Source organism: Dendrobates tinctorius, unplaced genomic scaffold, assembly GCF_039654945.1.
Source record: "Dendrobates tinctorius isolate UK_male_01 unplaced genomic scaffold, ASM3965494v1 ptg000007l, whole genome shotgun sequence".
NCBI classification, from domain to species: Eukaryota; Metazoa; Chordata; class Amphibia; order Anura; family Dendrobatidae; genus Dendrobates; species Dendrobates tinctorius.
The window spans coordinates 57,228,566-57,300,654 of NW_027361675.1; the positions used below are offsets into that span (position 1 = coordinate 57,228,566).

The 72,089-nt window shown below is 46.1% G+C and overlaps 1 long non-coding RNA gene across 1 annotated transcript; it reads left to right on the forward strand.

The window, feature by feature from the left end:
- The first annotated feature begins 22,947 nt into the window (after nucleotides 1-22,947).
- Nucleotides 22,948-48,365, forward strand: LOC141085960 (uncharacterized). Its single transcript, XR_012231449.1, has 3 exons — nucleotides 22,948-23,087; nucleotides 47,896-47,927; nucleotides 48,065-48,365. It is a non-coding gene; the product is annotated as an uncharacterized lncRNA (long non-coding RNA).
- Nucleotides 48,366-72,089: the final 23,724 nt, after the last annotated feature.

Consider the following 72,089-nt stretch of genomic DNA (forward strand, 5'->3'; position numbering starts at 1 on the left):
AGCAACCTCTCCCTATGCTAAGATCGGCAGGAGTAAGATGGCGGTCGGCGGTCACAGCCTTTTATTGGCACTGTGACGCCACACAAAGCCAGCCAATCACTTGAATGCCCTTCTCTAACATGCTGGGGGCCGCTGCCTATGTCATCGCCTTGCCCATAGAGTGCGTCCTTGATGATTGTGGCAGAAAAGGCGCTGGAAGCATTGTGGGTAACGCGACTTTGGCGCTCAAGTCGGCGACCTCATGGCCGACCTCACACTATGGTCGTGTTTCGATTGGGGAAACCCGACTTTAGCAAAAGTCGGCGGATTCTGAATTTAGCCGATCTGTTTCGCTCAACTCTAATAATGAGTCATTCACAGTCACAAACATTCATCATCATACACACCATAAGCCACAAGAGTCTATACTAGCGCATGGCTGAACGGCCATGCGACTCTTTTATAGCGGCGTCCTTCCGGGACCTTCCCAGTAGTGGACCAATCCGAGCAAGAACCAGACCTGCGCATGTGACCCCCGACCTCCAATGAGAGGTCATCCCACGGTCATGCTCAGTAAGCAAAAGACAGGACTTAGTCCCAGAAGAATCTGCTTGCTGCTGACTCAAGCATGGAGTTATAGCAGAGCCAGAGGGAGCAACCAGACGCCTAGCATCAGTCTGGGCAAGATGCCCGGACCGACATCTCTGCTGAGCAGGAATCTCTGTGGCTGCAGAGGAATGAGAGACCACAGGGGATGTGGCTTGAGATTTCCCCTGTGCCGTGGGGGAAATGCAACGCCTAACATTACACCCCCCTCCCCGCTGAGTCTCGCTACGCTCAAAGGTCACAATGAGTGGTGGAGCACGGATGTTCTCCACTGGCTCCCAGGTCCGATCCTCTGGGCCATGACCCCTCCAATCCACCAGATAAAACTTTTTCCATGTACCACCTTGCAGCCCACAATGGCGTGCACCTCAAACTCATCCGAGGACAAGCTTGATGTCCCGGCAGATGACTCGGAGAACAGGGACATGTGAACGGGCTTAAAGAGAGAAACGTGGAAGGTATCAGTGATACACAGATGTGGGGGAAGGGCCAGTCACTAGACTACAGGATTGACATGTTCGAGGACCTTGAAAGGACCAATGTAGCGAGGTGCGAACTTAGTGGACTCGACTCACAGCCTGATGTTACAGGCGGAGAGCCACACTATGTCACCAGGGGAGTAGGTCGAGGCGGGGAGCCGGTGTACATCAGCGGAGACCCTCATTCTCTCCTTGGAGGCCCGGATGGCATCCTGAGTGCGGTACCAAATGTCACGTGCCTCCACCGCCCAGTCTTCCACCTTAGAATCGATGGAAGACACGGGCTTGGGAAAAGGGACGCGAGGATGCTGGCCGTAATTGAGGAGGAATGGTGTTTGACCGGTGGAATCGGCCACAGCGTTGTTCAACGCAAACTCTGCTCATGGTAGCAGGGATGCCCAGTCATCCTGCCTTGCCGAGACAAAGTGTTGTAGGTATGTGACCAGGGTCTGGTTGGCCCTCTCTACCAACCCCTTCGTCTTGGGATGATAGGCCGAGGAGAGATTCAGCTCAATGCTGAGCAGACTACATAGTTCTCTCCAGAACCGAGACGCAAACTGGGGACCTCGGTCACTGACTACCTTGTCTGGCATACCATGCAGGTGAAAGACATGTTTAATGAAGAGCGCTGCCAGGTCCCGAGCAGAAGGTTACCTCAATAGACGCACCAGATGCACCATTATAGAGACGTGGTCACTGACCACCCAGATAGCCGTGCTGCCACTGGTCTTGGGCAGTCCCACCACAAAATCCATGCCAACCATCTCCCAGGGCCTGTCTGCCACTGGCAGGGGGTAAAGTAGCCCAAAGGGCAGTTGCCGAGGAGACCTATTCTGGGCGCAAGAGATGCACGTAGTCTCCGACGTCTCGGGACATATGTGGCCACCAATATGCTCTCGCCAGGAGGTCAATTGAGCCCAAGAGAAAACCTCCTGTTGCAAACGGGCAGGGACAAAAGTCTTGCCCGGGGCCACTGAATCTAGAGCGACCGGAGCTTTGGTCCTCAGGCTCTCAGATGGGACGATTAAGCGAGGCTCTGTCTCCTCCTCCGATAATACCACGGAGCGAGAGAGAGCATCGGCCCGGACGTTCTTCTCACCGGACAAAAAATGAAAGGTAAAGTGGAACCGGGAGAAAAAGAGCAACCATCTGGCCTGGCAAGAATTTAGCCGCTGGGCTGTCTTTAGGTAGACCAAGTTTTTGTGGCCAGTGAACACCTGGAAGGGAAAGCGAGCCCCCTCCAGGAGATGTCTCCACTCCGAGAAGGCCAACTATATTGCCAGCAACTCCCTGTCCCCGATGGAATAGTTCCTCTCCGCTAGTGAGAAGGTCTTGGAGAATAAGAAACACGGATGCTTCTGACCTTGAGCGTCTTTCTGGAAAAGAACCGCTCTGGCACCGACGGAAGAGGCATCCACCTCCAAGATATAAGGCTTATCAACATCGGGGCGGTGGAGAATGGGAGCGCCAGCAAAATGAGTCTTGATGGAGGTGAAGGGCTTGGAGACCTGTTCTGACCACAACTTGAAGTTGGCTCCCTTCTTGGTGAGGGCGACCAATGGAGTTACCAAGGTGGAGAAGTAGGGAATGAACTGGTGATAGTAGTTTATGAACCCCAAAAAGCACTGATCCGCTTTGAGGGAGTGGTGTTCCTGCCAGTCCATTACTGCCTGCAATTTGGCAGGATCCATAGCCAAACCCTGGGCCGAGAGGATATAGCCCAGGAAAGGCAAGGACTCCTGGTCAAACAGGCACTTCTCCAACTTGGCATAGAGGGAGTTAGCACGTAAGCGGGCGAAGACCTTGCAAACCTCTCTCCGGTGGGACTCCAAATCTGGAGAGAAGATGAAGATATCATCCAGATAGATCACCACCAAAGAGGAAAGCATATCTCAGAAGATATCATTTTCAAAGTCTTGGAAGACGGCCGGGGCATTACAGCGGCCAAAGGGCATAACCAGATACTCATAATGGCAATCCCTGGTATTAAAAGCCGTCTTCCACTCGTCCCCCTCACGGATGCGTATCGGGTTGTTAGCCCCCCCGCAGATTGAGTTTGGTAAACATTCTCACTCATGACTCATTATGAAACCCCTACCCTTGGTTGTGACTGTTGTTAGGGCTTAGTGGTTAGAGTCAGCGCCTGTCAGTGGCTAAGCTATACGCCACAGTGCATCCCAGTCCACTGCACTATCTAGCGTCTGACTGTGCCTCCCTGCTCAGGGCACTGTCATACCGCGCCAGGTAGCAGTAACCGCCAGTGCAATGCCGTGCACACCTCTAGCGCTTTCCTCCCCACAAGTTTGATGTCCAGAGCGCTTTGGAAAAGGTTTTCATCAAGGATATCTCTGTACTTGGCCGCATTCATGTTTCCTTCAATTGCAAGTCGTCCTGTCCCTGCAGCGGAAAAACACCCCCATAGCATGATGCTGTCACCACCATGTTTCACTGTTTAGATTGTATTGGGCGGTGATGAACAGTGCCAGGTTTTCTCCACACACACTGCATAGAATTATCACCAAAAAGTTCCATCTTTGTCTCACCAGATCAGAGAATATTTCTCATAGTCTAGGAGTCCTTCATGTGTTTTTTAGTAAACTCTATGCAGGATTTCATGTCTTGCACTGAGGAGAGGCTTCCGTCTGGCCACTCTGCCATAAAGACCTGACTGGGGAAGTGTTGCAGTGATAATTGACTTTGTGGAACTTTCTCCCATCTCCCTACTGCATCTGTGGAGCTCAGCCACCGTGAACATGGGGTTCTTCTTTACCTCTCCTACCAAAGCTCTTCTCCCATGATTTCTCTGTTTGCCTGGACCGCCAGATCTAGGAAGACTTCTGGTGTTCCCAAACTTCTTCCAATTAAGGATTATGGAGGTCACTGTGCTCTTACAAACCTTGAGTACTGCGGAAATTCTTTTGCAACCTTGGCCAGATGTGTGCCTTGCCACAATTCTGTCTCTGAGCTACTTAGCCAGTTCCTTTGACCTCATGATTCTCATTTGGTCTGACATGCACTGTGAGCTCTGAGGTCTTCCATAGACCGATGTGTGCCTTTACAAATCAAGTCCTATCAGTTTAATTAAAGAAATCTGGACTCCAATGAAGGAGTAGAACCATCTTAAGGAGGATCGCAAGGAAATGGACAGCATGTGACTTAAATATGAGTGTCTCTTAAAAATCGTTAAGTGCAAAAGTATTGACCAAGCACACTAGTATAAATAGTGATTGCTCGTTTAGTGATAGGTGACTGACAGGTGTGAAACAGCAAGTTACAAGAGGGGAAGGGTAAATACAACATGAATGGAAAAAAGCGAAGTCATGGTGGAAGAGGGAATAGGCTTGGTGTTTAGCGTGTAGGTGGGTTAGGTGTTAATGTTAGTGAAAGCTCAAATGAACAAACACCATATCGTCCTATACAAAGACCACTTACAGCAGCACTCCAATCACCCTTGTTTCCCCCTGCATCACAAATTTCCAAATGCCCAAATGACTGTGGGGAACTACAGATGGAATAGCCTGCAGAGCTATTCACACATTCTTTTCCATGAGCATCAGAGTTCTGCTTCAAAGATTCACAGAATCCAGAGGAGGAAAGTACCCACACCGATGCCCAAAATGATTTCATGTTAGATCTGTGGCCGGAAGAAGTAGGGTCAGAGCAGAATCCAGGCCCTTGTCACCAGAGGTTAACTACTGAGGGTGGAGGTGATCCTGATGAGACACAGATATGAGAGGTGCACGCTGACTGTACTATGTTGTCAGTGCAGGAACAGGAGGAGGGTGATTCTCAGAGTGAGAACTGTGAGAACAAAGAGAATGACAATAAGGTTGTAGATTCCACTTGGTGTAAACCCAGAGCTATGCAGATGTGTTTTATTCAGCAGAGGAGGTGGAGAAGGAGGAAGAAAAGGAGGTTACATTGTGGCTAGCCACACAGACACGGAGTGATGCAACCACAACAAGCACTGCTTCCTAAGCAACAATTCTGGCTGTGGGCCAGCATCGATCGCAATTCTGCAGTTTGCAGGGATGGCAAGGGTTGCCCTGCCTGGGCCTTTTTTGAGACCGCAAAAGATGACCCAACACACATTTTCTGCCAAATTTGCAAAAAAAACTCAGTAGAGGCAAAAATTGCAATAATTTGACAGCTACATGCTTGAACTGGCACATGTGCAATTAACATGCCTCTGTCTGGGAAACTCACTGCACTAAAATGCCAATTAGTGAGCCTCATCAATAGTGTTGAGCATTCCGATACCACAAGTATCGGGTATCGACCAATATTCACTGTATCGGAATTCCGTAACTGAGTTCCGATACTTTTAGCATATCGAATACCGGAATCAGAAGTTCCCATAACGCTATGAGCCAGTTTGATTTGATTCAGCCAATGACAATCCTCAGAAGTGTGGGCACATCCTGTTAGGCATGTAGGCATGCTAACTAATGGCATGGCTGTGATTGGCTGCTGAAATGATGTCATGATGCACTATAAAAGCCGCCGCCGCTGCCATTTCTGGTTCACTCTGCTGTGAATTCAGTTAGGGACAGGCTGCTGTTCAAGACTCTGAGGGACAGTTAGAGATAGCGATTTTCAAAATCATATTGTGCTTTACCCAGGCTGCATAAAAAACCACTGTAGCTTTCTTTTGCCTTGCAGCAGTGTTCACAGCTGTCTGCAAGGTTTGTGTGAGTGCAGCTCACGCTGTGTAGTGTGTCCTGCAGCCACGTCTGGTTGTAGGCCGCTCAGTGTGTGTCACTGCCTCATACATATTTTTCTTTTTTTGCTGCTCATTTTTCATTCTCCTATTAGTGTGTATCCATCTGTATCATCTACATTGGTTGGTTGTAAACACTATAGGAGTAGACAGCGGAGCCTCTCTGCAGCCTTTCAGTGCTAGTGCCCAGTTTTCTGCACTGTTCACGGCTGTGTGAGAGGTCTCTGTGTGTGAGTGCAGCTCACGCTGTTGTGTGTCCTGCAGCTACGTCTGGTTGTAGGCCGCTCAGTATGCGTCACTGCCTCACACATATTTTTCTTTTATTGCAGCTCATTTTTCATTCTCCTATTAGTGTGCATAAATCCGTATTCATATGCGTTGGTTGCAAAACACTATAGGAGTAGACAGCGGAGCCTTTCTGCAGCCTTTCAGTGCTAGTGCCCACTTATCTGCACTGTTCATGGCTGTCTGAGGGTCTCTGTGTGTGAGTGCAGCTCACGCTGTAGTGTGTCCTACAGCTACATCTGGTTGTAGGCCGCTCAGCGTGCGTCACTGCCTCACACATATTTTTCTTTTATTGCAGCTCATTTTTCATTCTCCTATTAGTGTGCATCCATCCATATCCATCTGCATTGGTTGGTTGCAAACACTATATAGGAGTAGATAGAGGAGCCTTTTTTCTGGCTTGTGCCCTTCAGCCGCAGCCAGATTAGTATTACCCTATTTTTTGGAGCCTCATCTTTTGCATTGTAGGTTACCTTCCTGCATTGTAATAGCTCCAAAAAGTTTGTGATACTATTGCTTTCAAATCTTTGGTCACATCCTTTTTGCTTTTTTAAAAAAAAAATCCAAAATAAAGTTCAGCAAACACTCTGACAGTTGTGTAGGCCACATTAGCTCATATTAAAGTGTAGTCCGCACACACACTTTATAAAATTAGTGTTTCTTATACCTGTTAGCAGCTGTTCAGGAATAAGCACACTAAGCACCTCCTTTGTACTTTTCTGCCTATCTTTATCAGTCTACCAAGATGAAGAAGGCAGGGAGTAAGGTGCGTGGGCATGGAGTTTCAGCAGGGAGAGGACGTGGGGATTCTGCAGGGAGAGGACGTGGGGATTCTGTGCCTGCTGCGAGCACCAGTGAGTCAGCATCCCCCAGCTTTGCCAGGCAACAGTCCTTGATGCTCAGTTTTGTAGGACCTCGCCGTACCCCACTGCTGCGGGAGAAACAAATTGAAGCCGTTGTCGGATGTATGGCAGCTAATGCATCGACTTCAATGACTTCCATGTCCTCTCAGGGCCAGAGCACTGAAGAGCAACCATCTGTCTCTTCACCACCTGCCAAGTGCCCAGGCAGGCAGAGAGCCCTGGACAGGAGCCATCACAGTCTCTACTTCTTTTCTCTGAATCTGTTGGCTTGGAAAGAGGGGGCCAGCCAAGCAGCATTCAAGAATGTGAAGAAGAGGGAGTATGCAGTGATGCACAACTGCTTTGTCCCTCTGAATCTGAAGAGGTGGGTGGGCCAGTGCCTATGGTCAGCACACCTCAGTACGTATCAGATGATGACGAGACTCAGGTGCCACTTTCTGGTGCGTACGGTGCTGGAGAAACTACCCAAGAGAAGCAGGTGTTTGAAGAGGGGAGTGTAGATGATGAGGTCCTTGACCCATCATGGCGTGAGGAACAGGAAGGTGGTGGGAGCAGCTCTGAGGAAGAGATTCCCAGAACGGCCAAAACAGGAGGGAGAGGGAGGAGGCAGACTTGGTTGCCTGTAGCCTCCACTTCGGCACCCGTTAGGAGCATTCCTCTTCCAAAAGCCAAAACAGGCGATCCCAAGACATGAAGTGCGTGGTCCTTTTTTGACACAGTTGCAGATGACATTTGCTTTGTCAAATGCAAGCTGTGTCATCAGAAAGTCAAAAGAGGGAAAAATGTCAGCAACCTCAATACCACAGATATATGGAAACATGTGCTGACCAATCACGAGCTGGAGTTGCACAGACACACTGAAGATGTAGGCCAACGTACAGCACCACCTACCAGCTCTTCAGCTCGTGTTGGGGCCTCTTCCTCCAGCTCACACACAGCTGGTTCGGCTTCCTCACAGGATCGCCAAGGAAGAACCTCTGGCACTGTTGTCTAGAGACCCAGTGACATTCCACCCGCAGCACCACGTTCCCAGTCATCCTCACACTCCCAGGCCACTCTACAGCCATCCTCCACTGTCTCTAGTATTTCCCCTTGCCTCCAACCCCGCCAGTTGCTGCTCAGAAGTGGCGTCTGCACAATCCACACTTGTTCCTTTGTTACTGGGGCTCAGTCACGTCAGTTGATCCCCTGATGTGTGTCCGGCAATGTCTCCTGCTCTGTCCACATTCCCACTACTAGTAGTGGGAATGTGGACAGAGCAGGAGACATTGCCGGACACACATATCAGGGGAACAGCTGACATTACTGAACCCCAGTAACACAGGAACAAGTGCTGATTGTGCAGACGCCACTTCTGAGCAGCAACTGGTGGGGTTGGAGGCCAGGGGAAATACTAGGGACAAAGTGGAGCCAGAGGCCTAGTTGGAGCACATTTGAAATCAGTAGTAGTCTACAACAGGTATTAAACTTGATGAAATTAGGCCTCAGCCTACACCTTGATTGACCCTGGGCTCCAACATTGCCAGTTGCTGCTCAGAAGTGTCTTTGGCATGGGTACTCCCTCCTGCCCATCCTGGTTCCAGCACGCCTGCTGTTTCCGGGGAGTGTCAACGTCACTTTGCCACCAATACGTTGTCCTGTCGTGTTGCGGTCGGGTTAGCCGAGCCTATGGTGCCTGCAGTTTAGGTGCTTCCTATGTGGGCTGTGGGTTCTGGTAATAAAGGCTGGTTCCATAGTGCCAATAGGACAAGCACCCCCTGTAGGACAGTGGGTTTTGGTAACTGCGGCCTGCTCGCGGCCTTGCAACTTTGTTTATCATGGGTACATTCTGCTACCCATCCGGGTTCCAGCACCGTCAGCTGGTTCTCGGCAGTGACTTTGGTCGAGGTGCCTCCTTCTCGGTATCCGAGTTCCAGCAACGTCTGCTGGTCCTTGGTAGTGCTTTGTAGCACAGGTACCTCTTGCTTAGTAACCGTGTTCCAGCACTGTCAGCTGGTCCACAGTTGTGCCATTGGCTCTTGTTCCTTCAGCTACCACTCTGGGTTCCAGCACCGTCAGCTGGTTCTTGGTAGTTCCATTGACTCTTGTAGCTTCTGCTACCCATCCAGGTTCCAGCACCGTCAGCTGGTTCTAGGCAGTGTCTTTGGCATGGGTACTCCCTCCTGTCCAGCCTGGTTCCAGCATGCCTGCTGTTTCCGGTTAGTGTCAACGTCACTTTGCCACCGACTCGTTGTCCTGTTGTGCTGCGGTCGGGTTAGCCGAGTCTATGGTGCCTGCAGTTTAGGTGCTTCCTGTGTGGACTGCGGGTTCTGGTAATAAAGGCTGATTCCGTAGTGCCAATAGGACAAGCAACCCCTGTAGGACTGTGTGTTACGGTAACTGCGGCCGGCTCGCGGCCTTGCAACTTTGTCTTTTCATGGGTACCTTCTGCTACCCATCCGGGTTCCAGTACCGTCAGCTTGTTCTCGGCAGTGTCTTTGGCTGAGGTGCCTCCTTCTCGGTATCCGAGTTTCAGCAAAGTCTGCTGCTCCTTGGTAATGCTTTGTAGCACAGGTACCTCCTGCTTAGTAACCGTGTTCCAGCACCGTCAGCTGGTCCACAGTTGTGCCAGTGGCTCTTGTTCCTTAAGCTGCCACTCTGGGTTCCAACACCATCAGCTGGTTCTAGGCAATGCTTTTGGCCAAGGTGCCTCCTTCTCGGTATCCGAGTTCCAGCAACGTCTGCTGGTCCTTGGTAGTGCTTTGTAGCACAGGTACCTCCTGCTTAGTAACCGTGTTCCAGCACCGTCAGCTGGTCCACGGTTGTGCCATTGGCTCTTGTTCGATCAGCTGCCACTCTGGGTTCCAACACCATCAGCTGGTTCTAGGCAATGCCTTTGGCCAAGGTGCCTCCTTTTCGGTATCTGAGTTCCAGCAACGTCTGCTGGTCCTTGGTAGTGCTTTGTAGCACAGGTACCTCCTGCTTAGTAACCGTGTTCTAGCACCATCAGCTGGTCCACGGTTGTGCCATTGGCTCTTGTTCCATCAGCTGCCACTCTGGGTTCCAGCACCGTCAGCTGGTTCTCGGCAGTGCCTTTGGCCGAGGTGCCTCCTTCTCGGTATCCGAGTTCCAGCAATGTCTACTGGTCCTTGGTAGTGCTTTGTAGCACAGGTGCCTCCTGCTTAGTAACCGTGTTCCAGCACCATCAGCTGGTCCACAGTTGTGGCATTGGCTCTTGTTCCTTCAGCTGCCACTCTGGGTTCCAGCATTGTTGGGAGTTCATTTTTCCCTTCACTATTGAGGTCTGATGAACTCCCTCCTCTGGTGAAGGAAGGTAGTGAGGCTGATTATCAGACACCTGGGCAGCTAGATGATGACTGGGTGGCTGGAATTGAGGACTGGATATAAGGCTGCCGACGCCCTTCTTCCTGGCTGGTGATTTTCCTGCTGGATTCTTGGAGACCAGTCTGATTCCTGCATCTCAAAGCTAAGTTTTTCTGCTCTGCTTTGTACTCTTCAGTTTGTTTTTGTTTTGCTTTGTTTTTTGGGAGTTCTGCCATCCCCGGCTGGGGGTGAGCTGAATTCCATTTTTGTCTCTGATCTGTTGATCTTTTGCTCTGTCTTCAGAATATACCTGAGTGCTGATATAGTCTTTTGAAGCCTAGCGACTTCAGGGCCTGTTTTTCCTATCAGTCGGTTGGCTCATTTTTATAGGGTTTTTGCAGATGGCAGACAGCAGCTTTCCTATCCTGTCCTATGTAGTTAGCTTGGGCCCCATCATTTGCTCAACCTATCTTTCTATCTGTGTTAGCGTTTTCATCTTGCTTCACCGTCATTATATGTTGGGGGCTGCCTATTGCTTTGGGGTCTGCTCTGGGGCAGTTTAGTTTTTCCCCTTTCTGTCTTTAGGCTATATAGTTCTCCGGCTGTGATCGAGGGGTCTAGGGCACCATAGGAACCCCCCACGGCTACTGCTAGTTGTTGTGGATAGGTTCAGGGGTCTGCAATCCGATAGCTGCCAACCTCTCTGGTTTTTCTGGACTTAGCTGGTATTTTGTTTTTTCCTCCTTCGGTGACTCATCATAACAGAATCACCAGCCTTACCGCAGATCCTAGGGTACTCAATAGCAGGAGAGAATTGTAAAAAAAAAAAAAAAAAAGTGTCAGAAATTTTTTTTTTTGTGTGCATATTTTTTCCTCTATATCTCTGAGGCCGTAGGGGGAATTTTTCTCTCAATGGAGGTGAAGCAATTGTCTGATCGTGTGGAGCAGCTCGCTGCTGAAGTGCGGGGAATTTCCGCCTATCTTGCTCATTCACATGCTGCTGAACCAAAGATTCCTACTCCTGATGTGTTTTTTGGGGATCGGTCTAAATTCTTGAATTTCAAGAATAATTGTAAATTATTTTTTGCCTTGAAGCCTAACTCGTCGGGGAACTCCGCGCAGCAGGTTAAAATTGTCATCTCTCTGCTGCACGGCGATCCCCAGGATTGGGCGTTTTCTTTGAAACCTGATGATCCTATTCTGAATAATGTGAACGCATTTTTTCAGGCCTTGGGGTTGTTGTATGATGAACCTAATGCTATTGATCAGGCTGAAAAGGCCCTGTTGGCATTAAGCCAGGGTCGGGATTCGGCAGAGTTGTACTGTCAAAAATTCCGAAAGTGGGCGGTCCTTACTACCTGGAATGATGGTGCCTTGGCAGCCCTCTTTCGGAAGGGTTTGTCAGAAACTGTAAAAGATACTATGGTGGGATTTCCTGTTCCCTCTGGTCTTGACGATTCTATGTCATTAGCCATTCAGGTGGATCGGCGTTTACGTGAACGCAAAACTACACGAGAGATGTTGCCACCTGTTGAACAAATGTCTGAACCTATGCAATGTGATAGAGTTTTGTCTAGGGCGCAACGTCAAGAGTTCAGAAGGCGTAATAAGCTGTGTTTTTTTTGTGGAGATGCCTCGCATATTATTTCTGTCTGCCCTAAATGAGAGAAACGTTGTGCACACACGTTTTCTGTGGGTGGTGTTCAACTTAAGTTTCTTCCGGCAATTACTCTGATCTCCTCCCTGTCCACATTTTCCACCAAGGCTTTTGTGGATTCAGGAGCAGCTCTTAACCTAATGGACTTGGATTTTGCTAAACGTTGTGGATTTCCTATGACACCTCTGCGGACGCCTATCCCTTTGAGGGGTATTGATGCTACTCCTTTGGCAAAGAATAAACCTCAGTTTTGGAACCAGGTGGTAATGCGGGTCGCCCCAGACCATCAAGAAAATTGCAGATTTTTGGTGTTGCATAATTTGCATGATACCATTGTTCTGGGGTTTCCCTGGTTGCAAATCCATAATCCAGTTCTGGATTGGAAATCTTTGTCTGTGGTGAGTTGGGGTTGTCGGTGTGCCCTTAGTGATACTCCTGTTTTCTCCACCTCTCCCCAGTCGCATGATGTTCCTGACTATTTGGCTGACTTTTATGATGTATTTAGTGAGAATGAGTCTGCGTCTTTGCCTCCTCATAGGAGTTATGACTGTGCAATTGAGCTGAACCTGGGGTGTAAATTCCCCAAGGGTCGGCTTTTCAATTTATCTGTACCCGAGCACGAGGCTATGCGATCCTATATTAAGGAGGCATTGGAGAAGGGTCATATTAGACCATCCTCTTCACCCTTAGGTGCTGGGTTTTTTTTCGTGGCTAAAAAGGATGGTTCATTGAGGCCTTGTATTGACTATCGTGCCCTCAACAAAATTACTGTTAAATATCAGTATCCGTTACCCCTGATTTCTGATCTATTCTCCAGAGTTAAAGGTGCTTGCTGGTTTACCAAGCTTGACCTCAGGGGGGCGTATAATCTTATTTGCATTAAGCATAGGGATGAATGGAAGACGGCGTTTAATACTCCGAAGGGACATTTTGAGTACCTGGTGATGCCTTTTGGGCTCACTAATGCCCCTTCTGTCTTCCAGTGCTTCATGAACGATATATTCCGAGACTTTGTGAATACATTTTTGATTATCTATCTGGATGATATTTTCATCTTCTCCAAGAATTGGGACACTCATGTGGAACATGTTCGGACTGTGTTCCGGATTTTGAGGGAGAATTCCCTGTATGTCAAGGGATCGAAATGCCTTTTTGGGGTACAGAGGATTTCATTTTTGGGATTTATTTTATCTCCGTCAACTATTGAAATGGACCCGGCCCAGGTACAGGCCATTTATGATTGGGTTCAGCCCACTTCTTTGAAGGCCCTCCAGAAGTTTTTGGGTTTTGCTAATTTTTATCGGAAATTTATAGCTAATTTTTCTGGTATTGCCAAGCCATTGACGGATTTGACTAGGAAGGGTGCTGATGTGCTGAATTGGTCTCCGGAGGCTGTTTCTTCCTTTCAGGAGATGAAGCGAAGATTCACTTCTGCTCTGGTTTTGCGGCAACTTGATGTCTCACTCCCGTTTCAGGTGGAGGTGGACGCTTCTGAGATTGGTGCAGGAGCGGTGTTGTCCCAAAAAGTTCCTGTGACATCTAAAATTGGTTGGAGGGAACCAAACACCAACTCGTGGTCCTTACTGACCACAAGAATTTGATTTACCTGGAGTCGGCCCAGCGCTTGAATCCTAGACAGGCTAGGTGGGCCTTGTTTTTCACACGTTTTGATTTTGTGGTCTCTTTTCTTTCAGGCACTAAGAATGTCAATGCAGACGCCCTCTCTAGGAGTTTCCTTGCTGATTCTCCTGTTGTGACTAAGCCTGCTACCATCTTAGGCGAGGGGGTAGTTCTTTCTGCCATCTCGCCCGATTTGAGACGTGCTCTGGAAGAGTTTCAGGAGGACAAACCTGAGCGTTGTCCCAGTGGAAAGTTGTATGTTCCTGACCAGTGGAGGAAGAGAGTGATGTCTGAAGTTCATTGCTCTGCATTGGCTGGTCATCCAGGTATTTTTGGTACTAGAGATCTGGTGAGTCGGTCTTTTTGGTGGCCCGCCTTGTCTCATGATGTCAGGAATTTTGTGCAGTCCTGTGGGACTTGCTCCCGGTCTAAACCTTGTTCTCACTCTAGTGGCTTGTTGATGCCTTTGCCGGTGCCCAGGAGGCCATGGACCCATATTTCAATGGATTTTATCTCTGATATGCCTGTCTCTCAGAGAATGACTGTTATTTGGGTGATTTGTGATAGATTCTCTAAGATGGTCCATCTTGTACCACTCCCTAAGTTGCCATCTTCCTCTGAGTTGGTGCCCTTGTTTTTGCAACAGGTGGTTCGCTTGCACGGGATTCCTGAGAACATTGTATCTGACAGAGGAGTTCAGTTTGTGTCTAGATTTTGGAGGACTTTCTGTTCCAAGCTGGGAATTCAGTTGTCCTTCTCCTCTGCGTTTCACCCTCAGACCAATGGGCGGATGGAGAGGACAAACCAGACTTTGGAGTCGTATTTGAGATGTTTTATTTCTGCCGATCAGGATGATTGGGTTTCATTTTTGCCCTTGGCCGAATTTGCTTTAAATAATAGAGCTAGTTCTGCCACTTTGATGTCACCTTTTTTTTGTAACTTTGGTTTTCACCCTCGATTTTCTTCAGGGCAGGTGGAGCCTTCTGTCTGCCCAGGTGTTGACACTGTGGTGGAGCGAATGCACCAGATCTGGGACCAAGTAGTGGATAAGTTGTCTCTCTCCCAGGAAAAGGTCCAGCGGTTTTCCAACCGGCGTAGGACCGTAGGTCCCCAGTTTAAGGTGGGTGATCTGGTTTGGTTGTCATCAAAAAATATCACTATGAAGGTGGCTTCTCCTAAGTTTAAGCCTAGATTTATTGGACCTTACAAGATTTTGGAGATTATTAATCCAGTCTCTTTTCGGTTGGCTCTTCTTGTCACATTTAAATTTCATAATGTGTTTCATAAGTCCTTGTTGAAGAGGTTTGTTGAACCAGTAGTTCCTGTGGTGGCACCTCCTGAACCTATATTGGTTGAAGGTAACATGGAATATGAGGTAGAGAAGATACTGGATTCCCGTCTGGCTAGACGGAGACTCCAGTATTTGGTTAAGTGGAAGGGTTATGGTCAGGAGGATAATTCCTGGGTCTCTGCCTCTGATATTCATGCCGAAAGATTGGTGCATGCCTTTCATCGGGCTCACCCGGATCGCCCTGGTGGCATGGATGAGGGTTCGGTGACCCCTCCTCAAGGGGGAGGTACTGTTGTGAGTTCATTTTTCCCTTCGCTATTGAGGTCTGATGAACTCCCTCCTCTGGTGAAGGAAGGTAGTGAGGCTGATTATCAGACACCTGGGCAGCTAGATGATGACTGGGTCGCTGGAATTGAGGACTGGATATAAGGCTGCCGACGCCCTTCTTCCTGGCTGGTGATTTTCCTGCTGGATTCTTGGAGACCAGTCTGATTCCTGCATCTCAAAGCTAAGTTTTTCTGCTCTGCTTTGTACTCTTCAGTTTGTTTTTGCTTTGCCTTGTTTTTTGGGAGTTCTGCCATCCCCGGCCGGGGGTGAGCTGAATTCCATTTTTGTCTCTGATCTGTTGATCTTTTGCTCTGTCTTCAGAATATACCTGAGTGCTGATATAGTCTTTTGAAGCCTAGCGACTTCAGGGCCTGTTTTTCCTATCAGTCGGTTGGCTCATTTTTATAGGGTTTTTGCGGATGGCAGACAGCAGCTTTCCTATCCTGTCCTATGTAGTTAGCTTGGGCCCCATCATTTGCTCAACCTATCTTTCTATCTGTGTTAGCATTTTCATCTTGCTTCACCGCCATTATATGTTGGGGGCTGCCTATTGCTTTGGGGTCTGCTCTGGGGCAGTTTAGTTTTTCCCCTTTCTGTCTTTAGGCTATATAGTTCTCCGGCTGTGATCGAGGGGTCTAGGGCACCGTAGGAACCCCCCACGGCTACTGCTAGTTGTTGTGGATAGGTTCAGAGGTCTGCAATCCGATAGCTGCCAACCTCTCTGGTTTTTCTGGACTTAGCTGGTATTTTGCTTTTTCCTCCTTCGGTGACTCATCATAACACAGCACTGTCAGCTGGTTCATGGCAGTGCCTTTGGCCGAGGTGCCTCCTTCTCGGTATCCGAGTTCCAGCAACGTCTGCTGGTCCTTGGTAGTGTTTTGTAGCACAGGTACCTTCTGCTTAGTAACCGTGTTCCAGCACCATCAGCTGGTCCACGGTTGTGCCATTGGCTCTTGTTCCTTCAGCTGCCACTCTGGGTTCCAGCACCGTCAGCTGGTTCTCGGCAGTGTCTTTGGCATGGGTACTCCCTCCTGCCCAGCCTGGTTCCATCACGCCTGCTGTTTCCGGGTAGTGTCAACGTCACTTTGCCACCGACTCATTGTCCTGTCGTGCTGCAGTCGGGTTAGCCGAGTCTATGGTGCCTGCAGTTTAGGTGCTTCCTATGTGGGCTGTGGGTTCTGGTAATAAAGGCTGGTTCCGTAGTGCCAATAGGACAAGCACCCCCTGTAGGACTGTGGGTTTTGGTAACTTTGTCTTTTTCATGGGTATCTTCTGCTACCCAGCCGAGTTCAAGTACTGTCAGCTGGTTCTCGGCAGTGCCTTTGGCCTAGGTGCCTCCTTCTTGGTATCCAAGTTCCAGCAACGTCTGCTGGTCCTTGGTAGTGCTTTGTAGCACAGCTACCTCCTGCTTAGTAACCGTGCTCCAGCACCGTCAGCTCGTCCACGGTTGTGCCATTGGCTCTTGCTCCTTCTGCTGCCCCTCTGGTTCCAGCACCGTCAGCTGGTCCTTGCTATTTCCATTGGCTCTTGCACCTTCTGCTACCCATCCGGCTTCCAACACCGTCAGCTGGTTCTCGGCAGTGCCTTTGGCTGAGGTGCCTCCTTCTCGGTATCCAAGTTCCAGCAACGTCTGCTGGTCCTTGGTAGTGCTTTCTAGCACAGGTACCTCCTGCTTAGTAACCGTGTTCCAGCACTGTCAGCTGGTCCACAGTTGTGCCATTGGCTCTTGTTCCTTCTGCTGCCCCTCCGGATTCCAGCACCGTCAGCTGGTCCTCGCTAGTTCCATTGGCTCTTGCAGTTTCTGGTACCCATCCAGGTTCCAGCACCGTCAGCTGGTTCTCAGCAGTGCCTTTGGCCTAGGTGCCTCCTTCTCGGTATCCAAGTTCCAGCAACGTCTGCTGGTCCTTGGTTGTCTTTTCTAGCACAAGTACCTCCTGCTTAGTAATCGTGTTTCAGCACCGTCAGCTGGTCCACGGTTGTGCCATTGGCTCTTGTTCGTTATGCTGCCCCTCCGGGTTCCAGAAAGAAAGATCTGCCAGCGCTACACCAGTATTTCCAAGACAACATCATCCATTCCCTGAAAAAAATCTGTCTGCCAGGGTGCATTTCACCACTGACACCTGGATGAGCAAGTAGTAGCCAGGGTGCATTTCACCACTGACACCTGGATGAGCAAGTAGTAGATTACGCTTTTCAAACAATAGCTTGTTCTTTCTCAAAAACTGAGAAAGAACAAGCTATTGTTCGAAACGCGTAATCTACTACTTGTTACTCATGTGAACACACTATTTTTTGCTTTATTTTGGACTTGTTTTTAGCAATAAATTGGACTTGAATTTGCAAAGCTGGACCTTTTTTCTTTTTCCCTGAAAGTGTAGACTGCCTAACTTTCATCAAAATAAACAAGTCATGGATCTCCAATGACTTTTGCACTTTTGCACTCCAGATGCAGCCTGGGCAGACTAGGCGATGGGGTCTTTTTTTAGTGTCATGCATTAATCTTGCATTATTGTAGTCTGTGCCACTCTTTGTCATGGCTTCTGTGTCTACTGATGCTACTGCTGCTAATGTTACAAACAATTTTTAGAAATGTGGTGACTTGAAGATGGGTCTCCATCTGGTGGGTTGCCTGTAGTGGAAGGTGTGTCAGAGACCTATTATACTGTTTCTACTTTGTGGAAATTGATGCCACTTTAGTGGTGTGTAACAATAATTTTTTAAATTGTTGAGAATTCAATTTGGGTCTCCTTCATGTTGCCTGTAGAAGTAGGGCTCCCAGACAGGCAGGCCTGCACTTACTTTCATTCAACTATTATTATTATTATTTATTATTATAGCGCCATTTATTCCATGGCGCTTTACATGTGAGGAGGGGTATACATAATACATACAAGTACAGTAATCTTAAACAATACAAGTCATGACTGGTACAGGATGAGAGAGGACCCTGCCCACGAGGGCTCACAATCTACAACGGGATGGGTGAGGATACAGTAGGCGAGGGTAGAGTTGGTCGTGCAGCAGTTTGGTGGATCGGTGGTTACTGCAAGTTGTAGGCTTGTCGGAAGAGGTAGGTCTTCAAGTTCTTTTTGAAGGTTTCCATGGTAGGCGAGAATCTGATATGTTGTGGTAGAGAGTTCCAGAGTAAAGGGGATGCGCGGGAGAAATCTTGTATGCGATTGTGGGAAGAGGAGATAAGAGGGGAGTACAGACGGAGATCTTGTGAGGATCGGAGGTTTCGTGCAGGTAAGTATCGGGAGACTAGGTCACAGATGTACGGAGGACTCAGGTTGTGCATGGCTTTGTATGTCATGGTTAGGGTTTTGAACTGGAGTCTTTGGGTAATGGGGAGCCAGTGCAGGGATTGACAGAGGGGAGAGGCCGGGGAATAGCGGGGGGACAGATGGATTAGTCGGGCAGCAGAGTTAAGAATAGATTGGAGGGGTGTGAGAGTGTTAGAGGGGAGGCCACAGAGCAGGAGGTTGCAGTAGTCAAGGTGGGAGATGATGAGGGCATGGACTAGGGTTTTTGCAGATTCTTGGTTGAGGAATGTACGGATCCGTGAAATATTTTTGAGTTGAAGTAGGCAGGAAGCGGAAAGGGCTTGGATATGTGGTTTGAAGGAGAGATCAGTGTCAAGGATAACCCCGAGGCAGTGAGCTTGTGGGACTGGAGAGAGAGGACAGCCATTTACTTTAATGGATAGGTCTGTTGGGGGGTCACGTGAGATGGGCGAAAGATGATTAATTCTGTTTTGTCCATTTTAAGTTTTAGAAATCTAGCGGAGAAGAAGGATGAAATAGCAGACAGACATTGAGGAATTCTGTTTAGTAGGGAGGTGATATTTGGTCCAGAGATGTAGATCTGTGTGTCATCAGCATAGAGATGATACTGAAAGCCATGAGATTCTATGAGCTGTCTGAGGCCGAAGGTGTAAACGGAGAAGAGCAGGGGCCCTAGGACTGAACCTTGCGGGACTCCGACGAATAGGGGGCGCGGTGAGGAGGTGGTGTGCGGATGGGAAACGCTGAATGTCCGGTCTGCTAGGTATGACGCAATCCAAGATAGGGCCAATAATATAATAATAATAAATTTTATTTTTATAGCGCCGACATATTCCGCAGCACTTTACATTTCAGAGGGGATTTGTACAGACAATAGACATTACAGCATAACAATAATCACATACAGTAGATTATAACAAATAACAAGAGGAGTGAGGGCCCTGCTCGCAAGCTTACAGTCTATGAGGAAAGAGGTAGACACGAAAGGTGGGTGGTAACAGTTGCTCTGATTGTATGGACCAGCCATAATGTTAAGTGTGTAACAGTACAGACACAGAGGGCTAATGGATGCATAAAGCATGTGAGAACATGATGCTGGGAACCTGGTTATGGTAAAACTTTTGGCTCTGCCACACAGGGATAGGTTAGGTTAATGTGTTGAGGCGATAGGCCAGTCTGAATAAATGCGTTTTCAGGACACGCTTAAAATTGTGGGGATTGGGGACTAATCGTATTGACCTGGGAAGTGCATTCCAAAGAATTGGCGCGGCACGTGTAAAGTCTTGGAGACGGGAGTGGGAGGTTCTGACTATTGAGGATACTAACCTCAGGTCATCAGCAGAACGGAGGGCGCGGGTAGGGTGGTATACTGAAACAAGGGAGGAGATGTAGGGTGGTGCTGAGCCATGGAGGGCTTTGTGGGTGAGGGTAATAAGTTTATACTGAATTCTGGAGTGGATGGGTAGCCAGTGTAATGACTGGCACAAGGTAGAGGCATCGGTGTAACGATTGGTGATGAATATGATCCTGGCTGCAGCATTCAAGACAGATTGGAGAGGGGAGAGTTTGGTAAGAGGGAGACCGATTAGAAGAGAGTTACAATAGTCGAGACGAGAATGAATAAGAGAAACAGTAAGAGTTTTTGCAGAGTCAAAAGTAAGAAAAGGTCGAATTCTAGAAATGTTTTTGAGGTGCAGATGACAAGAGCGAGCCAGTGATCGAATGTGGGGGGCAAAGGAAAGCTCGGAATCAAGTATGACCCCAAGACAGCGGGCATGTTGCTGGGGAGTAATAGTGGAACCACACACAGAAATAGCAATGTCGGGTATAGGTGCATTAGTAGCGGGAGGAAACACCAGGAGTTCAGTCTTTGACAGGTTCAGTTTCAGATATAGTGAGGACATGATATTAGACACAGCGTTTAGACAATCGCCAGTGTTTTCTAGAAAGGCTGGCGTGATGTCAGGAGAAGAAGCGTATAATTGGGTGTCATCAGCATAGAGATGGTACTGGAAACCAAATCTACTGATTGTTTGACCAATAGGGGCAGTGTACAAGGAGAAGAGGAGGGGGCCTAGAACCGATCCTTGAGGAACCCCAACAGTAAGGGGAAGGTGAGAGGAGGAGGAACCGGCAAAAGAAACAGTAAAGGAGCGGTCGGAGAGATAGGAGGAGAACCAGGAGAGAACGGTGTCCTTGAGGCCAATGGAATGGAGCATAGTGAGGAGGAGCTGATGATCCACAGTGTCGAATGCTGCAGAGAGATCCAAGAGAATTAGCATGGAGTAATGACCATTTGATTTAGCTGTTAGCAGATCATTAGAGACTTTAGTTAGGGCAGTTTCAGTGGAGTGTAAAGAGCGGAAACCGGATTGGAGAGGGTCGAGAACAGAGTTTTCTGAGAGATAGCGGATAAGACGGGAGTGGACCAGGCGTTCCAGGAGTTTAGAGATGAAGGGAAGATTAGAGACAGGTCTATAGTTAGCGGCACAGTTTTGGTCGAGGGATGGTTTTTTAAGTAGTGGATGTATGATGGCATGCTTAAATGAGGAGGGAAAAATACCAGAAGAGAGAGAGAGGTTAAATATTTTAGTTAGGTGAGGGGTGACAGCAGGGGAAAGGGACTGGAGGAGATGTGACGGAAATGGGTCACTGGTGCAAGTAGTTGGGCGAGAAGATGCAAGGAGCCTGCTTACTTCTTCTGTGACTGGTTCAAAATCAGAGAGTGAGTTAGATGCAGTGGGGGAGGGAGGACGGTGCATGGTATGAGGGGATTTGGAGATAATTTCCTGTCGGATCTGGTCAATTTTTTCTTTGAAGTAATTGGCCAGATCGTCAGCTCGGAGCTCCGTGGTTGGGGCCTGTACTCTTGGATTGAGTAGAGAATGAAAAGTGTCAAAGAGACGTTTCGGGTTATTGGACAGTGAGGTGATGAGGGTGTTGAAATAGGTTTGTTTGGAGAGGTGAAGGGCAGTGTTGTATGTTCTAAGCATAAACTTAAAATCGATGAAATCTTCGTGTAGATTGGATTTTCTCCACAGACGTTCGGCGCACCTGGAGCACCGCTGCAGGAAACGTGTTTGCACCATGTGCCAGGGTTGTCGCCGTCTGTGTTGTGGTGTTCTATTTAAAGGGGGTGCAAATTCATCCAGGGCAGTTTGAAGTGTTTCATTGTAATGCTTCAATGCAGAATCAGGACATGAGAGGGAGGAGATAGGGGCCAATGAAGACTGCAAGTTCTTCATAAGTTTCTGGGTGTTAATGGCCTGTATGTTTCTATAAGTCTGGACAGTGGGGGTGACCTGAGCAGCCTGGCAGTTCTTTATAGAGAATGAAAGAAGATTGTGGTCAGAGAGCGGGAGAGGGGAGTTTGCAAAATCATCCACTGCACAAAGCCGAGAGAAGACCAAGTCGAGGGAGTTTCCGTCTTCATGCGTTGGAGAATTAGTGAGCTGCGAAAGGCCAAATGAGGAGGTTAGAGATAAAAGGTGAGTAGCAGATGGGGAGAGGGGAAGAGCAATGGGGATGTTGAAATCTCCCATGATGAGGGTAGGGATGTCACAGGAGAGAAAATGTGGAAGCCAAGTGGCAAAATGATCCAGGAACTGATGGGAGGGGCCGGGAGGACGATACACCACCGCCACTTGCATGGAGAAGGGGGTGTAGAGTCTGACGGCATGGACCTCAAAAGAAGGGAAGACAAGTGAGGGTACTTGAGGGATAACCTGAAAGGTACATTTTGGTGATAGGAGCAGACCAACGCCTCCACCAGCTCTATTGTCTGATCTTGGGGTATGAGAGAAGTGTAGCCCCCCATATGAAAGAGCAGCAGCAGCGGTAGTATCTGACTGCTGGATCCAGGTTTCAGTAAGAGCCAGGAGGTTAAGAGAATTAGAAAGGAAGTCATGAATGAAGGAGAGTTTGTTACACACTGAGCGAGAATTCCAAAGTGCACAATTAAGAGAGACAGATGGCATGCAGGGAATATTAATAAGATTAGAGGGGTTTCTGAGTGTAGCAGTGGGGTGGTTTGACTTTCTATAACATGGGGGACCAGGGTTGGGAGCAATGTCTCCTGCGACTAGGAGAAGGAGGATAGAAAGAGTGAGCAGATGGTTAAGTGATTTGTGAGAGCATCTCTGGTGTTGAATGGTGGGACTGCCTGGATCTGTGCAATTCAACAATGTGAAAAGAGCGTGAGTGCTATACATAGGAGAGGAAAGGAGTGAGGGGTCAATATGGATGGAGTGTGGAGAATTAATGCCAGGGTGGTGGATGTGTGTGAATGCAGCGGCCAGGATATAAATTACACAAATGCATATGGTATATATTTGTTGTACTCCAAATGTACAGGGAGTAGATGTATATAAATGTCTTACCTGTCTAACTGCCATGTTATAACTGCCAGAAGTACTTTGATACATGTACTTCGATTACATGTGCATAAATGCCACCCCTGCATAAATGCTCCCCCTAGCTATGTCCGAATATATAGGAGATTAAGGCTGTTTTTTTTTTTTTTTGGCTCTCTCTTCTCGTTAATCAATCACACTAAATTGAGACACCAGGACCCAATAAAATGTTGTGGTCAAATAAACACATGTCCAGCACTACATGGATCATAAAGCACTTTGAAAAGTTTCTTGACCTCACAACATAAGGGGACAAGCAGAGTAAGTTGAAAAAAACTATATACCAGATATAAGTTTGCAGAGTTGAAAACACATAGATAGCATTCAGGATTAACTGCTTGCTGACATTGAATGGAGACACAGGAGTGGATTCAAAGCAGAGATTGGAAAAGCTGGTTACCAGATATAAGTTTGCAGAGTTGAAAACACATAGATAGCATTCAGGATTAACTGCTTGCTGACATTGAATGGAGACACAGGAGTGGATTCAGAGCAGAGATTGGAAAAGCTGGTTACCAGATATAAGTTTGCAGAGTTGAAAACACATAGATAGCATTCAGGATTAACTGCTTGCTGACATTGAATGGAGACACAGGAGTGGATTCAGAGCAGAGATTGGAAAAGCTGGTTACCAGATATAAGTTTGCAGAGTTGAAAACACATAGATAGCATTCAGGATTAACTGCTTGCTGACATTGAATGGAGACACAGGAGTGGATTCAGAGCAGAGATTGGAAAAGCTGGTTACCAGATATAAGTTTGCAGAGTTGAAAACACATAGATAGCATTCAGGATTAACTGCTTGCTGACATTGAATGGAGACACAGGAGTGGATTCAGAGCAGAGATTGGAAAAGCTGGTTACCAGATATCAGTTTGCAGAGTTGAAAACACATAGCATTCAGGATTAACTGCTTGCTGACATTGAATGGAGACACAGGAGTGGAATTCAGAGCAGAGATTGGAAAAGCTGGTTACCTCTATGAAGAGAATAGAGATGCGTGTCACATTCATCCATGTTATAACTGCCAGAAGTACTTTGATACATGTACTTCGATTACATGTGCATAAATGCCACCCCTGCAAGTCTATGTCATATGTGTCTATGTCTATGTGGCCAAGTCTATGATACCAAGAGATGAGAGGGTCTGTAGTAATAGGGAATGGTCCACTGTGTCAAAGGCAGAGGACAGGTCCAGGAGGAGGAGGACAGAGTAGTGTCGCTTGGCCTTGGTGGCTAGTAGGTCATTGGTGACCTTAGTTAGGGCAGTTTCAGTGGAGTGGTGTGGCCGGAAGCCGGATTGCAAGTGGTCAAGGAGGGAGCAAGAAGAGAGGTGGGAGGATAGTTCAAGATGGACGTGTTGTTCCAGTAGTTTTGAGGCATAGGGGAGAAGTGATATAGGGCGATAGCTAGGTACAGAGGATGGGTCAAGAGATGGCTTTTTGAGGATAGGTGTGATTGAAGCATGTTTAAAGCTTGAGGGGAAAACACCAGTTGTTAGTGATAGGTTGAAGAGATGAGTTAGGGTTGGGATGAAGACTGAGGTGAGGTTTGGGATGAAGTGGGATGGGATCGGGTCAAGTGCACAGGTAGTGAGATGTGATCTTGAGAGAAGAGTGGAGAGTCGATCTTCTGTAATGGTGGAGAAGTTGGTTTTGGGGGAGGAGGGCAGGGCAGGTAGAAGGAAGGGCACTGGGGGTTGTTGACCAAAACTGTCTCTGATGTTATCAATCTTCTCCTTGAAAAATGAGGCAAAGTCTTCAGCTGAGATGAGTGGAGAGGGAGGAGGTGCTGGGGGGCGGAGGAGAGAATTGAAGGTGTTGAATAACTGTTTAGGGTTGTGAGACAGGGAAGATATGAGAGATGAGAAGTAGGTTTGTTTTGCTGCAGCGAGTGTGGCCTTGAAAGTAGTGAGGGACTGTTTGAATGTGATGAAGGGCAGCATGGTGGCTCAGTGGCTAGCCCTTCATCACCCTCAGTGGGTTCGAATCCCACCAAGGACAACATCTGCATGGAGTTTGTATGTACTCCCTGTGTTTGCATGGGTTTCCTCCGAGTACTCTAGTTTCCTCCCACATTCTAAAAAAAAGACATACTGATGTTACTGTCCTTACATTTTTCTACCTATAGTACTCTATAAAACTGAGGTGTGTGCCAGTGTGACTGGGAAAAAAGAAATTGATGCTGTTGCATGAGGTATCAGGGCTCACAACAAAGAAGGCTTACACTGCTCCTTTAACCACCAGGTCTTCATTGAAACTATTTCAAAGCTAAAAATTCTGACCCAGATTCTGATACCTCATACTTGGCCCCATGGCTGACTGCTGCAGTGCCATTAGCAAATTTCTACTGTTAGTCAATTGATGCCACTTTTCATGGTGTCTGCCCCTATTTTTAGCTGTTTCAGGCCGGTTTCACATTAGCGCATTTTATGCGCACGCACGGCCGGGGGTAGCTCCGCCCCCGATCCGGCTCTCTGCCCGGCGTGCCCGCCCCTTCCTTGTAGCGCCGCCTCCTAGCGGACAGCGGCGCCTGCGATCAGCGCACCCTATCTTTAGCATAGGGTGCGCCGATCGTGCGCAGGCCGTGCGCTAGTTGCGCTTTGACCTGCGCTGCGCACTTTTGACGGTGCGCCGTGCGCGCCAAAATCAAACTTTTCGGATTTTGGCGCGCACGGCGCACCGTCAAAAGTGCGCAGCGCAGGTAAAGCGCAACTAGCGCACGGCCTGCGCACGATCGGCGCACCCTATGCTAAAGATAGGGTGCGCCGATCGCAGGCGCCGCTGTCCGCTAGGAGGCGGCGCTACAAGGAAGGGGCGGGCACGCCGGGCAGAGAGCCGGCTCGGGGGCGGAGCTACCCCCGGCCGTGCGTGCGCATAAAATGCGCTAATGTGAAACCGGCCTCAGAAGCTTTTTGTCACTCCTTAAGGTGTTGTGCATATGTTTGATTTGGCCTTCCATTGAATATAGTGGAGTTCGGGTACGTTCGTCGAACTGTTTGGCAAACATCGTGACACTCTGCGAACCAAGCTGAACTGAACTTTGAAAGGTTCGCTCATCTCTATACATTACTTAGCTGCCCACTGTATATTATAGTGCCAGACAATACTATTAATGCGGAAAATTTACTCTCAGGATTTTGCACCATGAAGAAACAGCTCACAAAATAGGACACATTTTGTAAAAGTCTTGGTGGCAACAAGTCGTAACTTCTTTCCATTCGAAACAGTAACCCTGTTTTGTCTCTAGAAAAAATGTGATAATTTTTGGAAGGCTTGATAACAAAAATATTTGCAATAGCCTAATCATTTTGTGATAGGCAAGCCAATTGAGCTGTTTAATTTCAAGCAGTGAAGAGATAGACAGGTACTGGCACTCTCACTTGCCTCACGTAATATCCATGTGGAGATTTAGAACTGTATTAGGTGGATAAATCTGCGACAAGGTCTAGCCTACTAGGCATACGCTGTCAATATTGGACTGGTGAAAAATGATAAATTCTGAGCTAAATCCAACTTTGGTGAACTTGTTGGAGGATATCATTGTCACCATCTTAGCTAAACACCTTTTTAAAAGTCCTCATACTACTGTTGTAAAATAGCATAAAAAATAACCTTTTTAGCGGCAAGACTTCTGTTTTATTCTCAAAAGGGACCCCTTACTTACTAATTTGAACAACATTTAGTAAATATGCATGATAATTCTTATGCCGTTACTGTGAATTATTGTGATTTTTTATACATCTCTAGAGATACATGGATCCTGCCTGCTGCAAATACTGCATTTATACAGAGATAAAGTACAGTGTTTATTAGTTCCACACTGAGGTGCTGATTACATGAAAAATGGACTGATAGCAAAAGGGCCTGTCACACTAAGCGATATCACTAGCAATATCGCTGTAACGTCACTGGTTTTTGTGACGTTATAGCGATATTGCTAGCGATATCGCTATGTCTGATACTTACCTCCGACCGGCTCCCCAGCTGATTATCGCTGATCACGCGAGAACGTCCTGGACCGTTTCTCGTCGTCAGCTTCCTGCTGGGCTTCCTGCTGTGAAGATGAGCGACGCGTGGACGTGGGCGGGAGGACATCAGGATCGCCTCGTCTGACAGGTAAATAGCGACCCTCGACCCCTGCGATGTTGCTGGTAAGGTCTGCCTGTGTGGCAGCTCACTAGCGACCACTTAGCGATGCACCAGCGATCCTGACAGCGTCATATCGTTGGTCAGGATCGCTGGTGCATCGCTAAGGGTAACAGTACCTTTACTCTTTGTGACAAGCTCCTCTCATGAATGTCACAAAGACTACATTGCTTTTTACAGTTCTCTGAGGTACTTGGCATAGGAGAAATAAATATAAAGCAGCAATTCTTTACATTATAACAGAAATAAAAGACTATAAATTATATTCATGCCATTACTATAAGCTATAAATTATAAGCAATTCAAAAAGATCTTCATATATTATTGTTTTTAAAGATCTTTCAAAATGCTGGTCCTGTTAAGTAAGTGCTTATATATTTCATGGTCTCTTAACGGTTTCATATATCTGAATATATTTCATAATAAAACATCAACGGCAAAAGTTAATGAAGGGTTCTATCATCTATGTAGTAAATACACGTTCTCTATATGGAAATGCTATACAATTACTGTTCTGCAATAACCAAAGTAGAGATGCAACAGTGAGATGACAATGCCCTTTAAGTTTCTTTTAAAGCACCACTCCACTGTTTTTTACCACTGGAGTTGTGCATCAAATGTAAGTCAATTGCCATATGTTTTAAACCCACTATACTTGTTTTTCATAGAGCAAGCCAAGGGTCACAATTCAATGCAAGTCTATGAGAGCCTCGTTCTGGCCTCGGTTTGGCTCTCATAGATTTGCATTGAGAGCTTGTGATGTAGCTTTTGAGTTACGAAAAGTCAGAAGCTGTGGTCACAAGATGAAGCCGCAGGATTGGAGCAGCACTGAAAAAAGGTGAAGATACCAGGGAGTGAGTATAAGTGTAAGGGCAGAGACCTTAGATTTAAAGCACCACTGCAGCGCTTAAAAAACTTTACTGGCGAGGTTGTTTGAATAATATAATATCTGTTACATTCAGTTTTGTATTCAGACCGGAAAACAAACCACTGTACACCATAAAGTAGGGTATTAAGCATTGGGTACCAGGGGCTGTGGCTTTTAAGCAACTACAGGGTGGGCTATGTATATGGATACACCTAAATAAAATGGGAATGGTTGGTGATTAGTGTTGAGCGACTTTTGGATTTTTAGGGTCAAGTTTCGTTTCATGAAACCCGACTTTTCCAAAAGTCGGGTCGAGCAAAATCGGCCGACTATAGGGAAAAGTCGGGGTCGTTCCGAAACACGAAACCCAATGTAAGTCAATAGAAAATTAAAGTCGGCAGTGAGAGGAGGACAGGAAACACACCAACAGTGCCCATTTGAATGACAAAAGCATAAATTCTTGTTACTGAAGCTTGTCAACCTTAATTAACTTCATAATACTAGTTACGCACTGAAAAATGGGGGTTATTTGGCTACAGTTGTGGGGGGGCGCTGGCTCCAGGTTTTCGTGGGCCCAGGGCCAAAGAGCGCCCCTTTAACACATACCACAACTCATGATGCTCCGATACGGCAGAGAAATAGCAGTATAGTACAATGAAAAATACTTCACTTCTTACATCTCATGACTGATATCCATTTTAAATTCTCCAATATCTCCAAAAACGGACAGTATATAACTCCATACAGTGTTATGGCCAGCGCTTAGTGCGCTATACAGAGTAATGAGGCCCATATATTTCTCCATACGGAAACATTATTCCCATATAATGTTTCAAACCGTATATGATGAGCTCCACATAATGCTACAGTATATGTTGGTCCCAATGGATGAAGCTCCATTGTCTTATGGGCCCAAATAATGCTCCATATATAATGGGCCCCATTTCTACTGCTCTAGTGTATAATGGGCCCTGTAAATGCTGCTCCAGTGTCTGATGTCCACCTTTGGAATGCTCCAGTGTATGGTGGGCCCCATATATCATTCACCAGAGTATAGTGCTCCCCAAAAATTGCTGTCCCAACATTGAAAACAATTACATAAGTCTCCTTGCTAGGGAATCCATGCACTACTCTGAACTCCTTGTCGTCCCCATCTTCCATCTCAATGCACTTGGCTATTTAGGCCCTCCCACCGGCAGAGACACTTTTGCGTACTATGCGGTGCCCTGTGCCAGTGCCATCGCCCATGAGTATGCCCCCCACCTGCTCAAGGAACCTGCACTTTCATCTGCACCTTCCTCTTTGTCACCGTGTAAGGTGGTATAGTATGCGGGAAGGGGAACCTGAGTTTACTCTTGGTCAGATTCTGGCTGTGTAGAGTGCGAGGGGAATGTAGTGGTCTGGGTCAATGTACCAGCAGCATCATCCAGCAGTGGCTGGGCCTCAGTGCACTTGTGGCGTCCCCAAGAGTACGGTCGCCACTGTGGCATTGCCTTCCTCCTAAGGAGTGTGTTGTCAAGCTTGGGAGCAACGAAGGATCTCTATAGCAGTGAAACCAACACACAACACATTTCCCACTCCAGGCCAGCAGGGAGACCTCTGAACCTGACTGCTGAGGAGCTGCTCTCTGTAGTCGGGAGGAGGTAAGTTAGGGCACTCTGTGCAGGGAAGGGGAAGTGTGTGGACGTGAGAAGGGGAGCTGGAGGATGAGAAGAGTTAAGGCTCACTCCTAGCTGGATCGCATGATCAGGATTCCGGTCTCCGAGTTTGTAGGGACACTGACGTTCCTGCAGCAGAAACCGGGGGAAGTAGCAGCTATAAATGCTCTGTACCCAACTAAGGCTCGGAGGCCCCAGCATTGACGTGTGCGAGGCAGAAGGAAAAGGCTACAGCTGTCTGCCATACAAGTAAAGTCTGAGGAACATCTGTTAGACAGGAGGCGTTTCAGTGAACCACGGTCCTGTGAGTGCTTCCCCCACAAGCGCTAGAAAGGAGACGTTCAGGAAGGTACATGTTGGCGGAGTGTTGGAAGGGAGCTTTCCATTCTGGTCCCGGAGGTTGGCAGAGGTCCTGACCCGGAGGACACAGCACGGAGGCAGGCATCTGTGTAACCTGCAGACTGTGAGTAAAGCTTTGGAACTGCACACTCTGGTGTCCTACAGTTATTCCAGCACCGCTACATCTGGGTACCAGCACCTACACCACCTGTGCCTTTCCCCATCACTACATCTACACTTCCCTGGGACTCCAGTTCCACCTATGGGGAGCTTCACCATCTTTGCTGCACAACACCATCAGTCCCAGAGGATCTGCATGCAGCGTCGGCCTAACATCTATGTTGCCGAACACCACAGGTGGCGTCAAACTATCTATATAAACTCTTTACCATTATACCACGCCATTTACATGGGTGCCCAGGGCCACCGTCCGGGTCACCGCTGCTGTGACACATCCCACTGACACCGGCCCGGTACCGAGTACCCCACAGCCCTGGGAGGGCGACCCATATGCCGACTGCTGATCGGGCGGCGCTATTCCCACGAACCTCCAAACAGCGTCCCTGAAGGTAAAGTTTTTGGTTTCCGGGGGCAGTATGATTGCAAAGCTGAACCTTAAAGGAATGTCCAAAAGGGCACCACCAGGAGTGGAGCCTGCGGCTTCATTGGACTGCACCCGGGAAACCACTACCATACAAGCTACAGAAAAGATGGACAGATTGCAAGCTTTGTCAATTCTGTGTGTGGTGTGGTATGTCCGTTTGTAGTTGTGCTAGCGATTTGTCAGCTTTATTCCGTTAACGACCGAGACTCCGGCATGGCCCCCCGGTACGCGTCAAGCTTACTAGAGGGTTACGCGAGGCTGTGGCACGTGAGATCGAGCAATAACAGGTCTAGCATTCCAGTACATGTCCGGGGCTGCATGCACGCTACACTGAAAGGCTTTTGTTGCTTACAGGTGCAGATAACCTGCTGAACTCCGTTAGTGATGGGGATCTGGGATTCAGATTATTCCCCGCGAACGATGATTTCCCAGTAAGTTCAGGTCAACCGCAATTCCGGAGTTAGGCCTAACCGTCATTCCTGAAAAAATTACGTGTCCAAACCACAGGTGCTGTAGCTTGCTTAACAGCTCGGCAGCCGTTCTCAGGCCCAGTATGGATTCAACAACATTGTAGAAAGTTGATAAAGGGTACAGTTTTGCCGGATAACACGTATATATGTAGCCTAGTTTACACATTAAAAATATATGTCTATAGATGAGGAGGCAGACTCAGATATTCTCAGGCCCAGTATGGATTTGACCAGATTGTACAAAGTTGAGAAAGGGTACTTTATCACTGGATAGCAGGTATATATAGCATAGTTTAAACATGTAAAATCTCCGTGTTCTCAGTATGGATTACACAGCAATCTAAAAAGTGGAAAAAAGGATATGCATTTGAGGCGTACACAACTATATACTTTTGGTGTTATTTTTAAATCTTCATATATATTTCTGTCTCAGTAATACAGTCCAGCCTCTCCGCAATAGGAAATGAGATGCATACAATTAGTGACATAAAGGCTATTGATTGCAGAAATCTAGGAATTATTATTCACGGGAAAAACTTCCGTCACAATTCTCATAGGCGATGCTGACCCTCAATTAATTTGTGTGTTGAGACAGTGAAAACATTTTTTTGTGAATAAAGTCTTGATGTATCGCACTTCCGTTGATTCCATCACTGTTACTCATCTCAATCCAATTTTTATCACAGGGAGCGATGTAAACATGGTGCTCACTGGCTATCATGATCTGTCACGTAACTTTGGAGTGCAAAAGACAGAAGCCACAGGCCGTAGGTGATTCTATTTGATTGGCATGAGAGGGCACATTTTGAAATGTGCGCCGGAATGTCACACGTTTGTGAGTAGGAAAACTGTGAAAGCTGATGATAAAGCACTGCATGTAATTGTGAGTCGACGTCCATAAGAAATGGAAGCCACTGATCATCTGGAGCTAGAGCCCGGCCAGCAGGACAGGGCATAGCTACATCTTAACCATCATCTTTCAGTTCAATCAATTTGTAGTGGCAGTCCCAGTGAAGGATTTGACAGCCCAGACTACACAGCGGAGGAGCAGGGAGAGGTAAACATTGCAAATGCTGGGGCCCTGCCCAAGCAAGGGGGGCACACTCGTGGGCGTCGGTACTGGCACTGGGCCCCTCATAGTACGGCGGTGTGTCTGACGGCGGGTGTGCACGACCACTGTCAGAGACACTTGATTGCATTATGAGGGACCCTATGCCAGTGCCGGCGCCAAAGAGTCTGCCTACCCACCTGTGCAGGGCAACGGCACTCGCATGGTTTTGTGCGCTAGGTGGTGTCCCTGGCCATGGGGGGGGGCGCCCACTTAGGGAGGTTTAAAAAGTGGCATATGTAGATGTGGGTCATTCAGCTGCTGCAAAAGGCGAAATAGGTCAAGTTCGTGGAATAGGAGGAGGACCAAAGCAAGCCATTTTTCTGGCAATCTATGTGTCATCAAGGGAAGGTGGGACAAAATCCTTGGAAACCCATGCATGGTTCATTTTAATGAAGGCTAGATCATCCACATTTTGGGTTGACAGACAGGTCCTTTTTTCTGTCAGGATTGATCCAGCTGCACTGAAGACTCTTTCCGATAGCACACTTGCAGCTGGGCAAGCGAGCTCCTGTAAGGCATATTGTGCCAATTCAGGCCAGGTGTCCAGTTTAGCGGCCCAATAGTCAAAGGGGAATGACCTGTGCCGGAGAACATCAATATGGGAGGAAAAGTAGTTGTTAACCATAGTTGACAACTGCTGTCTCCTGTCACTTTCCATCGATGCAGTATTACCAGTTGTGTGAGCGGTCCGTGAAAAATCAGTCCACAACATTGTCATGAAACCCCTGTCTCCAACGCCACTTCTACTGTGTGCACCATGAACACCTCTGCCAAGCTGCCCCCGGCCCGTACGGCTCGTGTGAGAACCATCACCGCTGCTGTGTGCTGGCAATGCCTCAACCAACCGGTTAACCAGAGTTGCTTGTTTAGTAGCCAATATTAGGTCAAGGTTCTCCTATGGCATGATGTTTTGTAATTTGCCTTTATAGCGTGGATCCAGGATGCTGGCCAACCAGTAGTCGTCATCGTTCATCATTTTGGCAATGCGTGGGTCCCTTTTTAGGATCTGCAAGGCATAATCTGACATGTGGGCCAATGTTCCCGGTGTAAATGATGCACTGCGAGTTCTGGGTGGAGGAGCACTTTCTGGCAAATCCACATCCCTCCAGTCACGCACAAACCCTGTACCAGACCTTGACACGCCAACATTTTCACTTGCCCCACGAGATGCATGCTCCTCCCCTAAGTAATCATCCCCATCATTATCCTCCTCCTCCTCTTCTTCCTCCACCTCGTCCAGGAGAGGTCCCTGAGCAGACAATGGCTGAATGTCATCAAGGATTCCCTCCACCTCTTCCTCCTCGTCAACATTGGCTGCAGACGCCGGCTCCTTAAGGTGCGTCAAAGTTTGCATGAGCAGATGCATAAGTGGGATGCTCATGCTTAGGATGGCGTCGTCTGCGCTTACCAGCCGTGTGCATTCCTTAAAACACTGAAGGACTTTACAAAGGTCTTTCAGCTTCGACCACTGCACACCTGTCAACTCCATGTCTGCTCTCAAAGTGCCTGGCCGTGTATCCTCCCACAAATGCATTATGGCCTGCCTCTGCTCGCACAGCCGCTCAACCATGTGCAGGGTGGCGTTCCACCTTGTTGCAATGTCGATAATGAGGCGGTGGTTGGGAAGGTGGAGCAATCGCTGCAGCTTCTGCATACGAATTGAGTGTTCAGGCGACCGGCGGATGTGCACGCACAGTCTTCGCACCTTCTGGAGCAGGGCTGTTAACTCCGGATAATTATTGAAGAAGCACTGCACCACCAGGTTCAAGGTGTGAGCCAAGCAAGGAATGTGGCTGAGTTTTGAAAGGGCTATGGCTGCCACAAAATTACGGCCGTTATCACTAACTACCTTTCCTGCCTCAAGATGTACACTGCCCAGCCATGACTCAGTTTGTCGCTGAAAGTAATCGGCCAGTACCTCGGCGGTGTGTCTGTCGCCCAAACACATCATCTGCAACACAGCCTGCTGACGCTTTCCACTAGCTGCTCGATAGGGGGACACCTCGTGTGCAGCAGAGGCAGCTGCAGATGGAGTGCTCTTACGACTGCGCTCTGTGGATGAGCTTTCGCTTCTGGAGGAGGAGGAGGGTCGAACGCCTACAGCCAACTGTTTCCTATACCGTGGGCTAGGCAGCACTGTCCCACCACCGCTGTCCCCTGTGGACCCTGCATCCACCACATTAACCCAGTGCGCAGTGATGGACACGTAATGGCCCTGGCCATGCCGACTGGACCATGCATCAGTTGTGAGGTGCACCTTTCCACTCACTGACTGCTTGAGTGCCTGGACAATGCGGTCTTTCACATGATGGTGGAGGGCTGGGATGGCTTTGCGAGAGAAGAAGTGGCGACTGGGTAGGTCATAGCGTGGTACTGCATAGGCCATGAGTTCGCGGAAAGCTGCGCTTTCCACCAACCGATAGGGCATCATCTCTAACGAGATTAGTTTGGCAATGTGGGCGTTCAAACCCAGTGTACGCGGATGAGAAACTGAATACTTTCTTGACCTACTCATAGTGTATGGGAGGGTGAGCTGGACTTGAGAGCTGCATATGGTGGAAGTAGCGGTGGACAGGGCGGACTGAGAGAGGGTTGATGATGGTGATGGAGTTGGTGTTTTTTCTGATGGCCTAGATTCAGTCTTTCGTTGATATAACAGTGGGATTCCCTGACTGCTGTGGCCTTGCAACGACACCTCAACATTTGCTGCTGTGCTAACCGGTGGGCTTACAGTGGGGGAAACAATGTAGCGTTGCTGACTACCTTCTTTGTGATCAGTTGCACATGTGGTACTTGAGGTTTGGTGTTGTGTCCACGTTTGCAAGTGCATGCTGGTTAAATGTCTAAGCATGCAACTGGTATTCAAATTTTTCATATTTTTCCATCGTCTAAAGGTCTTTACGCACTTCTTACAGATAACCTAGGCCTGATCATGAGGATTTTGTTCAAAAAAGTGCCACACTGCACTCTTCCTACTTTGGCAGACATTTTGCGGCCTAGCACGCTGTGATATTTTGACCCTCTGAACAAGCTGTCCAGCAACTCTTTTGATTTTTGGAACCTGTCTTTGGAGTGCTCCGGGCCTGCCAGATAACAGCTGTTGCGATGTCGATGTCTGCTGTGGATGCTCCTCCTCCTCATCTGAGCTATTGGAAGCAGCACCCTCTTCCCCCAATGGATGCCAATCTGGGTCAACAACTGGGTCATCCATCACCTCCTCTTCAATGTCATGTGCACCTTCCTCTGTGTCACCGTGTACGGTGGTATAGTGTGCTGGAAGGGGCACCTGAGTCTCATCAGGGTCAGAATCTGGCTTTGTACACTGCGAGGACAATGTAGTGCTCTGAGTGAATGTACCAGCAGAATCATCTATCAGTGGCTGTGCATCAGTGCACTCCATGTCAGATTCATCTTGGCCTGGGTAATTCACCATTTCACTTAATAATCCAGGCATGGTATGTGAAAACAGCTCCATGGAGTAATCAGTAGTATGGCCTGCGTCATCCTTCAATCTTGGTTGGGGTGAAGGACACAAGGAAAGGTGTGGTTCATGAACATGAGCCTCCAATGACGACTCAGTGCTTTTACTTTTTACAACTTCAGAAGTGGAAGCGATAGAGCTGGAGGCTGAGTCAGCAATGTAAGACAAAACTTTTTCCTGAAGCTCTGGCTTTAAAAGCGGTTTGCCAACTCCTAGAAAACTAAGCCTTCGAGGCCTTGTGGAGCCAGACGATGACGCAGGCTCAACACCTCCTGCATTTGGTCCTATTTTGCTTTTTCCACTACCATCAGATCCACCACCAACACCATCACTACCACTAGAGCGAGAACAAGGTTTAGACCGGAAGCAAGTCCCACAGGACTGCACAAAATTCCTGACATCACGAGACAAGGCGGGCCACCAAAAAGACCGACTCACCAGATCTCTAGTACCAAAAATACCTGGATGACCAGCCAATGCAGAGCAATGAACTTCAGACATCACTCTCTTCTTCCACTGGTCAGGAACATACAACTTTCCACTGGGACAACGCTCAGGTTTGTCCTCCTGGAACTCTTCCAGAGCACGTCTCAAATCGGGCGAGATGGCAGAAAGAACTACCCCTTCGCCTAAGATGGTAGCAGGCTTGGTCACCACAGGAGAATCAGCAAAGAAGCTCCCAGAGAGGGCGTCTGCCTTGACATTCTTAGTGCCAGGAAGAAAAGAGACCACAAAATCAAAACGTGTAAAAAGCAAGGCCCACCTAGCCTGTCTAGGGTTCAAGCGTTTGGCCGACTCCAGGTAAATCAAATTCTTGTGGTCAGTGAGGACCACGACTTGATGTTTAGCTCCCTCCAACCAATGTCTCCACTCCTCAAATGCCCATTTCATGGCTAACAGTTCCCGATTCCCCACATCATAGTTACGTTCCGATGGAGAGAACTTTCGGGAAAAGAAAGCACAGGGATTCATTTTAGGTGTTACAGGATCCTTTTGGGACAAAACAGCTCTTGCACCAATCTCAGAAGCATCCACCTCTACCTGGAACGAGAGTGAGACATCAGGTTGCCGCAAAACCGGGGCAGAAGTGAATCTTCGCTTCAGCTCCTGAAAGGAAGAAACAGCCTCCGGAGACCAATTCAACACATCAGCACCCTTGTTAGTCAGATCAGTCAATGGCTTGGCAATACTAGAAAATTTTGCTATAAATTTCCGATAAAAATTAGCAAAACCCAAAAACTTCTGGAGGGCTTTCAAAGAAGTGGGCTGAACCCAATCATAAATGGCCTGTACCGTGGCCGGGTCCATTTCAATAGTTGACGGAGACAAAATAAATCCCAAAAATGAAATCCTCTGTACCCCAAAAAGGCATTTCGATCCTTTGACATACAGGGAATTCTCCCTCAAGATCCGGAACACAGTCCGAACATGTTCAACATGAGAATCCCAATCCTTGGAGAAGATCAAAATATCATCCAGCTAGATAATCAAAAATGTATCCACAAAGTCTCGGAAAATGTCGTTCATGAAGCACTGGAAGACAGAAGGGGCATTAGTGAGCCCAAAAGGCATCACCAGGTACTCAAAATGTCCCTCCGGAGTATTAAACGCAGTCTTCCATTCATCCCCATGCTTAATGCGGATAAGATTATACGCCCCCCCTGAGGTCAAGCTTGGTAAACCAGCAAGCACCTTTAACTCTGGAGAATAGATCCAAAATCAGGGGTAACGGATACTGATATTTAGTAGTAATTTTGTTGAGGGCACGATAATCAATACAAGGCCTTAATGAACCATCCTTTTTGGCCACAAAAAAAAACCCGGCACCTAAGGGTGAAGAGGATGGTCTAATATGACCCTTCTCCAACGCCTCCTTAATATAGAATCACATAGCTTCATGCTCGGGTACAGATAAATTGAAGAGCCGACCCTTGGGAAATTTACACCCCGGGCTCAGTTCAATTGCACAGTCATAACTCCTATGAGGAGGCAAAGACGCAGACTCATTCTCACTAAATACATCATAAAAGTCTGCCAAATAGTCAGGAACATCATGCGACTGAGGAGAGGTGGAAAAAACCGGAGCCTCACTAAGGGCACACCAACAACCCCAACTCACCACAGACACAGATTTCCAATCCAAAACTGGATTATGAGTTTGCAACCAGGGAAACCCCAGAACAATGGTATCATGCAAATTATGCAACACCAAAAATCTGCAGTTTTCTTGATGGTCTGGGGCGACCCGCATTACCACCTGGGTCCAAAACTGAGGTTTATTTTTCGCCAAAGGAGTACCATCAATCCCCCTCAAAGGGATAGGCGTCCGCAGAGGTGTCATCGGAAATCCACAACATTTAGCAAAATCCAAATCCATTAGGTTCAGGGCTGCTCCAGAATCCACAAAAGCCTTGGCGGAAAATGTGGACAGGGAGCAGATCAGTGTAATTGCCAGAAGAAACTTAGGTTGAACACCACCCACAGAAAACGTGTGTGCAAAACGTTTCTCTCGTTTAGGACAGACAGAAATAATATGCGAGGCATCTCCACAAAAAAACACAGCTTATTACGCCTTCTGAACTCCTGACGTTGCTCCCTGGACAAAACTCTATCACATTGCATAGGTTCAGACACTTGTTCAACAGGTGTCAACACCTCTCGTGCAGTCCTGCGTTCACGTAAACGCTGATCAACCTGAATGGCTAATGACATAGAATCGTCAAGACCAGGGGGAACAGGAAATCCCACCATAGTATCTTTTACAGCTTCTGACAAACCCTTCCGAAAGAGAGCTGCCAAGGCATTATCATTCCAGGTAGTAAGGACCGCCCACTTTCGGAATTTTTGACAGTACAATTCTGCAGAATCTCGACCCTGGCTCAATGCCAACAGGGTCTTTTCAGCCCGATCAATAGCATTAGGTTCGTCATACAACAACCCCAAAGCTTGAAAAAATGCGTTCACATTAGTCAGAATATGATCATCTGGTTTCAAAGAAAACGCCCAATCCTGGGGATCGCCATGCAGCAAAGAGATGACAATTTTAACCTGCTGCGCGGAGCTCCCTGATGAGTTAGGCTTCAAGGCAAAAAATAATTTACAATTATTTTTGAAATTCAAAAATTTAGACCGATCCCCAAAAAACACATCAGGTGTAGGGATCTTTGGTTCAGCAGCATGTGAATGAGCAAGGTAGGCGGAAATTCCCCACACTTCCGCAGCGAGCTGCTCCACACGATCAGACAATTGCTTTATCTCCATTAAGAGAAAAAAAAATTCCCTCTACGGCCTCAGAGATATAGAGGAAAAAATATACACACTTTTTTTTTTTTTTTACAATTCTTTCCTGCTGTTGAGTACCCTAGGATCTGCGGTATGGTGGGTAATTCTGTTATGAATGAGTCACCGTAGGAGGCAAAAACAGAAATACTAGCTAAGTCCAGAAAACCAGAGAAGTTGGCAGCTATTGGATTGCAGACCCCTGAACCTATCTACAACAACTAGCAGTAGCCGTGGGGGGTTCCTACGGTGCCCTAGACCCCTCGATCACAGCCGGAGAACTGTATAGCCTAAAGACAGAAAGGGGAAAAACTAAACTGCCCCAGAGCAGACCCCAAAGCAATAGGCAGCCCCCAACATATAATGACGGTGAAGCAAGATGAAAAAACACTCACACAGATAGAAAGATAGGCTGAGCAAATGATAGGGCCCAAGCTAACTAAATAGGACAGGATAGAAAAGCTGCTGTCTGCAATCCGCCAAAACCCTCTCAAAACAAGAGCCAACAGACTGATAGGGAAAAAAGCCCTGAAGACGCTAGGCTTCAAAAAGACGATATCAGTACTCAGGTATTTTCTGAAGACAGAGCAAAAGGGAATTCAGCTCACCCCAGCAGGGAATGGCAGTAATCCAGAAAAACAAGGCAAAACAAAACCAAAACACAAATGCAAAAAGCAGTGCAGAAAACTTAGCTTTTGAGGAGCAGGAATCAGACTGGTCTCCTAGAATCCCTCAGAGAAATCATCTGCAAGGCAGAAGGGCGTCGGCTGCCTTATATCCAGTCAGCAATTCCAGTCACCCAGTCATCATCATTCTGCTCAGGTGCTTGGTAATCAGCCTCACTACCTTCCTTCACCAGAAGAGGGAGCTCATCAGACCTCAATGGTGAAGGGGAAAATGAACTCATAACAGCTCCCCTTCTCACGTCCACACACATCCCCTTCCCTTCACAGACTGCCCTAACTTCCCTCCTCCCGACCACAGAGAGCAGCTCACAGAGAGCAGCTCCTCAGCAGTCAGGTTCAGAGCTCTCCCTGCTGGCCTGGAGTGGGAACTGTGTTGTGTGTTGGTTTAACTGCTAGAGAGATCCTTCGTTGCTCCCAAGCATGACATCACACTACCTAGGAAGAAGGTAATGCCACTGTGGCGACCGTACTCCTGGGGGCGCCACAAGTGCACTGATGCCCAGCCACTGCTAGATGATTCTGCTGGTACATTGACCCAGACCACTACATTCCCCTCGCCGTACTATGAGGGGCCCTGTGCCAGTGCAGTCACCAATGAGTGGGCCTCCCCTGCTTGCTCAGGATCACAGCACTTGCAAAGTTGAAATACTTACCTCTCCCTGCTCCACCGTCGTGACGTCTTCCTCATTTCCTGACAGTGACATTCTGGTCAGAGAAGGCGATGACATCACGTCTGTACGCCCTCTGCCTAAACAGTCCAAGTGCAGAGAGATGGAAGATGGGGATGACGAGGAGTCCAGACTAGTACAGGGATTCCCTAGCGAGGAGACTTATTTAATTGTTTTAAAGGTTGGGAGCAATTTTTGGGGAGCACTATACTCTAGAGAATGATATATGGGGCCCCCCATACACTGGAGCATTCCAAAGGTGGACATCAGACACTGGAGCAGCATTTACAGGGCCCAATATACACTGGAGCATTAGAAATGGGGCCCATTATATATGGAGCATTATTTGGGCCCATAAGACAGTGGAGCTTCATCCATGGGGAACAACATATACTGTAGCATTATGTGGTGCTCATCATATACTGTATGGAACATTATATGGGACCAATGGTTCTGTATGGAGAAATATATGGGCCTCATTACTCTGTATAGCGCACTTTGCCGTGGCCATAATACTGTATGGAGTAATATACTGTCCGTTTTTGGAGCTATTGGAGAATTTAAAATGGATATCAGTCATGTGATTTAAGAAATGAAGTATTTTTCATTGTACTATACCGCTATTTCTCTGCCGTATCAGAGGATCATGAATTGTGGCATGTGTTAAAGGAGCCCATTGACATTCTTTGGCCCTAGGCCCACGAAAATCTCGAGCCAGCCCTACCCACTCCACAACTTTAGCCAAATAACCCCCAGTTTTCAATGCCTAACTATTATTATAAAGTAAATTAAGGTTGACAAGCTTAAGTAATAAGAACTTATGTTTTTGGCATTAAAATGGGCACTGTAGGTGTGTTTCCTGTCCTCCACTTACTGCTGACTTTTCTTCCCCATTGACTTGCATTGGGTTTCGTGTTTCATTGAATGTCATCCGCTCAATGCAGACATTTATTCCCCTTTGACTTGCATTGGGGTTGGGTTTCGGACGAAACTCCGACTTTTTTTGCCCTAGTCGGACCAGTTTCATCTGAAACAAGTTTTCTTTCATGAAACCCGATCCGACCAAAGTCGCTCAACTCTAATTAGATGTGTTCTTATAGTTAAAATACAGTTATGTGAAAACGTATTTGCCTCCTTCATGATCTCTTATTCTTTAGCATGTTTGTCACACTTAAATGTTTCACATCACCAAACAAATTTAAATATTAGACAAAGATTATCCAAGTAAACAGAAAATACAGTTTTTAAATAAAGGTCTTTGGTATTATTAATGGAAAGAAAGAAATCCAAATCAACAGGGCCCTGTTTGAATGAGTGATTGCAATGAAGCGTTTGCGATAACTGGCAATATGCTCTTTTATAATGCTCTGGAGGAATTGTCGCCCACTCATCTTTTTACAAGTTTTGTAACTAAGCCATGTTAGAGGATCTCCAACCATCAACTGCCTTTTAAAGCTTATGCCACAGCATCTTAATCGGATTGATGTCAGGATTTTGACTAGGCCACTCCAAAGTTTTTTTAGTTTCTTAGGCCATTTAGGGGTGCACTTCTTGGTGTGTTTTGGATCATTGTCCTGATGCAAAACCCAAGTGTGCTTCAGCTTAAGGTCACAAACAGATGGCTGGACATTCTCCTTCAGGATTTTTAGGTAGACAGCAGAATTCATGGTTTTATTTACCACAGCAAGTTTTCTAGGCCCTGAAGCTGTAAAACAGCCACAGACCATGACACTACCACCATCATATTTTACTGTTAGTATTATATTCCTTTTTCTGAAATGCCGTGATACTTCTACGCCAGATGTAATGAGAAATACACCTTCCAATGTTCAACTGTTGTCTCGTTAGTCCATAGAGTAATCTCTCAAAACTCTTGGGGATCATAAAGATCTCTTCTAGTAAAACTAAGACAAGTCTTTATGTTCTTATTGCTCAGCTGTGTGTTTCATCTCTGAACTCTTGCATGCAAGCCATTTTTGCTCAGTCTCATTCTTTTGGTGGAGCCATGAACACTAACATTAACTGAGGCAAATGAAGCCTGAAGTTCTTTGGATGTTGCTGTGGGGTCTTATGTCATTTCTTGGATGAGTCATCAAAGCGCTCTTGGGATAATTTTGTTTGGCTGGCCACTCCTAGAAGATTCACCACTATTCCATTTTGGGGTTTGGGTTGGGGGTTAGGGATGTGTTAGGGTTGGGTTAGAATTGGGAGGCTTCTTCTCTTTTGGTACATCAGGGGGTCTCCAAGCATGACATGGCACCCGCCATTGATTCCAGCCAATTTTGCGTTCAAAAAGTCAAAGGGTACTCCCTCCCTTCTAAGCCCTGCCATGCGCCCAAACAGTGGCTTTCCCCCACATACGTGGTAATGGCGTACTCAGGAGAAACTGCACAACAAATTTTGTGGTCCATTTTTTCCTGATACCCTTGTGAAAATAAAATAAAGTTTGGTTTCAAAGTACATTTTTTGAGAGAAAAGTAAAATATTCATTTTTCCTTCCACATTGCTTTAGTTCTCATGAAGCACCTGAAAGGTTAATAAACTTCTTGTAGTTTTGCACACCTTGAGGGGTGCACTTTTTATAATGGTGTCACTTCAAATATGAGGTGGTCCCTAAAAAAAATGGTTTTGTAAATTGTGTTGGAAAAATTAGAAATCACTGGTCAACTTTTAACCCTTATAACTCCTAACAAAAAAAATTATGTTTCCAAAATTGTGCTGATGTAAAGTAGACATGTTGAACATGTTATTTATTAATGATTTTGTGTCATACGTCTCTCTCATTTAAGGTCACAAAAATTAAAAGTTTGAAATTACAAAATTTTCAAAATTTTTGCCAATTTTCAATTTTTTACATAAATAAACGCAAGTCATATCAAATAAATGTTATGACTAACCTGAAGTACAATATGTGATGAAAGAACAATCTCAGAATCAGTGGGATCCGTTGAAGCGTTCCAGAGCTATAACATCTCAAAGTGACAGTCATCAGAATTGTAAAAATACAACTTGAACGGAAGGTTGTATTGAGATGTCCAATGTAAAACTTCTCTATGCTTTACCTGTTGAAAATGGATAATTTTTCAACTGAGCTGAATGAGCTTCATGTTGTAATGCCCTCCATTTTTCACAGAAACTTAAACTTTGAACACAGAAGAAAATTAGGGAAACATTGAACAATTGAATTGACCCTTTTATTTAATGAAGAGTGTTTAGTATGTCTTTTGTCTAGCCTCACTTCATTTGTGTGAATGCACTCTAAGTAAAGGAAGTATTTAGTGTACAGATATTGAAATGGGTGGTTGACAAGTATGATCACTTAGAATGTTCATTTTTCCCTTAGTTTTGCATTTTACATTTGAAGGAAGTTAGCTGACCTATGCACTGTTCCTCCTTGTGTGACAACTATCTATTATTCTTATTAATGTAAATATCTTAGGTCATCAGCATTGGGCAAATAGATAAACCTCAGTTCCAAAAACGTAATACACTCTAACCTGTTTCTACATTGTCTGATTAAATTATTTGTGTTGGTCATGCACAATCCTGCTTAGATTAGGTATTGATCTCCAGTTGTTTTCTGGTTCATTAAGGTGAAAGGGAAAGTCTAAGCTTTCAGCTTTTCCTGGCCATATTGATTTGTAAAACATAGATAAATTCTGTTATCCTTGAATGATGGAAATGATCATTGGTTCCTGAAACTAGAAAATCTTTTGTGCTGTTTGCCTGTAAAGATTGTTTTAACTCCAAATCTCCCTGCTGGAGTCTGGCAATATCATCTCAAACTGCCAGTATAGTATAAACTAAGCACAAAGCCTTGTAGGGGATATAGACCCTACAAAAAGGCAAATTAAGTTCTCTAATTGCTACTTCCATTCTCCAGAAACTGAAGTTTAACCCCTTTACTTCATTGGACGTAATATTCCGTCCATGTGCCCTGGGCCCTAATTACCATGGATGGAATATTACGTCATAGCGATAAGCGGCGCCCACGTGGTGAGCGCCACTTATCGCGGTCGGGTGTCAGCTAATCATCATAACTGACACCCGGCACAATGTGTCAGGGGCGGTCACGGACCGCCCCGACACGTTAACCCCTTGTACACCGTGATCAAACACGATCGCGGTGTACCGGGGGTTAAAGGGAAGCATCGGCAGGGAGGGGGCTCCCTCCGTGCTTCCCTGAGCCCCCCACAGCAGCACAATGTGCAGCGCTGCTGCGGGGGTCTCCTTTCCTGCAGGTCCCCGGGTCCAATATGGCGGCGGGGACCTCCGGGGGCCTGCAGGAAGCTGGCTTCCTCAGTGCCTGCAAAGCGCAGGCAAGGAGGAAACCTGCACACTGCCTGTGACAGATTGCTGATCTGTCACAGCGATCTGTGATGTGACAGATCAGTGATCTGTCACAGGACAGTTATGTCCCCTCTGGGACATTGTAATAAAGTAAAAAAAAAAAAAGTGTAAAAATAATTTTAAAAAAATTGCTAAATAAATTCAAGAAAAAAAAATATTCCCCAATAAATTCATTTTTTGGAAATAAAAAAAGAAAAAAACAATAAAAGTACACATATTTGGTATTGCCGCGTCCGTAACGACCCGCCCTATAAAATTGTCCCATTAGTTAACCACTTAAGCGAACCCCTTAAAAAATAAAAATAAAAACGAAGCAAAAAATAATGATTTATTATCATACTTCCGAACAAAAAGTGCAATAACGCGCGATCAAAAAGACACATATAAATATCCATGTTACCGCTGAAAACATCATCTCGTCCCGCAAAAAACGAGCCATGACACAGCATCATCAGCAAAAAAATTAAAAAGTTATAGCTCACAGGATAAAGCGATGCAAAAATAATTTTTTTATATAAAATTGTTTTCACTGCATAAAAGTGCCAAAACATAAAAAAATGACATAAATGGGGTATCGCTGTAACCGTACTGACCCAAAGAAGAAAACCGCTTTATCAATTTTATCGCACGCGGAACGGCATAAACGCACCACCCAAAAGAAATTCATGAAACGATGGTTTTTGTAAATTCTGCATCCCAAAAAACAAAATAACAAGCGATCAAAAAATGTCACGTGTCCGAAAATGGTACCAATAAAAACGTCAACTCGTCCCGCAAAAAATAAGACCTCACATGACTAGGTGGGTCAAAATATGGACAAATTATAGCTCTCAATATGTGGTGATGCAAAAACTATTTTTACAATAAAAAGCGTCTTTTAGCGTGTGACAGCTGCCAAATATAAATACCATCATAAATAGTAAATCAAACCCCCCGTTATCACCCCCTTAGTTAGGGAAAAACTACTAAAATTAAAAAAATGTATTTATTTCCATTTTCCCATTAGGGTTAGGGTTAGGGTTAGGGCTAGGGTTAGGGTTAGGGGTGTGTTGGGGTTAGGGTTGGAGTTAGAATTGGGGGTTTCCACTATTTGCGCACATCAGGTGCTCTCCAAATGCAACATGGCGTCTGATCTCAATTCCAGCCAATTCTGTGTTGAAAAAGTCAAATGGTGCTCCTTCCCTTACAAGCTCTGCCATGCGCCCAAACAGTGTTTTACCCCCACATATGGGGTATCAGCCTACTCAGGACAATTTGCAAAACAACTTTTGGGGTCCAATTTCTCCTGTTGCCCTTAGGAAAATAAAAAATTGGGGGCAAAAATATCATTTTTGTGGAAAAAAAAATGATTTTTTTATATCCACGCCTGGGCGTTATAATTTTCTGTGAAGCCCTTGGGGGTTCAAAGTGCTCACCACACATCTAGATAAGTTCCTTGGGGGGTCTAGTTTCCAAAATGGTGTCATTTGTTGGGGGATTCCACTGTTTTGGTACATCAGGGGCTTTCCAAACGCAACATGGTGTCCGATCTCAATTCCAGCCAAAATCGTCAAATGGCGCTGCTTCCCTTCCGAGCTCTGCCATGCGCCCAAATAGTGATCTACCCCCACATATGGGGTATCAGCGTACTCAGAACAAATTGCACAATAACTTTTAGGGTCCTGTTACCCTTGGGAAAATAAAAATTGGGGGTGAAAAGATCATTTTGTGGAAAAAATATGATTTTTTAATTGTACCGCTGTACGCTATAAACTTCTGTGAAGCCCTTGTGGGTTCAAAGTTCTCACTACATATCTAGATAAGTTCCATGGGGGGTCTAGTTTCCAAAATGGGGTCACTTGTGGGGAGTTTCCACTGTTTAGGTACATCAGGGGCTCTCCAAACGTGACATGGCGTCCGATCTGAATTCCTGCCAATTTTGCATTGTAAAAGTGAAACGGCGCTCCTTCCCTTCTGAGCTCTGCCATGCGCCCAAACAGTGGTTCCCCCCCACATATCAGGTATCAGCGTACTCAGGACAAATTGCACAATAATTTTTGCAGTCCAATTTCTCCTGTTACCCTTGGTAAAATAAAAAAATTGAACCTGAAGTATTTTTTTTTGTGAAAAAAAGTTAAATGTTCATTTTTTTTAAATATTCAAAAAATTCCTGTGAAGCACTTGAAGGGTTAATAAACTCCTTGAATGTGGTTTTGAGCACCTTAAGGGGTGCAGTTTTTAGAATGGTGTCACTTTTGGGTATTTTCTATCATATAGACCTCTCAAAGTGGCTTCAAATGTGATGTGGTCCGTAAAAATAAAATGGTGTTGCAAAAATGAGAAATCGCTTTTAACCCTTATAACTTCCTAACAAAAAAAAATTTTGGTTCCAAAATTGTGCTGATGTAAAGTAAATATGTGGGAAATGTTAATTATTAAGTTTTTTTGTGTGCCATATCTCTATGATTTAAGGGCATAAAAATTCAAAGGTGGAAAATTGCGAAATTTTCAAAATTTTCGCCAAATAAACACAAGTTATATGAATGAAATTTGAACACTAACATGAAGTACAATATGTCATGAGAAAACAATGTCAGAATCACTGGGATCCATGAAAGCGTTCCAGAGTTATTACCTCATAAAAGGACAGTGGTCAGAATTGTAAAAATTGGCCCGGGAGTTAACGTGCAAACCACCCTTGGTAGTGAAGGGGTTAATCAAACATGCTAATTAGGGTGCCCTGTGCGCAATGCACCTTTCCGCCTACTCGTTTTACATGCCCCTCTGCTTCCCCCATTGGAGATTGAAAGTGCTGGCTTGCCTAGATCGAGCTCAGGCTAGCCAGTGCTGTCAATCACCAGTGAGCAAGGTGGTGGCATGCAAAACCCGTTGGTCGAATGAGCACCGAGCTTTTGGCCATAGCAATGGTGCATCAGTCTCCAATGGGAAACCTGAAAAAAGTAAAACAAAATGCAGTTGTGCTTTTAAGTAAAAAAGCATTAAAAATCCTGCCTCAAATCTGCACCTAAAACCACATCAAACAAACTGGAAAAGGCATAAAAACCCCCACAGCAATATCACAATAACCAAGAAGATTGTTAATGTACAGTGTGGTGTGGACACCTAAAAAGACAAACAGATAAATAGCAACACAAAATGCAGCATTTATACTACGTATAAACATGGCCTCATTGTTGCTTTTGTTTAGTTTTTTTATGGGTTTAATGTAGGAGAAAAGCAATTGCGCAATTTTTTTTATTCAATTTACATTTTCATTGTAAATAATTTATTCTCTGCATTATAATGGATCGTTAAGATTACAGAGATACCAGATATGTCTGTTAGTTGCTGATTTGTGATTTTTTTTTAACGCGCATTCAAAATGTCATTAATGTAATTATTTTTCATTATTTTGCATTCGTTTTTAGGAAGAAAAAAATCTCTGTCCTCTAGAATACAGGTATGTACGGTAGAAATGCACTGGTATGTAGAGATTTATCTGTAATATAATGTACATTGCAATGCACAATACAGTGCACAACATAGTGCAAAATACAATGCACTTTCAAGCATAGAAAATTCTCCTATTCTTTACAGATTTTGGCTCATAACTTTTGCTACTGCAGCTTGAAAGTTCGATTCCTGAAAAGAAAATAAAGAGATATTTAAATGAGTGTAAGCATGCAGAGAGCAAAAAGTTCCCCAAGCAATGAATATATGCTGTGAACATGTGAGAGAAGACATCGCTCTCCCAGGACAGTGAAACCGTTCCCCCAAATTGGGACAGTCTTCCTAAATCTGGGACAGTTGGAAGCTATGGCTACAGGCACACGTAGAGTATTTAGTGAATTTTTACCTCAGCATTTGGTCAGTAAATGTTTTTAAAGCAACGTCCTTTTTGTATACCCCTTTTTGTGTATTTATACATGTAATAAAAATATTATGTTTAGGTTGATCCCTGTTGGTATGCATATTTTTTCTTTTGTGTTCTTTTCCTGAATTTTTATATGCATATGGTTGATCCCTAAAAATTCTACTTAAGTTATAATTTGATGTGGTGCCCGCTATCTCGCTATCTGTTGTCTGAGTAAAAGAGAGAGCACAATGGTCATGAGGTGTCAATATAAAGTATAGCCAATCTATTTTGTTGGAACTTTAAGATGCTGTGTATATTGTACAATGAAAATACACAATGTCAACTCAGCAGAAACTCATCATGAGCACAGAACCTAAGGATATGTGCACACTGAGTCCTTTTGCTTTGTTTTTTTCAGAGCAAAAACTTCACATTTTTGAGGCGGATTTGAGATTTGTGCACAATAGTAGGGATGAGTGGACCCGTGGAAGTTCGGGTTCTGGTACCAGACTGAACTTTAGTACAAAGTTAGTTTCTGGTACCAGTACTATACCTGAAAGTGAACCTGAACCCCATTGAAATCAATGTGAACACTGGAGCTGGAATCCCTTTCCCGTTCTCTCTACACAAGACATCTTTTTCAAGCGAATTTTGCATGGAACGTGCCTGAAAAAAATCACAAAAAAATGCTACAAAGAACGAACATTCCCCGCCTCTGCTCCTTATAACTTGCCCCTATTGGACAAACAATCAGTAGATTTGGTTATCAGTACCAACTATTTGCTAATAACACCCAAATATACTCATCGTCTCCGGACATCACCCATGCATCACTGCAAAATACCAGTGATTGTCTTTCTGCAGTATCTAACATCATGTCTTCCCTTTATCAAAAGCTGAACTCCTTGTGTTTCCTCTCTACTAACCTTCCAAAATCCAATATTACTATTTTCGTTAGTGGTTTTACCATTAAAATCCCTGCATCAGGTCCGCTGTCTTGGGGTTATATTTGACTCAGATCTTTCCTTCACTCCCCAGATCCGATTACTGACTTGCTCATGTCACCACAAAAAAATCTCTAGAATTCAACTTTTTCTTACCTTTGACTATGTAAAAACTTTTGCTGTTGCTCTTATTCACTCTCTACTGGACTATTGCAACTCTATACTAATTGGTCTGCTTCTTACTAAATTCTTCAATCGCAAATCCATTCTGAATGCAACAGCCAATATGATCTTCCTCTCCAACTGCTACACCAATGAGTCTACCCTGTGCCTGTCAATGCACTGGTTACCCATCAGCTACAGAGTCCAATATAAACTTATCACTCACCCAGAAAGCGCTCCAAGCTTCTGCACCAGCCTACAACTGTTTCCTCATCTGTCTATCACACAATTCATGCCCTCTGTTCCGCTAATGACCTAAAACTAACATTGTCAATCCAAACTTCTCACTCCTGTCTCCAAGACTTCTCACGAGCTGCACCACTTCTCTGGAATGCATTTCCTAGGATAATTTCATTAATTCGCAATACCCACAGTTTTAAGCGTGCACTAAAAACACAGTTCTTTAGACTAGCCTGACGCCTAACCTCACTTATGTAACTATTCCAGTTTTGTCCTTCCAAAATTTGTTATATCGTTATTGTCTGTACAAGTCCTCTCTAAAATGTAAAGTGCTGTGGAATATGTTGGTGCTATAGAAATTATTAATTGTATTATCAAAATACACAACAATGTAAAAATTAATTGCTTTGCAGACTTTCAATCTTTTGTCATTTCCTTTAATGCCTTCAGGCTTTGAAAACTGTAGCTAATAGAAGTAACCTGTTTATCATTTGGGCAGCTTACCTTTGGAAGTGGCTCACTAATTACACATCAAGTTATCAAAAAAAGATGTTAGCTGGGGAGCTGCCATAAAACCACTGAAAAGATGCCCAAGGAGTCACAAAATAAAGATTGGCAGCATTTACCTGAAGTATCTTTGCCTTGAAAAACTCGGTCCTCTGGTGAACCCTAAGGCTAAGAACACACTGAGGTTTTTTTTTTTTGGAAGTTTAAAAAATCATGAATTTTCAAGCATTAGCTGCTTCATGAAAAATTTATTTGGGAAGGTTTTCAAGCAGTTTTTTTGAAAAATTTCCTAAAGCTGTTTGTTTCTGGAAAAGGTTTTTGCAGCTTGTTGATTGAAGAATACCCAGTTTGCAGAGGCTTCCTTTAGGATCCATGTGTTATGAAAGCACTATTCATAGTAGCCCAGCAGCACTTAATCCATGAACAGGCTTAGTGCTAGCCACTTCATTACGAGATCTCAGCTGTTGGCCTGGCTTTCACCTGTGCAAGGATGTGGGATACTCAGCAGCTCTGAAGCACTGAGTGGGAGCATAGAAGAGGATGCTGGATGAAGACCAAGGTGTAGATAAGGAAGGTCAACATGTGGGGACATCAGGAGGTAAAAGTCCTGAACAGAATTGAAAGGAAACCATGTGTGCAGAAAATTAGCTAAAAACAGAATAATCACAATATTCCAAAGGATCAAGGACACTAAACTAAACTGGAAGAATGGAACAAGGATTAGCGATGAGCGAGCACTAAAATGCTCGGGTGCTCGTTGCTCAGGTCGAGCTACGAGCCCAATGTTAGTCTATGGGAAATCCAAGCTTTAAATGACATGGGAGCATCATGGGGATCACCCCTGGAAGCATTTCTGACTCCTAGGTGACTGCTGTGACCAATGTTGTCAGAGTGTGATGCCACATTTACAGGTGCACACAAAAACATAAAAAAAGAAACCAATATTGATTTTACAGGGAAATATGTTAAGGAATATCCTTTCCAGGGTAATAATTTGTATGCAATGCAAAAGAAATAACCCCCCAAAAAATGCTCCTCCATCACTTTGGCTATGTTCTGTGATAAAACACTCTGGGATCGGCTTTGCTGGGGTCAAAGGTCACGTGCGTTCAGCATGAAACTCAGGCGCAGAGCTGGGATTCGGGTGTAACTGACCCTGGGTCAGGTTTATTAAAGGTGAAAGCAATGCAAAAAGGAAATAAAACATAAAACAAATCCTTGCCTGTCCAGCACTAACTAAACAATGGACAACCTAACTACCAACTGGCGGGCTTCTCCCGTCCAGCCAAACCACAGTTGCAGTGGGCACTGCTTTCACTCACGTGTGTCTCTCACACAGACAGGCTCTCTGTGTTCCCAGGCTGAGACACTGACACAACCACCTGGCATCCTTTTATATCCACCTCCCATTATTCATTAGCAAGCAGGTGCGATACTGACCAGACTAGGCCACATAGGAAAGGAATCTGGGCGAGATATACCTGCCCTCATCCACTATTCCCACATGATTCTCACATATCCCCCCTCTGCTCAGACCACTCTGGTCGAGCAATGACACCCGCCAAACAGTGCACTCGGGACAGGGCATCTGCATTCCCCATCTGTACCCCTGGGCGGTGCTCCACCATAAAAGTGTAGGCCTGCAGTGCAAGGAACCACCGGGTCACCCGGCTATTCCGTTCCTTGTTCAAGTGCATCCACTTGAGAGCGGCATGGTCAGTGATCAGCCTGAACTTTCGGCCCACCAGGTAATATTTGAGCGCCTCTAGAGCCCACTTAATGGCGAGGCACTCTTTTTCTACGACTGCATACCTTTGCTCGTGTTTATTCAGCTTCCTGCTGAGATAGAGGACTGGGTGTTCCACTCCGTCCCTCACTTGTGAGAGTACTGCCCCGATACCAGTATCAGAGGCATCCGTTTGTACCACAAACTCGCTGCGGAAGTCCGGAGTCACCAGTACGGGTTGAGAGCAAAGTGCCCGTTTTAGGCTATGGAAGGCTTCTTCAGCCGCTAAACTCCATTTAATCATGACGGAGTCTTTCCCTTTTGTAAGATCTGTCAGGGGGGTAGCGATGGCTGCAAAATTGGGTATGAACCGGCGATAATAGCCGGTGATCCCCAGGAAGGCTTGCACCTGCTTCTTGTTGACAGGTTGTGGCCAGTCCTGAACCGCCTGAATCTTATCAACCTGGGGTTTAACAACACCCCTCCCAATTACATACCCCAAATACCGGGCTTCTTCTAGCCCGATGTGACATTTCTTGGGGTTCGCGGTTAGACCTGCCTCCCACAGGTCGTCAATCACAGCTTGTGCTTTCTGGAGATGAGTCTCCCAGTCCAAACTGTAAATGACAATGTCGTCCAAATAGGCCGAAGCGTACTGCCTATGTGGCCTCAGGACTCGATCCATCAGTCTCTGGAAGGTCGCCGGTGCTCCGTGCAGTCCAAACGGCATACACATACTGAAATAGACCTTCTGGGGTAGCAAATGCCGTCTTTTCTCTGGCAGCCTCCGCCAGAGGGATCTGCCAATACCCCTTTGTTAGGTCTAGAGTTGTAATATACCGGGCTTTTCCTAACCGATCTATTAATTCGTCGACCCGGGGCATAGGGTAGGCATCAAATTTTGAGACAGCATTCAGTTTCCTGAAGTCATTGCAGAACCGGATGGTGCCGTCCGATTTAGGAATTAGCACAATCGGGCTGGACCAAGCACTGTGCGATTCCTCAATGACGCCTAACTCTAACATTGCCTTCACTTCTCGGGAAACGGCTCCACGGCGCGCTTCCGGGATTCTGTAGGGCTTTACGTGAACTGTGACACCAGGTTCCGTTACGATGTCATGTTTTATTAGCATAGTCTGCCCAGGTTTTTCTGAGAAAAACTTTTGGTTGTAAAGTAGAAACTGTCTGACCTCAGTCTTTTGCCGCTCCGAGAGAGTCTCTGCCACCCGGATCCATCACCATCCTGGATCCTACACCATATTGCAGCCTTGGAGCAGAGTCCATCACCAGCCGCAGCAGTCCAATAACAGAGTCCCAAGGATGAGTCAGCCTCTGCCAAGAATCTAAGCATTCTTGAGTCCATCTCTCGGCAACCAAGTCAAGCATGCTGAGTGCAACTCTCTCCATAGTCGCCACTCCACCAAGCCATGCACGCACTTCCCGCCAACACCATAAACTGCGACTCCTCCACGCCATGCCAGCAATTCCTGCAGACACCATTAGCTGCCATTCGTCTCCTCTGGCTGACTGCGCAGGACTCCTCTTCAGCTCCATCCTTCCACCAGGCTCTCACAAACTCAGAATCAATCAATGAATGAATGAATCAGTATCACCAGCCATGACTGAAAATGGGAACTGCAGGTCATTTCCCGCAGACTCTTCCCCCGAGTCTTCCGGGGAGACCTGTTCCAGGGGTTTGGGACCCACACGCGCCCTGGGAGAAGAACCATGTACACTATTACCCGAGGGTAATCAACTGATTCTCCCACAATTGCCAGAAGTGGGGAAAATCCCGGCCCAGAATAACATCATGCAATAACGCCGGGACGAGTCCCACTTTATGTTGCACAGACCCATAGGAAGTAGTAATGCATATGACCGTGTTGAGGTATGAACAGGTGTCTCCATGCACACACGTTACAGAAAATTTGTCTGATGGTCCAGTCGGGGCTGACACCAGACTGGCCTTCACCAGAGTCACCACACTTCCCGAGTCTAACAATGCCACCACGTTTTTGCCATCAACAGTTAAATCACACAAGTGTTTTTCCACATCCTTTTGACCGGCATTCACACTCACTACCCGTGCAACCATAGACATGCGGTTTTTAGAGTCTGTGACGTCGCACTGCATGGGTTCAGTAGTGACCGGACAGTTCGCAGCAATATGTCCCATCTCTTGGCAGCGGAAACACCTAATGGGCCCCTTGCTTAGACCATAGTTCGTTACTCTCGGCCTCGCAGTGCGGGCAGTCCCGTTTTCCTCCCCCACTGTCTTAGGGATTTTTCCATCTCCCCTTCTCCCTGGAACAGTCTTACCGGTTCCACGTGGAGATGATGAAGAACGAGGTGGGGTAGCGTCATCTCGGAGTCCTTCCGCCATGGAGTAACATTCAACCAGATCCACCAGTTGATCTGCCATCGTAGGATTTCCATGGCTTACCCACTTCCTCAGGGCTGGTGGTAGAGCTCTCAGGTACTTGTCCATGACGACTCTCTGGATTATCTCTGGCGCTGTCAACACCTCGGGTTGTAGCCACTTCTTCTTCACATGGATCAGGTCGAACATCTGTGACCGCGGGGGTTTATCCGGCTGATAAGTCCATTGATGCACTCTCTGTGCACGGACAGCGGTCGTCACTCCCAGCCGGGCCAAGATCTCGGCTTTCAATTTGTCAAAGTCCTGCGCAGCTTCAGGTTCCAAGTCATAATACGCCTTTTGGGCCTCACCGGAAAGAAACGGGGCCATCAGGCCGGCCCATCGTGCCTTCGGCCATTTTTCTCACACCGCCGTCCGTTCAAACGTGGTCAGGTATGCCTCGACGTCATCTTCGGTCGTCATCTTCTGCCAGTACCGACTCACGTGAATCACTCTCGACTCTGCTTCCAGGTTAACCTCAGGTAAGCTTGCCAGGCGCTGCGCCACCTGCTGGAGAAGCGAACGATCGGTAGTTGTCATGTCCACCAACTCCTTCAGCTGGGCCATCATCACCCGATTAGCTTCTTGCTGGACGGCGGTGGACTGTACCAGCACTTTCACCACGTCCTCCATGCTTATGCTTGCAACGTGATGCCCGCGTTCTCCACCACAATGTGATAAAACACTCCGGGATGGGCTTTGCTGGGGTCAAAGGTCACTGCGTTCAGCATGAAACTCAGGCGCAGAGCTGGGATTCGGGTGTAACTGACCCTGGGTCAGGTTTATTAAAGGTGAAAGCAATGCAAAAAGGAAATGAAACATAAAACAAATCCTTGCCTGTCCGGCACTAACTAAACAATGGACAACCTAACTACCAACTGGCGGGCTTCTCCCGTCCAGCCAAACCACAGTTGCAGTGGGCACTGCTTTCACTCACGTGTGTCTCTCACACAGACAGGCTCTCTGTGTTCCCAGGCTGAGACACTGACACAACCACCTGGCATCCTTTTATATCCACCTCCCATTATTCATTAGCAAGCAGGTGCGATACTGACCAGACTAGGCCACATAGGAAAGGAATCTGGGCGAGATATACCTGCCCTCATCCACTATTCCCACATGATTCTCACAGTTCACATGTAGCGTTTTTGATGCGTTTTTCAACGTTACCATTGCTTTCAACCAAAACAAATGCATTTACTGAGAAATGTCATTGTAGCACTTAAGAATCTTAGCTGCACATGTGGTGTGTGACACATCATCAGACACATCTTGTGTCAACTATGAAGGAGTGACTCTTAAAGTCACAAAGCCTATTTTTATAAGGGCTTCAGTCGGCATTACTATTCGTAAAGGGCCATTATATAACAGTGTGTCTCCTATACAGTTATTGCCTATGCATTGTGTGTATGGGCTGCAAAAAATTAGGACGCACCCCAATACCCCTTTCACGAGACATACAGGAGTGCCTCCTGAAAAAATATTCCCATTATAAAAAAGTGGCTCTCCCATAGTGTTTGCCCATGCATTGAATGCAAGGTCTGCCTTGCCCCAAAGGTACATGCACCCCAATAACCCTTTGAACAGATGTCTTGGACGGCCACATGAAACAAAAGCTCCCATTATTTTTCATTTGGTACTGCCATACCGTTAGCCTGTGCATCAAATGCAAAGCCCGCCCTACCCCAAAGTTACATGCACCCCAATAAGCCTTTGAATCCCCGTACTGGATGGCCACAGGAAAACCAAGTTCACATTATTCATTTGGTACTGTCATATTGTTAGCCTATGCACTGAATGCAAGGCCCACCCTGCCCCAAAGTTACATGCACCCCAATAAGCCTTTGAACCCACAGACTGGATGGCCACAGGAATACCAAGTTCACATTATTCATTTGGTACTGTCATACTGTTAGCCTATGCATTGAATGCAAGGCCCGCCCTGCCCCAAAGTTACATGCATCTCAATATGCCTTTGAACCCACGAACTGGATGGCCACAGGAAAACCAAGTTCACATTATTCATTTGGTACTGCCATACTGCTAGCCTATGCATTGAATGCAAGGCCTGCCCTGCACCAAAGTTACATGCATCACAATAACCCTTGGAAGAGATGTAGAGGTGGGCCTCATGAAAACAATGATCACATTATTAGGATGTGGGTCTCCCATAGTGTTTGTTTGCCCATGCATTGAATGCAAGGCCTGCCAAAAAATAGGAGGCACGTGTAGGAAGACCTCTTTAAAAAAAATTCCCATTATAAAGGAGTGGGTCTCCTTTACTTGGAATGACCATACACTAAGTGTATGGGCTGACAAACATTCTCACTGTGGGTTATATATTTTTAAAAATTTTTTGACGGACATCTTAAAGACCCTTTCACCAAAGTAGAGTGGCTATAGCAGCACTGAACGCGGTCACCCTCGTGTTCTAGTGCTGGTGGTCTGTTGGATGATGAGGATGAGGAGAAGGATGAGGATGATACCAAATAGCCAAAATCCAGAAGCGCATACCCATGTGTGGGTGTCAAGAGGTGCCTGGGAATACACCTCCCAAAAAAAGACACTGTAGTGGAGGTTATGCTTCGCTGTTATCATTCGGTGGGGTAGAGAAGTCGGGCCCAATCCAGCCCTTGCTCATTTTTATAAGAGTCAGCCTGTCTGTATTTTCAGTTGACATGAGAATGCGCTTATCAGTAGTGTTGAGCATTCCGATACTGCAAATATCGGGTATCAGCCGATATTCGCTGTATCGGAATTCCGATACCGAGCACCGATATTTTTTCAATATCAGATACCGGAATCGGAAGTTCCCATAATGCAATGAGCCACTGTTGTGGCTGTGATTGGCTGCTGAAATGATGCCATCATGATGCGCGGTCTGTGCGCATCATGATGCGCGGTCTGTGCGGTCCTGCCGGGGGTCTGTGCAGGCCTGCTGGGGTCTGTGCGGGCTGCCGGCGATCTGTATGGGCCTTCCGGGGGTCTGTGCCGGCTGCCGGCGGTCTGTACGGGCCTGCCGGGGGGTCTGTGCAGGCTGCTGGGGGTCTGTGCCAGCTGCCGGGGGTCTGTGCCGGCTGCCGGCGGTCTGTACGGGCCTGCCGGGGGTCTGTGTGTGTGTGCAGGCATCGTCCGATGGGACTACAAGTCCCATCGGGCGATGCCTGCTACAATGACAGAGATTGACACATTAGCCAATAATGGGACAGTAGTAGTCCCATCATCCGGCTAATGTGTTGAATGTAAAAAAAAAAAAAAAAACTTACATACTACATACATACAACATACTACATACATACTTCATATATATTACATTCATACAACATACATACATACTACATACATACTAAATTCATGCAGCATACATACTACATATATACTACATATATACTACATTCATACAGCATACATACTACATACATACTACATATATACTTCATATATACTACATTCATACAGCATACATACATACTACATACATACCACATATATACTACATTCATACAACATATATACATACTACATACATACTACATATATACTACATTCATACAACATACATACATACTACATACATACTACATATATACAACATTCATACATACATACATACTACATATATACTACATTCATACAACATACATACTACATTCATACAGCATACATACATACTACATATATACTACATATATACTACATTCATACAACATACATACATACAACATACATAAAACATGCTACAAATATACTACATACATACTACATATATACTACATTCATACAGCATACATACTACATATATACTACATTCATACAGCATACATACTACATACATACAACATACATAAAACATGCTACAGATATACTACATACATACTACATACAATACATTCATACAATACATACATATAGACATACAGTACATATAACATAGAGTACATACTCATCATTACTTGTCACATTGTTCCCCGAAGCCAGTGTCATCTGTGAAAAAAATATGTAAAAAAACAAACCACCAAATACTCCCTGTTCCGCAGAAATCCACGAGTGTCCCACGCCGATCACCTGTGGAGAACAGCAGCATCAGCTGATGTGACCGTTCTCTAGGGGCTCCAGGAATCCAATGACGGGAGGTAGGTATCCTTCTGCACTGTATTCCTCCGCCACTGTAAAAAAGAAATAGTCCCTAGTCTCACTTTTGGCATTGCTGTGTGAGAAAGTTCCCACTCAGCTTTTGCCATAAAGTGAGACTAGGGACTATTTTTTTTTACAGTGGCAGAGGAATACAGTGCGGAAGGATACCTACCTCCCGTCATTAGATTCCTGGAGCCTCTAGAGAACGGTCGCATCAGCTGATGCTGCTGTTCTCCACGGGAGATTGGCGGGGGACACTCGTGGATTTCTGCGAAACAGGGAGCATTTGGTGGTTTGTTTTTTTCATATTTTTTTCACAGATGACACTGGCTTCGGGGATCAAAGTGACAAGTAATGGTGAGTATGTACTCTATGTTATATGTACTGTATGTCTATAAGTATGTATTGTAAGAATGTATGAATGTATTGTATGTAGTATGTATGTAGTATGTATGTAGTATATCTGTAGAATGTTTTATGTATGTTGTATGTAGTATGTATGTAGTATATATGTAGTATATATGTATCATGCTTACCGCGGCTCCCGTGCCCGCCGCCTCCTTCGCGTCCGCGGCTCCTGCCGCTGCTCCCGTTCCTGGTCCCGCGCTGGCCACGGCCTTCAGGCGCGTCCGCCGCTCCCCGCGCGCTCCCGCGGCAGGCGCGCGTCCTCCGGCTTTCCTGCGCCCTGCTTCGCGGTCTGTCCGCCGCTCCCGGTGCGCTCTGTAACAGGCGCGCGCGCGCCCGCTCTCCTGCGTCCTGCCCCGTGGTCAGCTTCTCTGACCAGCCCAGGACGCATGGGCGCCTCACCCCAGGCCTCAGCACAGTCTGGCTCAGCCCTTCTCTCCGCCCCCGTGACCCTGGAGGTCTGACCTGGAAGTCCTGCCCCTATAAAAGGGAGCTGCCCCTTCAGACCCGTGCCTGATTATCTATTGTGTTCCACGACAGATTCTCGGGTCCCCCGGCTCCTGCGTTTTCTCTCGCTAGCACCCAGCCTTGTGCCTTTCCCGCCTTGTGTATTCTACTGATCTCTCTCCATCTTGCATTCCCTTCCAGAGTCCGCCATTCCTGTCCGTTCCTGCCTACACCCGTGTGTGCCTTCCTGATCCGCTCCTGCCAACTCCGATTCCTCCTGCCTGCTCTCCGTTCAGTCCTGCAGCCGTCTCTCCTGTGCTCGCCAGCCTGCCGGCCAGCTCCGTGTTCGCCTGTCTACTCCTCCAGTTGTCCCCAAGTACCAGCTTCCGTGGCGATAGTCTCCTCCAGGCCTGCCCCTAACACTCCCTGTATAGGGGGTGGTACACCTGGCCTGCTCGCCCGGGGGTAGGTTCGTCGTCGCGGTCCTGTGGGTTCACCTTTGGAGTCTCCACAGCTTCACAATATGTAGTATGTATGCTGTATGAATGTAGTATATATGGAGTATGTATGTAGTATGTATGTTGTATGAATGTTGTATATATGAAGTATGTATGTATGCTGTATGAATGTAGTATATATGTAGTACATATGTAGTATGTATGTATGCTGTATGAATGTATTATATATGTAGTATGTATGTAGTATGTATGCTGTATGAATGTAGCATATATGAAGTATGTATGTAGTATGTATGTATGTTGTATGAATGTTGTATATACAGTCATATGTTAAAGTTTGGGCACCCCTATTAATGTTAACCTTTTTTCTTTATAACAATTTTGGTTTTTGCAACAGCTATTTCAGATTCATATATCTAATAACTGATGGGCTCAGTTATATTTCAGGATTCAAATGAGGTTTATTGCACTAACACAAAATGTGCAATCTGCATTTAAACAAAATTTGACCAGTGCAAAAGTATGGGTACCTCACATAAAAGTGACATTAATATTTCGTAGATCCTCCTTTTGCAAAAATAACAGCCTCTAGTCGCTTCCTGTAGCTATTAATGAGTTCCTGGATCCTGGATGAAGGTATTTGTGACCATTCCTGTTTACAAAACAATTCCAGTTCAGTTAAGTTTGATGGTCGTTGAGCATGGACAGCCCGCTTCAAATCATCCCACAGATGTTCAATGATATTCAGGTCTGGGGACTGGGATGGCCATTCCAGAACATTGTAATTGTTCCTCTGCATGAATGCCTGAGTAGATTTGGAGCGGTGTTTTGGATCATTGTCTTGCTGAAATATCCATCCCCTGCGTAACTTCAACTTCATCACTGATTCTTGCACATTATTGTCAAGAATCTGCTGATACTGAGTTGAATCCATGCGACCCTCAACTTTAACAAGATTCCCGGTGCCGGCATTGGCCACACAGCCCCAAAGCATGATGGAACCTCCACCAAATTTTACTGTGGGTAGCAAGTGTTTTTCTTGGAATGCTGTGTTTTTTATCCTCCATGCATAACGCCTTTTTGTATGACCAAACAACTCAATCTTTGTTTCATCAGTCCACAGGACCTTCTTCCAAAATGTAACTGGCTTATCCAAATGTGCTTTTGCATACCTCAGGCGACTCTGCTTGTGGCGTAATTGCAGAAACGGCTTCTTTCGCATCACTCTCCCATACAGCTTCTCCTTGTGCAAAGTGCGCTGTATTGTTGACCGATGCACAGTGACACCATCTGCAGCAAGATGATGCTGCAAGTCTTTGGAGGTGGTCTGTGGATTGTCCTTAACTGTTCTCACCATTCTTCTTCTCTGCCTTTCTGATATTTTTCTTGGCCTGCCACTTCTGGGCTTAACAAGAACTGTACCTGTGTTCTTCCATTTCCTTACCATGTTCCTTACAGTGGAAACTGACAGGTTAAATCTCTGAGACAACTTTTTGTATCCTTCCCCTGAAAAGCTATGTTGAACAATCTTTGTTTTCAGATCATTTGAGAGTTGTTTTGAGGAGCCCATGATGCCACTCTTCATAGGAGAATCAAATAGGAGAACTACTTGCAAGTGGCCACCTTAAATACCTTTTCTCATGATTTGATACACCTGGCTATGAAGTTCAAAGCTCAATGAGTTTACAAAACCAATTTAGTGCTTCAGGAAGTCAGTAAAAAGTAGTTAGGAGTGTTCAAATCAAGAAAATGATAAGAGTGCCCATACTTTTGCACTGGTCAAATTTTGTATAAATGCAGATTGCACATTTTGTGTTAGTACAATAAACCACATTTGAATCCAGAAATATAACTGAGTCCATCAGTTATTAGATATATGAAACCGAAATAGCTGTTGCAAAAAACAAAATTGTTCTAAAGAAAAAAGGTTAACATTAATAGGGGTGCCCAAACTTTAACATATGACTGTATGTAGTATGTATGTAGTATGTATATATGCTGTATGAATGTAGTATGTATATAGTATGTATGTAGTATGTATGTATGTTGTATATATGTAGTATGTATGTAGTATGTATGTATGCTGTATGAATGTTTTATATATGTAGCATGTATGTAGTATGTATGTATGTATGTATGTTGTATGAATGTAGTATATATGAAGTATGTATGTAGTATGTATGTTTGTTTTTTTACATTCAACACATTAGCCGGATGATGGGACTACTACTGTCCCATCATTGACTGATGTGTCAATCACTGTCATTGTAGAAGGCAACGCCCGATGGGACTTGTAGTCCCATCGGACGATGCCTGCACACACAGACCCCCGGCAGGCCCATACAGACTGACGGCAGCAGGCACAGACCCCCCGGCAGCTGGCACAGACCTGCGGCAGGCCCGTACAGACCGCCGGCAGCCAGCACAGACCCCCAGCAGGCCCGTACAGACCGCCGGCAGCTGGCACAGAACCCCCGGCAGGCGGCACAGACCCCCGGCAGGCCCGTACTGACCCCCGGCAGCCGGCACAGACCCCCCGGCAGCCGGCACAGACCCCCAGCAGGCCCGTACAAACCGCCGACAGCCGGCACAGACCCCCATTAGGCCCGTACAGACCCCGAGAGGCCCGCACAGAACCAGCCCGCACACACAGACACGCACAGTGTCCACCCACGCACCGCCCACACTCTTCCCCCCTCCCGAACTTGATGTACAAGGAAATAAATGTTTTTTTTAAATCCAATATTTCTGTCCCATTGACTTGAATGGGACTTCCGGGATCGGAATCGGCGTTACCCGATACTTTTTGTGTATCGGGCCGATCCAATCCGATCCGATATTTCTGGATATCGGATGGTATCGCTCAACGCTACTTATCAGTTATAATTCCATCTGCAGCATTAAAAACCAGCTCTGACAAACCTCTAGCGGCAGGGCAGGCAAGGACCTCCAAGACATAGAGAGCCAGTTCATGCCACGTGTCCTGCTTAGATACCCAATAATTAAAAGGCACAGAGGAATCATGGAGGATGTTGGTACAATCAGCAAGGTACTCCCTCAGCATCTTCCAAAACATTCCATTCCTTGTTGCATTGCCCTTCCCCTCTGGGCCAGGGCAATGTCCAACGAACTGTGATGTTTACCACCAGTGTTTCCAGATGGGATTTTTTTAAAATAATTCCGCAGCAAGGGCACTCTGGTACTGCCCCATTTTAGTACACCTGTCTGTCTCTGGAAGAAGAGATTGAAAGTTCTCCTTAAAACGTGGGTCTAGAAGTGTCACCAACCAGTAATGAGTGTCACCGTAAATTTTCATAATGCAAGGGTCACGGGAAAGGCAGTGCAAATTAAAGTCATCCATGCATGCCACACTGGTAACAGACAAGCCTTTCGTGTCTTCACCAACAGGACGACTGACCATGGTGTCCTCCTCCTCCCTGTCCTCAGGTCATCCACGTTGAACAGACGGTACGACAGTTGTGCTTGTAGTACTGTCTATAGTGCATAAAAGTACCTGTTCTTCCTCCACTTCCTCTTCTTCCTCATTGTCATCATCATCGCTGCTCACCATCTTGGTGGATTCCTCAAAGTTTTGGAGGAAGGCACATATGTCTGTCATCCATGCCCACTCCTGAGGTCTTATGTGTGGAGTCTGACCTGAATAACGATGGCCTTGTTGTTGCTGGTAGTCAACAACTGCCCTCTTCTGCTCACAAATCCTTTCCAACATATTCAGTGTAGAGTTCCAAAGCGTGGGGACATCACACATCATTCAGTGAGCTGGAAGCTGCAAATGTTGCTGAAGCATGGCAAGAGTGGCGGAAGCTGTGTTCCATTCAAAGGTCTGTCTGCATCCCAGCTTCCACTATGTTAACTGTTGTGAACACTTTTAACCTGGCTTCTGGGTTTGGCTCCCTCTGGTGGTTGCCGCTGGTAATTTAGCTGGTCTAGCTGACAAATTAATCACCTGAGCAGGATGATTGGAGGTCAGGTGTTACAGACTGGGGAGATTTAAGTGAACAACCTTCCCTCAGCCCTTGCCAGTGATTTGGTTTGCTTCCTGAGCATATTCTGAAGTCTGTTTGTCTACTGCTCTGTCCTGCATCTTTCAGATAAGTTATTTGTCTTCTTGAATCTTTTTTTGCATTGGATCCATTTTTGCTTGGATTTGATTTTTGCTTAGCTGGTGTTAGTTCAGCCTGGTTCCCTGCTAGGACCTGTGCTGGACCCTGTTCCATATGCCACAGTGTATGTTAGTCTTTTTAGTAACCAGTTCACACCAGAGTTCTGATTTAGTGGGGGAGAGGTCGTGTGGCCTCAGTAGTATTTTTGCATACCAGACGTGTTGAATTTTTCTTAGTTTTTTTGCGTGATTGCAGACAGTATCCTTTCCTGTCCTGTTCTATCTAGACAGTTTGGGCCCCATCATTTGCTTACTCTAGTCTCTGCCTGTGTTTTGTGCTTCATCTTGTCTCACCGGCCATATATGTTCGGGGGCTATCTATTCCTTTGAGGTTCTACTCCAGGGCAGTTTAGCTTTCCCATTTCTCTCTTTAGGCTTAGTTAATTCTGTGGCTGTGCCGAGGCATCTAGGGCATCGTAGGTACGTCCCACTGCTAATTCTAGTTGTGTTGTCAGTTTAGGGGTCTGCAATCCGCTAGCTACCAACCTCTCTGGTTATCTGTTTGCCTAGTCTATTCCCCGCTCTCCTCCTCGGTTACCTAATACCAACAGTTGACCCAGTGTGCCATCAGCGAGATGTAGCATCCCTGCCCAAAAGCACTTGTCTATGTGTCCGTGGTTAGGTGGATTTTCCCACTAATAGTATTGTTGAGGGCACAGGTAATGTTGAGGGACACGTGCTTGTGTAATGCCGGGACGGCACCCTGGGAGAAAAAGTGGCTGGAGACTGAGTACCTTGGGATGGCTGTTGCCATCAGGTTGTGGAAACCTTCTGTCTCCACAAGCCTAAAAGGCAACATTTCGACAGCAAGCAGACGAGAAATGAGTGAATTTAGTACTGTGGCCTGTGGGGCATTGGCTGCATATTTATACTTGCGTTCTTGACTGGGGTATGGACAACTGAAGGTTGCGCTATTACAAGGACGTGGATGTGCATGATGATGTTGGTAGTTGAGTGTGGGCAATGACAGGTGCAGAGTAGGAGGCATCTTCTCATGCACCATGGACAAAGGATTGACTAGCACGCACAACACTGGAAGAAGCAGTGGTATCACCCACAGACACTGTTCCTGGAGCCTGGGGTTCGGCCCATAAATTCAGGTACTTTGCTGCCATGTGCCTAACTCATGCTGGTGGTGGTCAGGCTGTTAATTTTGCTATTTCTGCTGATGTGGGCATGGCAGGTGGTGCAAATGGCCTGTTTTTGGTTATCGGCAGAATCTTTAAAAAACAACCAGGCCCGAGAAGACCTAACAGTTGTATTGCCAACTTCCGTCATGCTGGTGTTACGAGGAACGGTTTCCCGCCTTCTATCTGTGGCCAACACATTGCTTCTTCCTGTCTCTTGGGGTGCTATGCCTCCCTCCCCCGTGTGCTGCTGTCTTCGCTCTGCATGTCTTCCTGCCAGGTTGGGTCAATTACTATATCATCCACCACCTCAGATTTCACTTCTGCACCTTGCTCCTCCTCCTGACTTTCTGGCAATTGTGTCTCATCATCGTCTACCTCTTGTGACACCTTCCCTCCATTGCCTTCAGTGACCGTGGCTGCTCAAATATTTTTTGCATAGCTACATGCGATCTCATCTTGCCTCGCTTCAAGTGGACCGGGTGAGAGGCCCGAATCTATAAATGGAAAAGTTAACAGCTCTTTGGAGTGTCCAAGTGTAGGATCAGTTGTCTTCAGGCACTTTTGGTGAGAGAAAGGAGGATTAGGTTGAGGAGTATACGGTCCAGACTCACTGCTACTCAGACTCGACCTTGTGGAAGACAGGATGGTGGTGGTGGCAAAGTAACTGGAAGCATTATCCGCTATCCAACCAACAACCTTTTGACACTGCTCTGGGTTCAATAGTGGGGTGCTGCTGCGGTCCCCTAGTAATTGGTACAGGAAGGTCAAGCGAGAAGATGTGGACGTTTGTTGTGGCCCAATTTCAGCTTGCCCACGGCCTCGGCCTCTGCATACACCATCACTATCATGTCCACTTCCCCGTCCCATGTCACATCCCTTGCCCATTTTAAATGGACTACAATATTTTCCACGTTCATAACAAATGGCTGAATTTGGAGCAAACTTACAGTATATGTGATCTTTGTGCGAGAAACGCACAGTTTAAAATATTTGGCCTGTAGGTAACAATTTTTTTTCAGCAAACTGCTGTCAATAACCAGTCTAAGATACAGGAAAAACAGTTGAATGGAGGTCTCAAATGCCACAATTTTTAGCTCACAGATAGGTGAGGCGTGTGACGGAGATCCCCCACTTTTAATTATCTGGCCTATATTATTTTAAACATCAAAAGAGTGTGCATAAGTAGGCTAAGACACAGCATTAACAGTTCAACTGAGCCCAAGAAATGCCCCAATTTTCAGCACACAGATGGGTGAGGCTTTGACGGAGTTCCCCACTTTTAATTATCTGGCCTGTATTTTTTTTAACAGCAAAATTGTATCAATAACTAGGCTAAGACACAGCAACAACAGTTCAATTAACCCCTTTCCTACAATGGACTTAATATTCTGTCCATGTGACCTGGGACCAAATTCCCATGGACGGAATATTACGTCATAGCGATCAGCGGCGCCCACGTGGTGAGCTCAGCTGATCGTGGCCGGGTGTCAGCTGATTATCACAGCTGACACCCGGCACAATGTGTCAGGGGAGGTCATGGACCGCCCCCGACACGTTAACCCCTGGCACACAGCGATCAAACATGATCGCGGTGTACCGGAGGTTAAAGGGAAGCCTCGGCAGGGAGGGGGCTCCCTCCATGCTTCCCTGAGCCCCCACAGCAGCACAATGTGCAGCGCTGCTGCGGGGGTCTCATTCCCTGCAGGTCCCCGGATCCAATATGGCAGCGGGGACCTTCGGGGGCCTGCAGGGAGCTGGCTTCCTCATGCGGAGGAAGCCTGTGTAGTGCCTGTGACAGATTGCTGATCTGTCACAGCAATCTGTGATGTGACAGATCAGAGATCTGTCACAAGACAGTGATGTCCCACCTGGGACAATGTAATAAAGTTAAAAAAAAGAAAAAAAGTGTAAAAATCATTTTAAAAAAATCGCTAAATAAATTAAAAAAAAAAAAAAAATTCCCTAATAAGTTCATTTTTTGGAAATAAAAAAAAACAATAAAAGTTCACATATTTGGTATCGCCGCGTCCGTAACGACCCACCCTATAAAACTGTCCCATTATTTTACCCCTTTAGCAAACCCCTTAAAAAATAAAAATATAAAACGAAGCAAAAAATAATGATTTATTATCATACTGTCGAACAAAAAGTGCAACAACGCGCAATCAAAAAGACGCATATAAATATCCATGGTACCGCTGAAAACGTCATCTTGTCCCGCAAAAAATGAGCTGCCAAACAGCATCATCAGCGAAAAAATAAAAAAGTTATAGCTCGCAGAATAAAGCGATGCAAAAATAATTATTTTTTATATAAAATTGTTTTCATTGCATAAAAGCGCCAAAACATAAAAAAAGACATAAATGAGGTATCGCTGTAACCGTACTGACCCGAAGAATAAAACCGCTTTATCAATTTTACCGCACGCGGAACGGTGTAAGCGCACCCCCCAAAAGAAATTCATGACACGCTGGTTTTTGTTCATTCTGCATCCCAAAAATCGGAATAAAAAGCGATCAAAAGATGTCACGTACCCAAAAATGATACCAATAAAAACGTCAACTCGTCCCACAAAAAATACGACCTCACATGTCTCAGTGGGTCAAAATATGGAAAAATTATAGCTCTCAATATGTGGTGATGCAAAAACTATTTTTACAATAAAAAGCGTCTTTTAGCGTGTGACAGCTGCCAAATATAAAAACCGTCATAAATAGTAAATCAAACCCCCCTTTTTCACCCCCTTAGTTAGGGAAAAATAATAAAATTAAACAAAATGTATTTATTTCCTTTTTCCCATTAGGGTTAGGGCTAGGGTTAGGGCTAGGGCTGATATTAGGGTTAGGGGTGTGTTGGGGTTAGGGTTGGAGTTAGAATTGGGGGGTTTCCACTGTTTGGGCACATCAGGTGCTCTCCAAATGCAACATGGCATCTGATCTCAATTCCAGCCAATTCTGCGTTGAAAAAGTCAAATGGTGCTCCTTCCCTTCCAAGCTCTGCCGTGCGCCCAAACAGTGTTTTACCCCCACATATAGGGTATCAGCCTACTCAGGACAAATTGCAAAACAACTTTTGGGGTCGAATTTCTCCTGTTACCCTAAGGAAAATAAAAAATTTGGGGCAAAAATATCATTTTTGTGGAAAAAAATATGATTTTTTATTTCCACGCCCGGGCGTTATAAACTTCTGTGAAGCACTTGGGGGTTCAAAGTGCTCACCACACATCTAGTTAAGTTCCATGGGGGTCTAGTTTCCAAAATGGTGTCTGTTATGGATGAGTCACCGAAGGAGGAAAAAACAAAAATAATAGCTAAGTCGAGAAAACCAGAGAAGTTGGCAGCTATCGGATTGCAGACCCCTGAACCTATCCACAACAACTAGCAGTAGCCGTGGGGGGTTCCTACGGTGCCCTAGACGCCTCGATCACAGCCGGAGAACTAAATTAGCCTAAAGACAGAAAGGGGAAATCTAAACTGCCCCAGAGCAGACCCCAAAGCAATAGGCAGCCCCCAACATATATTGACTGTGAAGCAAGATGAAAAACACTAACACAGATAGAAAGATAGGTTGAGCAAATGATGGGGCCCAAGCTAACTAAATAGGACAGGATAGAAAAGCTGCTGTCTGTAATCCGCAAAAACCCTATCCAAAAATGTATCAACAGACTGATAGGAGAAACAGGCCCTGAAGTCGCTAGGCTTCAAAAGACTATATCAGCACTCAGGTATATTCTGAAGACAGAGCCAGAGATCAACAGATCAGAGACAAAAATGGAATTCAGCTCACCCCCGGCCGGGGATGAATGAACTCCAAAAAAACAAGGCAAACAAAACCAGAACTAAAGTGTACAAAAGGCAGAGCAAAACTTAGCTTTGAGAAGCAGAAATCAGACTGGTCTCCAAGAATCCAGCAGGAAAATCACCGGCAAGGCAGCAGGGCGTCGGCTGCCTTATATCCAGTCATCAGTTCCTGTGACCCAGTCATCATCTGCCTGCTCAGCTGTTTGGTAATCAGCCTCACTACCTTCCTTCACCAGAAGAGGGAGTTCATCAGACCTCACTGGTGAAGGGAAAAATGAACTCACAAGAGGTGTCATTTGTGGGGGGTTTCCACTGTTTAGGTACATCAGGGGCTCTCCAAAGTCAACATGACAACCGCAGACCATTCCATCAAAGTCTGCATTCCAAAACGTCACTACTTCCCTTCTGAGCCCCGACGTGTGCCCATACAGTAGTTTTCTCCCACATATGGGGTATCAACGTACTCAGGACAAATTGGACAACAACTTTTGGGGTCCAATTTCTCCTGGTACCCTTGGGAAAATAAAAAAATTGGGGACTAAATGATCATGTTTGTGGAAAAAATACGATTTTTTTATTTTCACGCCCATGCATTATAAACTTCTGTGAAGCACTGGGGGGTTCAAAGTGCTCACCACATATCTAGATAAGTTCCTTGGGGGGTCTAGTTTCCAAAATGGTGTCATTTGTGGGGGGTTTCCACTGTTTTGGTAAATCAGGGGCTTTCCAAACGCGACATGGTGTCCAATCAATGCCAGCCAAAAACGTCAAATGGTGCTGCTTCCCTTCCGACCTCTGCCATACGTCCAAATACTCATTTAGGCTGGTTTCACATTAGCGCTTTTGTGCGCAGCGCATCGGGCGCACCAGTGCGCATGCGCACTGCGCACCTATATTTTACATGATGTGCGCATGGTCTTGCGCATATTTGCGCTTTCGTGCGCATGCGTTTTTTTGTCTTTCGCGCCAGGCGCGTCAGACGCAACATGTTGCATTTTTGGTTCCGCCCTGTCTCGTTAAAACAACGCATGCGCACGGAATGCGCACGGAATGCGCAAAAACACCACATTGGAGCCTATGGGAGCGCAATACTTGCGCATGGTCTTGCGCACGCTTGCGTTTTTATGCGCATGCGTTTTTTAAATAAACATGACTGAAATTTGGTCTAGACAGTAAAAAAAAAAAAAAAAACCAAGGTGATAAAATGGTGTGGGCACTGGGATTCCACAATACTTTAAGGATTGCTCACTAGTGGACACACAGCACAAGCTGCACCAATGTAAGTATGAAAAACCTAATGTCTGGCTGAAATTTCAATACATTTCTATGTACTTATGTCTCTTTTTTTTTTTATTGCAGCATGTCTTCATCTGGTGAAGAATATGTCCCCGGGACAGGGCAAGAGGCAGAAGAAGTGAGTACTATGCTTCCGTATGGAATTGAAAAAATAAACACATGTGATTAATTTTTTCTGTTTAATTTTCAGACCTCATCCTCCATCACGCCACCACCACCGGAGGAACGGCAGGAGCAGCAAGGCCAAGTGCGGGCGGGTAGACGTGATGTAAGTACAGACGGACTGTTTTTTTTTTTTTTTTTACTTATTTTCTAGTCTGGTTTATTTATTTATTTTTTTTTTTGGTATTTTTTTTTTTTTTTTTTAAATTTTCATGGTTGTTTTTTTCGATGTTTGTTGCTTTTTTTGCATTTATTTTCATTTAAAACAAATAATTTTTTCATGGCTTGTTTATCAATATCTAAAGCTCAAAGTGTGTATGTGTGTGTGTGTGTTTGTGTGTGTGTGTGTGTGTATGTTTGTTTGTTTGGGTATATGGGCACGGGACTATGGGATGGAGGATATATATGATGGGTATATGGGCATGGGATAGAGGATATGTATGATGGTATATGGGCACGGGACTATGGGATGGCGAATATGTATGATGTGTATATGGGCACAGGCATATGAGATGGCGAATATGTATGATGGGTATATGGGCACAGGACTATGGGATGGAGGATATGTATGATGGAATATGGGCACGGGACTATGGGATGGAGGATATATATGATGGGTATATGGGCATGGGATGGAGGATATGTATGATGGTATATGGGCACGGGACTATGGGATGGCGAATATGTATGATGGGTATATGGGCACAGGCATATGGGATGGCGAATATGTATGATGGGTATATGGGCACAGGACTATGGGATGGAGGATATGTATGATGGAATATGGGCACGGGACTATGGGATGGAGGATAATTTTAAATTTCTATAACTAACCACAGTAGTTACTATGCCCGGGCAGCGCCGGGCTCTTCAGCTAGTTTTCGATATTTTTTATTTTAAAATCTTTCAAAGATTAATGTTTGTCTTTCTTTTCTAGGCTCCACAGCGGGAGGAGGACCTCGCCCTGGACAACGACGAGCTCATCCGTCTAGTCCAGGAGCGAGTCCCGTTGTGGGACACCCGTCACCAACTGCACTCGGACAACGTGGTGATCCGGCGGCTCTGGAACGAGGTGGCCGCATCGCTGATGGATGGCTGGGACAACGCCTCTCCCCGGGTCCGCAAGGATTTTCGTAAGTATTTAAATGCAGTGTGATGCAGCAGTGATCTTGGCCGGGATCACCCAACTGTGTGTGATGCTATTAACTCTATGGAGTTTCTATCATCACACACAGTTGGATGATCACAGCCTCCAGTGCATAGTCTTACTTTTTTTCTTTTTTTTTTTTCCATCACAGTGAACAAAGTCAGAACCCGTTGGCGCTCGATGAAGGACCGCTTCAACAGGGATATCCGTCAGGAGAATAAGGTTCGCAGTGGTGCTGCGGCAAGGACCGGCACGAAGTACCGATACCATCGTGCCTTGGCATTTTTAAGACCGGTCCTTGCCTCCCGAACGTAAGTATTTTGTAGTTGTATTGTGTTTTATTCTGTGCTTTTCTATTCCACAGGAGTTGGCGATTGTTAATTTATGGTAGTAATTTCTTTCTTTTCTTTTCACAGCACCTGGAGCAGCACCCTGCAACCTGGTCCCGAAGCGGTCCTTCATCAAGCTGCCCCGGACCCCTCCCAGCCATCCATCAGCGAGGAAGCACCTTGCAGGTCTGCACCACAGTCATCTGGAGACCAGGAAGCTGGTCGCTCAGGTGTTCCCCTGTCCCAGGTCTCTGCCACTGGTTTTGCGGGCACTTCC